The sequence below is a fragment of the Vigna umbellata genome, chromosome 1, assembly GCF_029865625.1.
Source record: "Vigna umbellata cultivar VRB3 chromosome 1, Vumbellata_1.0, whole genome shotgun sequence".
Taxonomy (NCBI): domain Eukaryota; kingdom Viridiplantae; phylum Streptophyta; class Magnoliopsida; order Fabales; family Fabaceae; genus Vigna; species Vigna umbellata.
This window is the reverse complement of record NC_142165.1, coordinates 80,685,623-80,757,711: the sequence shown is the minus strand read 5'-3', so window position 1 is coordinate 80,757,711 and position 72,089 is coordinate 80,685,623. Positions and strand designations below refer to the sequence as shown.

Sequence of the window (72,089 nt, the reverse complement as noted above, 5' to 3'; positions counted from 1 at the left end):
TTCTTCTTCTCCTTCGTCCTGGTTCAAATTTGCAAATGTTGGCGGCACGAGGAGGCGACAACGTTGTGCTGGGCGTTTCATGTGGGGACATGTCGTCGTGCAAGGAGACATCCTTTCCTCCTCTGTTCCTGGTTCATTCACACGTGGACCCAACCTCTCTCTTCGCAACACCATGGTCGTAGTAAAGGCGTCTCCACGACGCAAGGGGTTTCACTCTCCAGCGACTTCGTGATTTTTGTCGTGGGTTTAGGGGTGTTGGTCATGCGATTTACGGGTTAGGGATTTGCATAGAATTTTCTTTATGTGTCTCATTGTTTTGGGTGTATTCGTGGAGGAGAAGAAATTTCAAGCAAGGGAACCTATTTTCATTGCTTTAATTTCTTTTGATTGCAAGCATGAGATGAATGTGATTCTGATTTTAGTTGATGGTATGGAAAATGTTTGTGTGAGTGGGTGTTTTTATGAAAATATGTTATGTGTTGAACAATCCAAATTTATTAAAATTAAGTTTGTAATTGGTTCAAACATGTGGTACTTCATGAATTTTGTTGAGATATATCTTATGACTTTGAAATGGATGAAATAGAAAGATGAATGACTGAATAATATCGCTTATAAATACCTTGTAAATATGAATTTAGAAAGAAAGAATAACTTGGATGCCAAAATATGTCAAGACTACCCATTTTCTCTAAACTCTAAGATGATGGTATGAAATTGGAGGAGTTTTCGTTTTCTTCATGTTAGATGCTAAGTTTGAGATTGAAATCTCTTGTAAATGCCATAGCACCGTGAAGAAATGATATCCTAGGGTCTTACACCATTTGTTTATTGCATAACTTTAGAAATTATTGTCCATATAAATTATTGTCCATATGGGCATCAATATTAATGGTTTACTTGATACACCTTATTTCATGGTCTTTGACCATACCTTTTGGCGGGAAATTCTCAAGCTATTGTCCAGCTCCTTATCTTAATTTAATATATGTGTAAGGCCAAAGGAAGAACACATTTTAGATTTATAATTACTATGAGCCTAACAATTTGCGTGTAGAGTTTTTTCTGTTGTAATGACTTTCATTTCCAACTAAAGCAATAAGTGGTTTGTTCAACTCCTCTTTTTAAATATTATCGGACATTTTAATGTATGAAATGAAGTCTATATTTTGTTTGTTCGGTTGAATTTGTTGATTTCCAGATGAATTGATTAGATGAGATGGTAAAAAAGAGAATAACTTTAAAAAAACAAGATTTTTATGACATACATAACAATGTATGTTATAGTAGGTTATTTGTAAGTAACACATTTTATGACAAGTAAACAAATATCTGTCATAGAGCATGAGAGATTTATGATAGGTGAAAATAATTATGTCATAGAAGCCTAGGTATTATGACAAGTAATCAAAACTATGTCATAGTAAGTTGGATATATTATGACTGGTAACTAAAAATATGTGATAATAAACAGGATATATTATGACAAGTGACAAAAGTATATCATAGTAGGCTGCACCTATTATGACGTACTTTTGCTACTACGCAGACTTTTTATGATTGTCAGAACTATGACGCCAAAATACTTCTCATAATATATTCATTTTACCTGTCATAATATGTCTTTTTTGCATTAGTGTAATATCACGTATTAATCAATATAATAACTGAATTCGATATATTATATTATGGATTCTTTTTATATTATCATAAATATAATTTTTTTTTTAATTTTTATATGATGAAATATATCATCTTGATATCACGTTTGAATCTCATGTTTATTAGATTATTTTAGACTTGACAATAATAATATATTTTAGATCGGATAGATAAATTATTTTGTTGTTATTCTTTATTTTATTAAATTTGGCTACATTATTAGTAAAATATTTAATTTAAATAAAATGAAAAAATATATGATCTTTCAAGATTTAATAAAATCCTTCGAGTTTGACGATGTGACTTTTTTTTGTATGTTGAAATTAACGTCCTTAGATGTATACATTGTTAATATGTGTTGGTTATAAATTGTGACTGTGAATTAAAACTATCAATATTTTTTTTGTTTGGAACTATTTTACCTCCAATTAAGTGGAAAAGGGTCACCTGTTGTGCTTTTCGAAAGTTAAAATGTCTGATTGAAATTTTTATTAGGGAAAACAAATTGAATAAAATAAATAAATAAAACTAAAGGCAATTAATTTTAAAATATGAAACAAATTGAATAAAATAAATAAATAAAACTAAAGGCAATTAATTTTAAAATATGAGACCTTATATTTTATATTTCTCATTTCTCTATTATAAATATATAAATGTAAACTACGTTAGAAGAAAGTTTAATTGACCTTATATTTGATTTTAATAATATATTTATAAAGTATAAAATATGATTTTATAACTATTTAGTCTCAACGAATTTCATGTTGTATCTAACCAAACAAATGTAATGTTTTATTTTATTCAATAAATATAAATATTTTGTGTATATAACTTCATTTAATAAACAAAATACCTAGATACACGATAAAGATACGAAGTTTTAAGCATTTATCACACGTCAAATATTTTAATACTTATTCTATATATGCAAAGAATATTTTCTTCTTCATTCTTATTAGAAGATTTCATAAATACGCCTCTACATTAAATATCTCTTTAAGAACATGTGTTACACGTTAACAACTTTTTTAACTTGTAAAAGAATCAACTTTGATAAGTTATGTCATGTGTAAGAACCGAGAATTTTAAAGATTTTGGAGTGAACAGGTGTGTGAGAATAATGAGACCGAATGATTTATATTAAAATAATATTACTACATAAAGGAAAATTTCAAATGTTCGTCCCATTTTCTGATACAATCATTTCTCTCTAAATTTTCTTCTCTTTTCTTTTCTCCTCCTTCTCTCTAAAAATCTGTCATCTTACTTCATCTGATTTTCAATCAGACCGAGCTTAAGTAATCTTGGAGACAAAAACATCCTTTTCCATCGATCAAAGTCTTGTTTAGAGCTGATAAGTCTTGATTTCTTGAGCTCGTATGAGATTCTGAAACTTTTTGACGCATGCAAGCCAAGATTCTGGTTGCATGTGTTCATCAGCTTCTTCTTCCCATTTCTGATCATATTTCTAGTCTTTTGGTGGTCTATCCTCATCAATCAGTAAGCTATAGGTGTTCTTGGGATTTTCTAGAAGTGTGAGCAAATTTTTGAAAGGGTAGAAGATTCTCATTCAGTTAAGAGGTAAGGGAATCTAGTTAATTTAATTGTGATTTTCTATGTATGAAATTACTGTTTGGATGGTTGCATGTGTGTGACTTGAATCTTTGATTGAATTGTGTTGAATTTGTGAATGCTGGAACCTGTGAACTGGTTGGAGTTTTTCTGCATAAGTGTTTGGTCTGTTCTGATCTTAAGGAAGTGGGTATGAGAGAATGAGAGTTTGGGGTTGGGAGTGAAATCTGGTATAGAACTCTTTGGGATGATGTTAGAACGATTTTAGGTACCTTTGGATAGGCTTAAAATGGTATATGAATCATGTTTGGAGGATTAGAAGTTGGGAAGTGGTAGGAATTGGTGAAGATAGTGGTTGATCATAATTCTGCAGCTATTCTGCAGAATTATGCAGATCGTCGAGTGTCATTCATTGAATGTTCGACTTTCTTCTCGTGTTCGGTCTTAATTGAGTTCCACTTTTATAAAGTTTTTCAGTTAATGATCGATCGGTCTTGTACTAGTATTTTGTTTTAGTAGCGATCGGTCATAGTGGGTGTGTGGTATCTTAGTAGTGATCGTTATTAGTGGGTTGTGTGATCTCTTGGTAGCGATGGGTCATAGTGGGTGTGTGGTCTCTTAGTAGCGATCGTTATTAGTAGGTTGTGTGATCTCTTAGTAGCGATCGGTCATAGTGGGTGTGTGGTCTCTTAGTAGCGATCGTTATTAGTAGGTTGTGTGATCTCTTAGTAGCGATCGGTCATAGTGGGTGTGTGGTCTCTTAGTAGCGATCGTTATTAGTGGATTGTGTGGTCTCTTAGTAGCGTTCATTCTTGTACTAGTGCTCGACCTCGTACTTGTATTCGGTCTTAACTACGTTCGGCCTCTCATGGGCCTTGCCTATTAATGATCGTTCAGTGATATTTTAGTAATCAGTATCAACTCTAAGTGTTCGGCCTAAGCTATAGGTGTTCGGCCTAAGCCATAAGCGTTCGGTCTAAACTTAATACTTGGTATGGTGGTAGTATTCGGTCATGTTGTGGTACTCGGAATCCTCTAGTTGTCGGTCAATAATAGTGCTCGGCCTTCTCTTCAGCTGTGTCTATTATTGACCGTTCAGTCCTATTCTTTAGGTAGTGAGAGAACGATCAGTCTCCAACATTCACAGGGTGTTCAGTATTGTTCCTATATGTTTGGTGATTTCTGTTCGGCCCATATTTATATTTATTCCAGTGTGCTATTTTAATTAATTGTTTCAATTGCTTTGATGGCTGATGTATGCATTATCGTAATGATGTCAAATTGAAAGTATGGTATGATGTTCACATTGGTATGAAAGAGAATTCCAAGGAGGAATGTCTTAGTGATTGGTTATCAATGTGGTGGTAAAGTATGAATATGGACAGTGAAATTCATGGAGTTCATCCTGAAATTCTGATTATTACAATTCTTAAGTAGAGATTGGTAATGCATTGTGTGAGAATGGCAGGAGGTCCTAGCCCATAGGTTCTTAGGTGAGTTATAATGGACTAACCTCGGGTGGCAGCTGATGGTTTTTCAATTACTACACCACCTGGGTGCACGAACGGCCTCAAGCTACATATTCATACAATCCGGATGGTCAAGTCAAGTGTTCGGTCATTCTTTTTGTAATGTATGGTCGTTCATTGTATGCTTTAAAGTGTTCGTTTGACATGTGCTTATGTATTTGCGTAATTTGCATGGTAATTGTAATAAATTAAATTACTCTAGCTTACCTTTGCTTTTCTGCGGCCTGTCTTTGTATGTTGTTTCTCTTTTGCGATGATCACCTTAATGGTGTGAGCTCAGGGATACAGTCTTTTCAGTTGGAGCAACTGAAGGGGAAAAGTGAAGCTTATAGTATAGGCAGTTATGTTTGTTTTTCAGGTGAAATTTTTATTCACCAAATCTGTAGTTTTATTTTATCATTATGCATGTAATGTTTCATTTTAGTAAGTTTTATATTACTAAATTTGGGATGTTACATCATGTACCATAATATTGTTTAAAGAAAAGATTTTCAATTAATGTAGTATGAAAAATTATTTAATGTATCTCCAAGCTTGAAGGTGGGTAGAGTAAATTTGGGAGAGTGGATTTGAGGATAAGGAGAGTAAAAATGTTGTTTGGATTAAGAGAAAAACTATGAAAATAAAAGAAATGAGATGAAAGTTTACAAAAGATAGTGAATGAAGTGATATGTTTGATAAATTAAAAAAAATAATTTAATTAACAAAAATGAAATATTAGCATTTCATCCTCTACATAAAAGTAATTTAAAATAAAATATAATTAGTATAAATTATTTAGAATGAAATGTGAGTTATTGTTTAAAATTTGATGAAATGATATTGAAATAAAATGAAATCGGTAAAAATTAAGTTGAAAATAGTTCTTGCTAAACCATTTAAATAAATTATTATTATCATTATTATAATTATAATAATAGTAATCAATATCATTATTATAATTATTATTGTTTGGTTTAATCATTCTCATAGATTCTATTTATGTTGAGTTTTCTCAAATAGGTTTCTTTCTTATTTTTTTTCTCAATTGTGTCCCTAAAAGTGAAAAATTGAAGCAATTGACTCTCTGTCGTTAAATTCGGTTAACGGGATTAACTTTTGGGTGACGTGTCACAAAATTTATATAAGTTAAAAATGACATTTATAACACTATATATAATTGAAAGCTTACTAAACACTCTATTATAGAGTGCGTCTAATTCAATGAGGTTTATGAGATCTTGAGAGGAGAAGTGACGGGGTAGCTGATCGATCAGGTTGACCGTCTCTCGTTCTTCAAGCGTCATCATGAATTTCGCCCACAAGGTCAACCTCTTTGGATCTTGGTCAAATAAAGGAACTTCGGTTAACCATATTAAAAAAATATTTAGATCGATCTACTTTCTTTATTACTACCTTCAAAATTTTAGTATTAAACCCTTGTGGAAAGTGTTGAACAACAACTTCCCTTTCTTGGAAAATTAGAGACACCTATGCCCTGTTAGAATGCGGTCAAATTCAGAAAAAGAAAAGGAAAGATGGTGGGGTAAGAGTGACTTCCAGGGCCTTGTATATGACAACAAACGCTTGCATAAATGCCCACCCGTTAGGGTATAGTTGTGTAGGGGCCACGTTTAGCTCCCTAAGAACACCCATTTGGAATTCTATTAGTGGTAAAAGAACAACCATATCCCGAAACAGAGTTGATTATGCGTAGAAAAAATCTAATGCATAACCCTCCTTGCATGGAAAGCCTATTCGTTCCACTTGCACACGATGAGCTTGAAGTGATTGTCATCTACAGCTTCTTGAACCAAGCTCACTGCATCGACGAACTCCTCTAAGGATAAACTGGTACAAAAGTTGGAAACATAGTTCTCTACATCGTGAGGAGCCCAACCGTACCCCAGAACGGGTGGCATCGACGAGCAAGACCCTATCCACTCCTCAGTTGAATCCACCTATATTGCAGCTACCTTACCCATATTGGCACAAATGAGAGCATTATTTATATTCACGGCTGACACCTCGTTACCCGATACCGCTCCTCACTCGATCGATCCAAGAATTGAAGACTTGACTGATGACAACAACGACTCAAATTCGTTGTTACTATAAACTTGGCCTGCTTTCCCCTCAGACTCGTCAAACGAAGAAAGTAGAACGATCAACATTACTACCTTAGAGAGAAAAAGAATAAGACTCTTGATTCTTGAGAGAATGTAAATAGCAATGGTGAAAATGATGTTGAGCCTCACCCCTTTATAGCCAAAAGGGACGCTTAGATGGCCAAATACTAGTCGTTGAAATAAGCAAGATCTGACGATCCACAACTCTCGACTTTTTGTTTCATTGGACATACAAATCCCAAAAAGGCATGTGTCCTATTCCCATCGGTTATAACCTCCCTCAACTGACATGACTAGGGATTAACTTCTCATGTAATAAACCATTTTCGATCGATCGGTTACACGGAAACCCATTATCTCGAAAATGTGCAGGGCCTTATCAACTAAAAACCCCTTCGCGTATCAAGACATGCTCGGGATTTAGGGGCCTGTGTACCATATGATTGTCCGACTAGCTTAAGACAGGACAGTCTCACTTGTCAAGAACACCTAATGAACTGGTTGGTGAGGAAGATTAATCGAGTTGTTGACCTTAAGCAAGAATTAGTGCTAAAAATGATTATATTAAACCAAAAGTACAATCATTACTAGTTGGGCCGTAATTAGGTTGCCGTTAATTTGAAGTCCATTCCAAAATCTATAAATATAGGTAACCTTCAAGTTTGACCGGAGGGTGACGAAAGTGAAGTGAAGAAAGAACAATGATCTATGCTTGAAGTTGAACAAATATATATATATATATATATATATATATATATATATATATATATATATATTCATTTCTTTCAAACAACTTTTAACTGTTGAATGAATTTTGCTCAATGGCTTTTTTTTCTAAAATTTTTCTAATCTCCGAACAAATTTGTTGTGCAATCATTGAACTTCTAAAACTCTTTAACTTTTGTTTTTGTTTGCTCTTTCTTTTATTTAAACTTATAGATTTCGTTGTTAGAAATCTAATATCATTTGATCTAGAAATAGAAAGTACCTTTTTTTCATAAAGAAAAATTTTAAAATAGTTACCTTCACCGTCATGGGAGTGATTCTTCATGCACCTTTAACACTTCTCTTTGCACCTCTAATTAGATTGTTTTTCCTCTTATTTAATAATAAAAGATAGGTAATTAGTAATTACTAGTTACCAAAATTTATTTAATTCTTGTGAATATATTTACTAACCTAACCCCCTTCATTTGTTCTTTTTACTTTGTTTTTCTTCTTTTTTCTTTTGGTGGCTTTCGTGTTTCCTACTGCTTGAGGAAACAAACTGAATGTTGAAAGTCAGTTTACAAAATCAACGAATTTCAAAATCCAATTAAGAAATTGATCGAATTTCAAAATTCGAGGCAAAATACATAATCAGATTTTGAAAGCCAGTTAAGGATGTCATAGATTTTGAAATCTAGTTAAGGCCTCGTTGAATTTTGTAATTTGATTAAGGTCTCGCTATATTTCAAAATATGGTTAATGACTCGTCAAATGTCGAAATCCGATTAAAGTCTCGATGGATTTCAAAATCTGGTTAAGGCGTGCCGGATTTCGAAATCCGATTAAGACCTTGCCAGATTTTGAAATCGAGTTACTTCTTTAATTTATTTTCATTTAAGTTTTTTGTTTCTAATTTTATTTTTAATTTGTTAGAAATTTTTTATAAGAATTTGTTGATGTATTATTATTGGTATTAATTAAGGTATTAAGTGGTAAAGATGTTATGTTATAGGTGTTTAATATTTTAAGATGGATGATTATCCTTTTGATTTAATGAATTCACAAATGAATTTAAGCTTTGTATCATATTTATCTTCTTTCATCAATGAATATGTGAGGTAGATTATATAAATAATTTTACAACCGATCAAATATTTTCCACACATGATTAACTAATTGAATGAGTTTGAGGAATTGCTTTTCATTTTGGGTTTGTGGTAACTTTAATATTTGATAAAACTACTAGTGAACTTGAGAAAAAGACGTTTGTCCTCTTAGGATGTGAAAGGGATGGAAAGTACAGGAAATACAAACCTAATGTTTAGTCGAGTATATACGACATAAGAAAATGTGAGTGTCCATTTAAGTTGAGGGTCAAACCAAATTCTAATGGAGAAGGGTATATTGAAGGTTATATGGAGATATCATAATCATGATTTGACACAAAGTTTAATTGATCACCCTTTTGTTGGGAGGTTAAATCCCAGTGAATAATCTTTACTTGTTGATATAACTATGAGTCAAGTGAAGTCTGCAAATATTCTACTTACTTTGAAAGAAAATAATGATTGTACAATAAAAAAAATATAACACAAGGCATACTTACAAATGATCTTTGAAAAGGTCAAGAACTGAATTGCAATAAACGTTGGATTGTGATAAAAACAAGCTTGTCTTTGCTTTTCTTTATATATTTTTTTTAAACGCTATTAAAAAACTTAAAGTGTTTAATGAGAAAAATTCAAAACTCTATTCAATTCCTTCAAGAGTTTTTATTGTGTTTGAAATTGCCAATATTTATTTTTCTGGATTGGTATCCGAATCCTTGTGTAGATATTTGAGGCTTAAAGTATCTCCTACGTATAAGGTCGGTCGGTCGGAGAAGAGGGTAAAAACAAGCAAGTCCTATATCTCATTATTATTATCTTTTGCTTTAGAGTATACTAATTCTTTAAGAGTAACAAAACTGAATCTTTTCGCAGGAAAGAGGGAACTATACAAATACAGAAAATATATCTCTATACACCTTTCGGTGCTACATTCATAAATCAGAAATTATCACATACACATTAAGAAAAAATAGTGGACTAAAAAAAAACAAATAACGTCAAAATAAAATAATATAAAAAAACTAAGAACAATGCATAATATTTTAGTTGAATAAAGGTTGTGGACACCACATTAGGTTCCATACCTGTGCTAAAGTGCAGCTGAAAACGTTACTAGATTTTGTGGTTGTAATTGACAGTGCTTGACTATTGCATTAAATGGTGCAAAATGCTTCGTCTTGTTCTTCTCATTCATCTTCAAGCTGCCATCGATGACTTGATTTTTCCTGGTCATATCCCAGGTTCTCATTTCGTCATCACCTTTCAATTTTTCTTTTTAATTTTAATGACTATTTTTTTCTCATAACTTCCACACTGTTTTAGGTGTACTTAAAGACAATTTAAAAATATAGTTTTCTTTCAATTTCTTAAAATATATTTTAAAATCAAAATCGGCCATATAAATTTCAGGTTTTAAAACAGATAATATTTTAAAAGTGATTGTTGACCCTAAAGATTTTAGAATACCTCTATTTTTTTAAAAAAAATTAAATTGACCCTAAGCATATTTATTTATGCTGTTTTATTTTATTCTTTTATCATTGTAAAGATTTTATAATAGGTTATTACATGAGAAATTGGAGAAATAAAAGTAAGGAAAAGAAATAACTTAAAACGAATAGTATTCTTAATTATTAGTAAGAAAATTAACACAAATATTTTAACACATTAATATGAAAATCAGTACCCGGTTGTTGTAGTAAGATTATCTATCTAACTTTTTAAAGTGAGTTTCTGTATTTTAGAGGATTCGATACGCTAAAAGTATAATGACGACGTAGTTTAACACGTCATTTTGTATTTTGTAACTCTAGAACTTCATATTAGAGATTAAATAATAGTTGTTAATATTGAGGGTGGTAAAAAGAGAAAAAAGGTTGAACTTAAAAGGTCCATTTATATTAAAGTGAACAAAATTACAATATTGTTTTCGAAAAGGAGTGCATTTTTTAAAACTGGTTTTTGCGAGTGCAGTTAGAAATCGTGAGGCTGCACCATGAAAAAAACCTACAAATAATTGGTTGTATTGACAGAACTTGGGATGTCTAAAGATGGGCTAGGCCTTTTATTTATTGTTATTAATTATGGATAGTTTCTTCCTGCACTCCCATATTAAAAATTCTCATTTTATCTTTTTTAGATTGTATAATTTAAAAGTAAAATATTATTTTCAAATTGTGTAATCCATAAACTAAAAATGAATTCCAAATTATGCAATCGAAAAACTAATTCTTTTTAATCCCTTGCAACTTTTGAAAGTAATTTTTAGCTTTTGAATTACATAATTAGGAAATCACTTATAGTTTTTTAATTGTGTGATCTGAAAAGCTTCTGAATTACATAACTTAAAAATATTTTTACTTTTGAATCGCACAGTCCATAAATCAATGTTGACTTTCTAGATTACCCAATTCAAAATTAACAAAATAAAAATATGGGATGCAAGAAGAAACATAAAGAGATGCAGGGAAAAACTTTTTTAATTATGTTCTTAAACCATTCGCTTTTTTATACCTTTTTGGCATAACAACTTTGGACTTAAATGTGATCGATATATTATGAGAATTTCTTATATCAATATTAATTGTTTTTAATCAGTGTTATATACACCTTTTCACTTTTCTTTCCTGTACCTTCACATTTAAAAAATATCCATCCTTTAATATATTTCGAAAAAATTTTCAGCTTTCGATAAATCTTTTAATGGATTTTGAAATTCGTTTAGAAAAAAAAAAATTTTCCATAGATGTTAAAATTCGTTGAAAAAAAATTTCTTTAACGAATTATACATTGAAGGATTTTCGGAAAGTTTTAACAGACTTTAAAATTCGTTGAAGGCTTAATCCTTCAACGTATCTTGAAATCTGTTGAAGGAATTTTTTTTCTAGCTGATTTTGAAATTTATTGAGAAAAAAAACAGGCTGTAGGGTTTTTTAAAATACAGGGACAATTTTGATATTTTTAAAAAGTGTGGAGATGCATGGAGAAACGTGGGATGGTATAAAGAGTAACCCTCGTTTTTAATGATTAACAACGTATAAATAAATAATAGAAAACAATAAAAATGCTATCAAAATAAAAAAGGTAATTGCTTGCTGCAACTCCAAATTACTAACAGCGCACCCATAATCATAGAAAAATAATTCAAACACTTCACACTACTGTTGCTCTCACCATCATAGTCATCTTGCTTTTTGAATAATCAACACCACTTCAAAGGAAAAACAAAGAGAAAGAATGGTGCCAAAGAAGCGAGAAGAAAAAGAAACACTCAATCTAAAATGTATTTAATGTATTTTGAAAAGTTCTTTTTAAAACATATTATATAAGGTTATTACGAAAAACTCATCCCAAAGAAGCATTACATGTTTTTACCTAGCTAATATGCATGTTAAAGAGCTCGGTCCAATAAGGTCTTTTAAGTGTTTTCATTATGGAGTAGCTCAAATTATACCTATTTAGATAATATTTAGATACTTATCATTCTATTATTATCTATCATAGTGTTATTATACTCCTTAGTTAACTATTATTCTAATAGGAACATAAGTTTACGATCTATGCTGATCTTATAAATATAACTAGTATTTATTGAGGAATACCCACTCTCTCATAAACACTAATACACACAATTTATACAAAAATCCTAACTTTCTTACTAACTTAAGCATCAAGGAGTCTTCTTGATAACTTTGTCGTTGACGCAATCAAATTAACACTACTAAACTATAGCAACTTTAGTATTACTAAGATAGTAGCCAACAAAATAGAAAAAATAACTTCAACCATAAGTCGTCTCTTAACAAACACGAAATTGATTTTTAACAAATTAATTCTTATAAAAACTATACAAAAGTGTTAGTAAAACAAAAACAATAAAGAAGATAAAAATCAATAAATAAAAGGTTAAAAAACAAAATAAAGAAATAAATTTATAAAAAGATTTAAAAAGATAAAAACAAAGAAAAATAGGTTGATTTCACCCCTTTTTCAAAATATGATTCATCATTGGTTATCTAAAGATTATTGTAAGAACTTTGTAAATTAATCATAGTAAATTTAACAAAAGTACATTCTCAATTAAATATTATCATGTCTAATCAAGTCTATTCTTTTATCTCTTATATTAAGTAAAAAGCAAATTATAAACATTTATTAATTATCAAAGCCCTTTTAGTAGAAAAAAAAATAGAGAAAACCACAAGATTCATTTTTTGTTGCTTGTTCTCTCCTTTAGACTTAGCCAAATTTTTTCACTTTTTCATACTATGCTTGGATTGACTTCTTATGGTATTGAGTTTTTGGATTTATCTTTAAGGTGTCATGACACTTTACTCAATTCATTTTCACACCTCAATGAGCTCAACTTAGTTAGTAACACACCTCAAAATATTCATAGAACATTTATGCAACTAAAAGGCCATTTTTAACATGTTTTTGTATCTCATGTTAAATAAACCCAATTATAACAAATCCTAATTAAAATATTTTATTAAAGTGTAAAAACCAATTAAGAGTCCAATATTAAAGGCTAGATGATAACATACACATACACACTTATCCTTTTGTACTCTTAGACAAAACTTAGTAATTTCAAAACTTCGTTCTAGATCAATATTTATATCAATATTAAATCAAAGGAAAAGAACTTCATTGGAAACTAATCAACTTTGTAAATCAAGTTGCCATGAATCATGCGATTGGAAAACTCTATTTTTAAGCACATGAGTTAATCTTTCGAATTTACGAGGAAATTAGATAGGAAAGAGATCACTCAAGTTAAAATGTATATTTACTCACCAATATTCTCTTTAAGCGTTTAAATTTGTTTTTACACTTAAAATACTCATGTACATAAACACTACCATAACTTAAAAAGATTCTAATATTCATATACTTTTAGAAAACATGATACATTTAAAAATCATAATAACTTTTAAAAGATTATAATGTGATCAAAACAAAAATAGGAAAAATTTAAGATATAAAAACTTAAAAGAAATTTGGAAAGAAAAAAATTAAAGAACAAAAATTTTGGAAAACTAAGTTTGTTATTTTCTTTTGTTCCTTTTTCAGAAAATAATTATCTTTCTTTTTGTACTTGCTCCCAAGTCGTCGCGGCCTCTCCAAGTACAAGATTTGGGTGATTCAGGAATCTGAGGAGTATGACCAGCTAAGGCCATTCTGGGTTGTTCCTCGCTCACAACTCAACAAAAAGATGCAGACTCTTTGTGCTATGTTCAAGGCATGAATCGCCGACGTTTTTATGGCCCATATCAGATCACAGAGTAGATTGGAGCAGTTGCCTTCCAATTAGCTCTTCCACCAGAAAACAAAGTTCACCCATGTTCCATGTTTCTTTATTGAAAATGGCTATCTCGCCCTTCACAATGCCTCAACCGCTACTACCCATGTTCCATGTTCCTCTCACCTTGACGACAATGTGACTTTTTTGGGAGAACTATTGTTAGATCTCTTATAAGTAAATATTATAAAAGGAGATCTAAAAATTAGCTATTGAATTGTTCCAGCCGTTATTAAGTAGTTAGCATTTTTTTTATTTATTTATTTAGTTGTTAGTAGTTTTTCTTTAGCCATTCTTCAGGAAACAAATGTCATCTTTTGATGGAAAATTATCCCAATCAAAAGTTTGAAAGATTAACATTTGTCTCTATCAATACCCTTTCAATAAAGAAAACAAGAAATATAGTAGACATCTTGGGAGAAAAGAAAACTTAGAGACTAGCAAAGAATGAGCATGTCTTATTAAAAGTGTACTTGCATATCATATAATACATGGAACATCCTTGTATTGCATCTCTCATAATCATCCTTTTCTCTTCTATGTAGAGGGAATTAATGACTTTGTCCAGAGACAACAATACCAGATTTAGTTAAGAAACTAAAATTACCAATAACCATTAAAACTTAATCTTCCTCTTCCTCTCTATTCCTTTGGACAGCTCCAAAGTGTTTTACCAGTATGTCTACAACAACAGGCACCAAATTCTTGCAAGGCACACCCTTGTTATACAACTCTGCTAAATGTGAATCACTTCCAATTCTCCCACCCAGGAAAATATCCACACCTTCAGTGGCTTTACCATTCTCATCCCTAGCCATGCACCCCATGAAACCAATATCTGCAACTTGCACCTGCCCACAGGTGTTGGGGCACCCAGTCCAATGCATTCTCACTGGCCTAGTCACAGCCACTTGCCTCTCCACTTCCTCAGTGACTTTCAATGCCCTGGCTTTTGTCTCAATAATAGCTTGCCCACAGAACTGGTTACCAGTGCATGCCACCAGTGTTTTCATTAGGAGAGAAGGTTCAGGTGAAAACCTGTCTTTCAAGAGAGGCTCTTTGAGCAAAGCCTCAAGTTTTGAGTTGTCCACATTTGGGATTATTATGTTTTGCTCCACTGTGAGTCTGAGCTCACCAGTTCCATATTCATCTGCCAAACGGGCCAACTCATCCATCTCATCTGCTTGGACTCTCCCAACTGGAATGTGAATACCAACATAGCTTATACCCTCCTGTTTCTGTGGATGAACACCTAAGTAGTCTCTTCTTTCCCATTGTTTCTTAACCAGATCTTCCTGTGCTCTCGCCAGCTGCTTCCCTGCCATTCTTTTCTCTACCTCTGACCTGAATACTTCTATCCCCTGCATTTTTCAAACACTTTTCACTTACTTCCCAAGCAGATACACCTATTTTCCTTCTATAAATTGCATTAGTCTTTGTTTAGATTGATTACATTTTACAAAAGAACATATTAAGCATAACTCAACTTAAACAGATGTCAGACAAGTGGGAAAATTTCATAAAATAATCCACTTACGAGTTCGTCAATCAACCACATCATTCTTGTTTTCTGCCTGTTCCCTCTGAAGCCAAGGTCCCTATATGTCTCAAGTATAGCTTTACAAACTGGGATTACATCATCTGCAGAGACCCACGCATCGAGTGGAATTGCTTCAGCACATCTCTTGGCACTAAAGAAACCACCAACCAGTAAGTTGAATCCAAAACGACCATCCTTATTATTAGCCGGCATGTAAGCCAGATCATTGATGTGGGGATGCTCAAACAGATCGTGGGATCCCACCACACACACATTCCACTTCCTAGGCCTGCACAATTCCAAACAACTAATGATTCAAAGTGGATGATTGGATAAAACTTATCGATAAGCTCTCTAAGAAAAGAAAAACAACTCCTTAGTTTTTTCTACTAGATGTGCTTATGAAGAAGTTTCTCCACACATACTCCATTAAGTGTATACTTACAAGTTTGACATGGCTGGGTTGCCGAGTGAATTGGCAGTGATGAATTGAGATAACAAGTTGTTGTAAGGTCTAGTGTCAACAATCTCATCAGGGTCAATGCCTGCAAGAGGGTTACCCACAGGGTTTCTCACATTGTCCATGCCACTCTGCAGACTCGTCAAACCAACCTCTGCTAGTCCCTTAAGAATTTCTGGCACATCAGGTAGCACCACACCTCTAATTTGCCAATTCTGCCTCGTTGTTACATCAGCACACCCATCTTTTCCGTACTTCCTGATAACACTCGCCAAATATCGTGTCTGAGCACTAGTTGTCACCCCATTTGGAAGCTTCAGCCTCATCATAAATCTACCATCTGGTTTTGCAAATGAAAAACCTTTAATTCGTCCTCTGTGTGAATTACTAAGACTAAACTCTAGTTTTGATTCAAACATAAAAGTACAAGCACTTGTAATAGTGCTGAAACTAAATTCTGTTCTTCACCAGAGTTTGAAAAGCAATTAACTTAAAATATCAACAACTTATGTGGTCCTCACAGTTTGAGACTCAGGGTATACTTTCAAGCTTTCTTTCTTTCAGGATTACTTACTGAAAAATGAATCCATACAAACTCTTTGTTTCCACTAATCAAAGCAAAAGGAAGTTGAAAAGGTGAAACTTACAGTGATGCTTTCTCCTATGAAAAAGTCCAAGCCACTTGAGTCTAACATCAATATCATCCTTAGTGTGCTTGGAGCTCTCAATTTCCTCAAGGGAAATCTTAGCTAGATCCTCAATCCCACCTTCCATGAAAAGCTTCATGGGGTCTTTCTCAAGCTTCACCTTTTCTTGAGGGCTGATGCCTCCCCTGTACTGTTCCTTCAAAACCCAGTACCCATCTCTCTCCTCCACTCTAGGCTCCAACCTGGACGCCTCCACCGCATCTGGGGCAGCCGGAGCCACCGTCGGCGTGGCACAGAGCAATGTCTTGGAGCGAGAGCTGGGGCAGCATGGAGGGGCCAGAAAACGAACAGTAAAAGAAGAAGACATTGGATGGAACGTGTGTTGAGAATGAGTTGGAGGTTACTGTAATGGCGGGTTGAGAGAAGAGTTTGCATTTTTGTAGGATGAAAGGACCAGAGTGAAGAAGGACCTTACAAGTAAGCAAGAGGTGATCTTCCTCGGATCAAGAGACCCTTCAATGCCACCAAGGGTCACTTCCTCATCATATTAACCTTACAAGCAATACCATCTCATCTTTACTTTTTACACAAAATATTGTTTAGTTTTTTTCATCTTTTTCTAAGTTTAACCAAAACATTTATTGATAATAGTGTAGATTTTTTCTACAATTGTTGCAAATGATGAATAATATTATTGAATTTTTCTAGGTATTTTTGTGGATTTAGTAGTTTCTTTTTTATGGAGATATAAGAATTCTTTCATAAAATAATATTTTATGTATCTCCACGGTTTTTCTCTTCTTTACTTTTTCTTCTGTTTACTTGGTTGTGACTTTTAAGGATCACTCATTGTATTGTGAATCTATATGCGGCTACATGCAACGTTTTTAGATGTGATTTAAACGAAGACCACGAAAAGAGGTCTTGAAGATAGTTTATAATAAAAGGCGAAAAGAAAAAGAAAAAGAAGCCAATTTGAAATAGAATTTTCAAAGGTCACGTCTGCAGCTGGGATTGCATCTATTGAATTATTTTAACAAGTAATTATTGATGAGTTGTAATTTTAAAATAATTAAAATTTATTTATTTATTGAATTGAATAAAATCTTAAACATGCACTTAATCGTAAATTAATAGAAACACATGGTAAGGGTATATGACAAATTTTGTGGATAGGATCCTTAAACCTTAGGAGTTTGCGAAGAGGCAAAGGTGATCCAAATACTGCGGAACTATAAAGTCACAACTGTGCATGTCTATTCATCATTTCGCCATAGATTGATCTTTTTATCCTTTTCTATTTATTGTTTTTTCAAAAGTTTAGATAGTGTTAATTATTTTTTATCAATTATAATAATTTTAACTGATGTTTAATTAATTTACTCATAGTTATGGTGAAAAAGTAAAAAAATAAAAATAGAAAGTCTCATAATTATTTCAAACCTGAATATAAAAATTAAAATGAATTTAACCTCGTTCAAAAAATTGATTAATTTACTTACTAATATTGATTTCGGATGTAATTATTGTATTTATATAAAATCATCTTTAAGTAGTGTATGGAAATGGCCTATAAAAGTTAACGTATGAGATAACAAAATAAAATATTAACATTTTTTCTTTCTTTTAAAACTAAACTCTTGATTTTTCTTTCTTAATCTTTATTAAAAAAAGACAAATAAAAGGTTTATTATTAATAACAAAAATAATTAAACTATTTGTTTTTACAAAGGTCAAATATGTATATATATTCTTCACGTGTCTACTTCAAATATCCTTCTTTAATATTGATGTATCTTGCTACAAGTTAATCCGGGTATCCTTCAACAAACTTGATTGTGAAAGTTTTTTTACCTAAAAACATACAAATTCATTCTCAAGTTAACAATACGTCACAAATAATAAATATTATATCAATTAAATCAAGTACATGGTGAATAATACTTATTTATAATACTGTAATAGACATATCCATTGTGTATCCAAAATTCATAGGAGTATTTAGTCTAGGTTTCCTTATCTTATTATTAATCATCTTAATTTTATTAGTTATTCTTAATTATGTTTATTAGATTTATGCTTCTCATTTGGATGTTTGATATCTTTTTGTCCTAAGTCAATAGGCTAGCCGAGGTGTCCTCTTCTTCACAATATTAATAGTTCATAACTAAGAAAAACAAAAAAAAAAATGATAACAACATTTATGTCATAAAAAAAACACGACAGCTAACTCATTTGTGAGCTTATATATTCATTATGTGATCTTAAATATTTACGTATCTCCAAATATAATGTATTATAATTCAAAAGAAAGTCTTTAATTTCTTTATTTCTTTCTATTGCGTTAATCCTACACTATTATATATATTTTAACTAATATTTTTATTAGCTATTTCAGATATAACATATATTTAGTAATAAACCAAATGATGTTAAAGACATATTAATTATGTTATTTGTTTATTTTTGTATGTTAATTAATTAATTTTAAGTATGTTCATTTTGAGTTTTGGTGTATAACGTTACCATGTATTTCAAAAGATGATGACCATATGAGTTGGAACTGATGGAGGTTGATGTTATAATTGGTTGATACACCAAAAATATTATTTCTTGTTCATAAATTTGTGTTAACTTATATAAATATATTATAGTTTTTCAACCAGCAATGATCATTAGACTTCGAAAAAAATGTGGGCAAAATATTTTTGTAAATATATTTTAACACTTTGGGATGACAAAGTAATATACTTTTTATAATATTTGGTCTTTGGTTATGATTTAACTATATTTAAGCATTTAGTAATTTATATTTCCAATCGAAATGATTTTGGACTTTGATGCACAAATTATATATTGATTGAAAATGGTGTTGAAACATTTCTTTGTAATTTTGTTTGTGATGTGATGTGATGTGATCTAAAGTAAGCTAAATTGTGATTAATTGTGTTTGAGAATGGTTTGTTTGCTATTTGATAGGTAAATAACCGATTCAGTAAAACAATTATTAATTTACTTTATATTCAGTACAATAAGAAAAAATATAGTTTTAATTCAACTAATTTTGTTTGAATTTGTTAATGTTTAAGGTAATCAAAAGAAAAATTAATGTTAGTATACAATTATCATTCAATGAACCACTAATAATTTTAAACTTATAAAACAAAAACCCAAGGGTAAAATACTTACTTCTATTAATGTTAAAAAAATTTCTTTAATAACAATTACTAAAACTAAACATTTATTCAATTACTTACCTTAACAAATAACGAAGTTTAAATAAAATTAAAAGAATTAAAATTTTTGTATTAAGACTATAATTTTTTTTATTCTACTAAAAACAAAACATGTCAATATTTATTGTACTACATTCACTATTTATCCATATTTGGTTAAATGTATCTTAAAACTAACTATTAAAGTAAAATTAATATATAAAGAATTGCGTATACAATAACGATTCTTACTCTAATAGTTTTACATGACTTCAACAATGGTTGATGCAAGGACTATTGTTGAAAATGGACTAGAAATTAAAAACAAAAATGAAAAGCATACAATGAAGGTTTCACCAAGAACTGAAAGTGACTAGAAATTATGAAATAAAAATAAAAGGTGAAGCATACTAATATTTCACATCTTTAGTATTTTTCCATAAAAATTAAAATTGGAGGTTTAGGAATTTAACAATGAAAAATGTAAATTGGAAAACAAAATTATATATTAAAATCAAAATCAATAATAATCAAAACAAATTAATACACATACTCAAACAACCAAACAATTTAAAAATTATAGTTTTCTAAAAATTATATTCAGTTTGAACAATTTACCAATTCAATTGACTAAACCAATTTATACAAATTAAATTTTAATTTAATTCAATCTAATTCGTATTCAATTAATTCTAATTCCAATTATAATTTCAGTAATGTAAATTGATAACACAAAAAGTAAAACTAAAATCAGGAAAAAGAACAAATTCAAATAAACAGAACGATGAGTATAGAGCTCAATTTATAAACATTTATTACTTTGGATTTAACGTATATAAATATATGTTTTGTGTTATTGACAAATGGAAATTTTATGCAACATTCGCAACCTATAAGTAACCTTACTATATCAAAGGATAACTTTATGTAAAATATGTGACCTATGAATAGTAATGTGGCATGAGTTTGATCATTTAAACTATTTGATTTAACCAATGTCATATGTAATTCTTCTTTTTTATAGATAAAGAACAATTTTTTGCAAGATTTGTTTACTCTGAACACCTTGTGAATCAATGAATTTATGATCTTCACTTTAATAAATGAAATGTGAATCATAGCTTTATATTGCGACGAAGGATAATTCTATGAATGATTCTTTGTTGAATAGATACATTTGCAAATTTTATTTTACTTGATGTAAAATATGGAGTGTTGCTTTGTATTGCTTTATGTTGCGACAAAAGATTATTCTTTGAATAACTCATGACCTATGAATAGTGATAATATTAGATAAATCAATACATTATCATGCAACAAATAATGATTATTTACATAATTTATGACCTAATTGTATAACTTATATGAGGGATAAATAATCTTGTGTAAACAAGTCCATATGCGATCTTTGGTTAAATCTATGCAAATTAAATCCTTCCATTTCATGTGATAATTTAAAATTTAAAATTATTAAATTTAAAAAATAAAGGGACATAAATTAAATTTCAACTTTGTAATTTACTTATAAAATATAAATGATTTGTAATTAATTAAACTATAAATGATTATATCTTAAAAATTAATTAATTAAGACATAATTACAAACAAATGTTTATTTTGGTTAGATGAAATAGACTTAGTCTTATCTCCTTATATCTTCCTATTTATAAATGCATAATTATATGTGTTATACACATATTAGGGGATTCAATATGCTTCTCTTTTTTATAGGTTCCTCCTTAAGCTAGGCTAGGTCAAAGTAAGAAGATGAAACTATAGTGGTATGATGATGATGGTTTCTCTTGATTTTGGTGTATTTATGGTGGGATGAAGGTGTTGATAATGCTTTTAAAGAAGTTGGACCAACTCTAAAGAAAGGTGGTTAGAGAGACTCATGAGATGCTTTAGCCATGACTTAGAGACAAGTTAAGAATGACTCAAAAATTGATAACATTTCATTACAAATCTTAAAGTGGATTTACAAAGAGAGAGACACCTCTATTTATAGATGAAGGTGTCGCCAAAGTAGACCAAAACCCAAAATGTTATCTTGCACCAAACCCTAAAAATCCTATCTTGGTGAAGGAGACCTTAACATGTGACATTCTAACTTTTAGAAAAATTCTCCACTCCTAAAGTGTCAAGTGGAAAGCCACTTTAGTAAGAGTTTCTCCATTAGAAGAATGACATGACCACTACCTTTGTAAGAAAACTCTCCACTAAGAGTTTGTCATGTGGAAAGTCACTTTTGTAAAAGTTTCCCAATAGGAAAATGACACCACTACCTTTGTAAGAAAATTCTTCACTTAAGAGCTTGCCATGTGGCCACCTCATGTGGGACATTTTCCACCAAGATAAGGTTACAAAACTAATCACTTACGATTAGCTTAAGTTAGGCACAAATATTGTCCTACACTACTTGACCCTAAATACTAGGCCCCCTACACTACTTAACCCTTAATACAAGGTCTAAATATTCTTAATCTACTAGAGGTGCTCCATGATGGCCTGAGAAAGAGATTTGTTTCACCTTACATATATGACTCTAGCTTTTCTTGAATATTCTTGGGCCATGTTAAGGGTTATGTCATTAGTCTCTCTCTCTCTTTTTAACATGGTATCTAGAGCTAGATGTAATCCTTTCCTCCCTAATGAACCAAGTCTTCATAGGTGCTAATTATTTTTTTCGAAAACTTCATTGATTTTTTTTTCTAGCCATTTTTTATGTCACCATTATGTTACCACTGCCAAGTTTGGGCCCATCGTGCCATTGTTGTGGTCACTAGACCATTGTTGTCATCGTTGTCGCCATCGTTTGGACAAGCGACACTCACTTGTGATCATTTGGACTACATACCACCACTTATCACAAAATCGTGATAGAGCTATGACATGCTTACACTCCCTATTGTCTGACTTCCTCTCCAATAGTGACCACCATCGTTGAATGTGTTTCTCCATCCTATTTATAGATTTGTAACTTTTATTCTGATCATAATTCGTTGGAATTTTTTTTTACTCTTCTTAGGGTTGTTTCTCTCTCCTAGTAATTATTTTTCTCTCTACAATTATCTATAGCCTCTTTTGTTACTCTTACGTCTAATTCATTAATTTATACTAATTATGTCAATGTTTATCTATCCATTGACAAATTAGATATAACTAACTATGATAATGTGGCATAAAAAATTAGACTTTGGTTTAACGGTTAGGGTTGTGTTGAACATCTTAATTATAATGTTGCCACTATTGCTAAAAGTGAGCTTTCTCATTGGTTATCAATGCTCAATTATGAATTGTATTCAAGTTTACTATTCATTCATCACTGAAACAAATATTTTATGCTTACAAGACATGTTCATAAGTTTGGGAATATGCTAAATTGTTGTACATTAATAATACTCAACATCTTTATGATATTTGTCAAAATATACCAAATATTGTTGCTCACAAATGTCTTCATGATACAATGGTTGAATATCTGGATAAAGTTCATACACTTTACAATGAATACAATGAGTTATTGTCTCCTACATCTAATTCTTCTCAAGAATTAGAGCAACAATCAAAGTTTTTCATGTTGTTGGCCTTACATGGCTCATGGTGATTATTCACATGTATGTGATAAGAATTTGGGGTCCTTATTTGTACCTACCTTTACTTTCAGTTGTTTCACCCTATTGCATGTGTTAGGTAAGTCAACCACTGAAATACACTCTTCAGTCACCTTGTATGAATCCTTAGTATTGGTATCTCAATGTGATGATCACAATGTTGGAAAAGGAATGTTGTAGACAAAACTTTAACAAGACTAAAAGAAGAAAAACTTAAAATAAGATTCAATAGAAACACTCAAACATGCAACAAATTACAACTAGCTACACATTCCAACAAGACTAGTAAACCTCCAATAATGAACATGACTAAAAGAAGAAAAACTTAAAATAAGATTCAATAGAAACACTCAAACATGCAACAAATTACAACTAGCTACACATTCCAACAAGACTAGTAAACCTCCAATAATGAAATTAACCTATTGAGCTTATCACACAACCTAAGCTGTTTAATTCTAGAACCAATTTTCATGCAAATTTTAGGCTATTTTTTCTCTTCAAAATAAACCATCTAACACTCAACCAACACCAAAACAACATCAAAAACAATTTCAAATTTTGATTCTATAATGACTTAAAGATTGTGGAATTGTTGCTAGATGAAAATGAACACTTAGCTTCTATGTTTAGGCTCAACCAATCAATTCAAGATACATGCATATTAGGTTAAGCAATTTATCAAATATATTCAAGCATTGGAAATAAGGACAAGAAAATTTTAAATGGACATATATGACATATTACTCAAGCAAAGGTAAGTAAATTTAAAGACTCGGACAACAAATGACACAAACATGTAGCTATCATGCAATTTATCTTGAGATAAGATCACTCTATGACTAAGCACATAAAAGCATGTTATCCAACAACATTTAGGAACATTAAAAGGCACAAAAGAGTGGGCACAAAATTGTTAAACAAAACCTGGCAAAGGATGTGCACCCAATGATAAGAACTTCATCCGGAAAAAAACAAATCAATTGCCAAAAAACTGCCCAAGTCAATACACCACTCCGACAATGTTGAAGTGGCGCCCAGGGACACCAAATCAATGGCTTCAAATATTGCATCTGCCCATCAGGGTAAGAGTTGCACCCAATGATGATCAAACTCAAAAGCTTAGTTTTGTAGAAATTGCACTAACTTAGTAAGAAGAGGTTGATTTAGACCATTTTTAGATAACTACACAAGATACAATTAAGTATAAACACAAAAAACACCTTAAACTTAAGCTTTAATTACCAAATTATAAGAGTTACTCTTGTTGATTTTAGAGGACTAGGTGTTTGTGTTTATGTTGCTTAAGAAAGTCTCAAGAAGATCCTTGTTGGACATTAAGATAACAATATTATCTAAATTGTTCACTTTATAGAGACTTCAAAGAAAGAAGAGAGGATGGATTCCAACTAACAAAAGTATAAACTAAACAAGATCACAAGAACAACACACAGTAGAACATATAAGCTAAAAAATGAAAAGACAAAGATGGAAAAGAAAGGGAATGGAAGAGGATGGGGAGAGTGTCACTTTTCCACATCCTTGGTAGGGGTTAGGAGCTCATCGTTCTCCTAAAAAAAAGCTTATTATATGGACACAATAATCACACTAAAGTTGTATGTTACTAAAATGTTGATTGGGTAGACTCTTCTTATCAGAGATCCATTTTTAGATATGGTGTTTTCATTAGTGATAATTTGATCTCTTGAAAGAGGGAGAAACAAAATGTTATAGCAACATCTAGTGCGAAAATAGAATATAAAGTTATGACTTTAACTACTTGTGTGACTATTTGACTTAACAAGTTACTTAAAGAATTGCATTTTGGAGAGTTAGTCAAATGAATATGCTTTTTATATTAGCTCAAATCTCTCTTTCACGAAAGAAAACTAAACATATTAAAATTGATTGCTGTTTTATTTGGAAAAAAAATTATATGAAGAAATCAAGATCAAGTTTGTTAATTTTATAATCAACAAGTACATATTTTTACTAAATCATTGCAAGGACCTAGAATTATTTATATTTGTAACAAATTTGGTACATACAATTTATATACATCAACTTGAAGATAAATGTTAGATTTAAGAGATTTAGGTTGTATTTCTTTGTATTTTCCTATGTATAAATACATAACATTATGTGCTTTATACAAATTAAGAGATTCTGCCTATGTCTCTCTATTTTATTTTAACAATTTGATATAAATAAAATTTACTTATTTTTATCAAATGTTATTAAAAAAATAAAATAGAATTAGGTTTCAAATATGACCTGTTTTAAAAATGTCAGATTCTGTAAATAATTTGAAAGAGCTTAGTTCTTGCAATTCTTTGGAAAATGGGTTTTTTCGGGGTAAAAGTTTCCACATCCAATATCTCTCTTTGATCATTAGAGTGAGAGAAATATGTACCGCAGATAGCTTTGGACTTTGCTTCCCCTCTTTTAATCATGTTAAATTTAGTTTTAGCTGTAGCTACCCTGAAATCCACCATATCATACCATTTTTGTTATTTGTTATGAAAATGTATGGCCACACACCCAGAAACTATACTCAAGATAAAGCTATATATCACTGAATTGTTACAATGATCACCAAATGAATATAATTCAATAGACTAAATGAATTAATCACGTTATTTAATTATAAAATCTTTATATATGATTTCACAGAAAGACCAAACAAGTAATGGATGTTAGTAAAATATGATTTCACAACTCTAGAACAAAATGAATAAGATGAAGAATTAAGGTTAATAACTCCTCCAGTTATTTATGTTCAAAATTTCTAGACACTAAAAAAGCTCGAGATCATAAAAACAACATGAAGTCATAATGTGTCTTGAGTGAAACATCTGGTGCTTCTACTAGATTTTCAGTTTTTCACTCACAATATACAAGAACTGTGACTTCTAGATGATCAGATAAGAGCACTAAAACTAAGCATTAAATATGGATTTGCACTTCTACAGAAACGACTTTAAAATTAAAGTGTGATGTCTTTCTCATATAAAAAACATCAATGAGTTGGCCAAGAAACTAGGCATAAATAAAGCCATGCCATATTCACTGCCATACTCATTCCTAAAACTCTAGCTAGTGCTCAGCTAAGTGAAGCTAATTCAGGTAGAGCAGAGATACCATTTAGCGCATGCTACACAAAAATGACTTCAAACTTGGCACAAGGATTGTTCTCTAAGTGACTCCTGAAATCAGCATCACCTTTGAAGCTGAAGGTATAAAGAGCTTGTCTCTGTGTCAAGCCAACTGGGTATATTTTGTAGAGTTTTAAATCACTCCCCCCTCTTATAACTTCAGGCCTTTCAGTCTTCCATACAGGCACAAGATTCAGGGATGTGAACTTCAAAACAACAGCAGCCTTCACAGCATTCAGAGTTAAATTGCTAGACCTGCCGTTTGGAATTAAAATCATGAATTGTCAGCTATTTCAAGAGCCATAATGGTAATAGTCACAGATGGTCTGAGTCTGATGAAACAGAATCAAAAGATATTCTTTCTCTTTGGCAGCTTTTATTCTCTGCCCAGTAACCAAGAGAGATGCCAATGCCATGAAGTTGGATGGGAAAGAATTATCATAGCCGATGACTGTAGACTAAAGTAAAACTTACTAATCAAAGTTAATAGATACCTCAGGTAAACGGACTCCATCTCAAACCTTCCCCTTTCTCTGACATAGATATGATATACAGTTTCTGGCCCTCTAGTGCACTTGCAAGGACGTCTCTTAAAGCTTGGATTATTTTCTTCCTTCTCTCTACTCACTGTGGCCAAGTGAATGCAAAGGCGGCACGATGAATGCACAGCTGCCATATCCACAAGGGCCTTGAAGGAATCAGATGGGCCCTCATACTTCCACCTATATTAGTAAAATAATTCAGGATGCATCCTAGTGATAAAAAAATAAAGAATAACAACACAAAATCCATTCACATTTTTAAGCCAGATAAATGGAAATTACTCAAACAACTTCTTTCTCTTCAGCATTTAATTTACCTCAATGATTGATTATATGCTTCGGGATTTTCTGCTAGATATCTCATGGTCTTTGCAACAGACTCAACATCCTCTATCTCTTTAATATGTAAAATTGAACCAGGAGAAGGAGCAAAGTCCTGAATATTTGGAGCACCAACAACCACAGGGACAGTTCCTACAATAACATAGATTAATATCCACAACCAGCATTATAAGTGTATTCTTCTGATATCTCAATTGTGCAAAATTTGAGAAACCAGACCCCATTCCGTTAAGTTTATATGGAAATGCATTTTTCATGTTGAAGCATCCCAGAATACAAGAATATGACTTGGTTGCACATTAATATATTATCACGTGTTAGAGAAAAAATTGTCTTTCAGGAAATTTTTGTAAATTTCCACTTCACTCAGTATATTTCTTGAATTTATGCCAACAGTACACTATCACCAAGTGTACCTTGCACACTATTTTAAGTTCGGTTCATCATTTCAATGTTCATTCACAAATGCTGAGTATATTGCCAGTTTATGATGCACACAGACACAATGTGTATCTCATACACTACATCAATACATTATGTATATCTAAAGATATATAAAAGTTCATAAAATATATAATTGCAATTCTGCAAATCCATTTTAAAAACACACTTCTAGGAAATTACTAAAAGAATAAAAATTATAAACCTTTGTTATCATAAATCACTCTCTATTGTCCAAAAACAGAAATAGAATACATCTTCCCTTCTTAAATCCGTCAAGGGACAAAGCTTCAATGTTCCTATATTATAAATATTATAATTGCATCTATGTCTTGTATGAATTTCTATTAAGTTTTTGTAATTTTTTAAAGGCTTGAAATCATAAATACATAGTATCAGTATATTGGTACCAACTATGTATTGGATACCTGAAGCAGATTGAAATACCAGTATCGTTGGCAATTAGTTTGAAGCAATGAACTCAAGACATTGATAGAGGATCATATTCAAGTGTGAAAATTTCAAAGAGCATTATGTAAGAGTTAAGATGATTGATTGCAACTAAAGAATGTCTACACCAGCCTACAACCGTAAAAAGGACTAGTTGATCAATAAATTTAAGAATTTCATTATTTGATTATAAAAAATTGACAGTATAAGTTTTTTTAACTTTATCTTTTCCATATAAATACATCTCTAAAAATCGGCATAAAACCAAAGGAACAATGATTTGTTGTCTAAATTTTATGTTCAAGAAATATTTTCCTGAATTTAGTTGTGAACTTTTTATCGTCCTTAATTTTGCTGAACTTACTCAAAATTGAGCATTCAATTCTATTTCAACAGAAAATTGTAGATGTAAAAAGAAAATCAGATGGGATGTAAGAGCCAAACTAAAATGTTTGTGTAGCCCATGAACTAGTGTTATTAATAAATGTTTTGTATATATAGAAAGGCAAGAGAACAGAGATACAATATATACATATCCATACCAGCAACAAGGGATTGGAAGAATTTTTCAGTTACATAATCTTCCTCATTCGAATTTTCAAACGCTAAGCTAAATTTGTAGTGCTTCAGGGCTTCCACTTTGTTCACTGCAATAGAATAAGATAATAACCATAATCATTAACAAATAACAACAGCATCACATAATCTTTGGAACGTCGGAAGTCATTGACTCAAGCAGAGGAGTAATTTCCTTAAACTTTAAAATCAATTAGTCATATATCAATCAAACCGTTCTTGGATTTTACATAACAAATATAATTGAGATTCACAATGTTGAGTTGTGAACATAATTTGTATATGTGCAACAACATATCTAGCTTCAAGCATAATTTTGTATGTTTCCCCTTCCTGATCATGTGCAGCAAACTAAAATCCAATTCCTTCAAAATGCATTTTAAACTAATAAATAAGTGCGAGATAAAGATAGAACACTTCCATGTTTCACACTCCTCCCTCCTTTCTATGGGAAGATTCATTAAGAAAAACTACTCTTCAGTGTCACAAGGAACAAAAAGTGAGAAAGGAGATAATTGGAAATAGGGTAGAGAAGTTGGAGAACAAACTGATAGTATTACTGAAAACCCTGAACTGAATTCATGTTTAGAGCAAGACCCTTTTGAAAGACAAGCGAAAAAGTTACATGCCAAAAATACTCCTAAATAAAATATAATCCTTAATAAATCCACAAAATCTACCTCAATTTTTTTTTTTAATTTCTTTTTTTTTTCATTTTCAACCCTCTAATTTAAAAATGCATAATATCCTCAAAGCGGTTTAGATAGTGCTTTCTAAAACATTAGATAATGCTTTTAGACAAATAGTGATGCATTTTGAAATTAGAGGCTGTAACATGTGCAAATGAGGACGTTATAGTGGAGAGGGAGTTTGTTGAGCAGGAGGGGCACGTGTCAGAAGGAATAAAAAAGATAGTGGTGCACAATAGATCACATGACAAAGGGGAAGAATGTTATAATTATCCCTTTGTCTCTCTGTATCCCTTTCTTCTCAGAAACCTTCCCTCTGAAATGCCTATTGCCACTTGATGTCAGGAATGACACTTGCCAAGCTCAACTGCTTCTAGTCGAGCTCCCTAACGCCATTGACGAGCTCCACAACACCATTGCCAAGCTCAACTAAGCCTGGCTGAGCTTAATTACATCCTAGTCAAGCACCATAAAACTTGGCCGAGCTCATCATTTCAGCCCAAACTAAGGTGGCTGACTTCTTGTTGTTCCTGCTTTCTTCTTTTTCTTGAACTTTCTTATAGTACTATTACATTGGTGCTTTCATTGAGTTCCATGGCAGAAAATACAAGAATGAAGGAAATGCAAGCTGAAATTCGTACCAACGCAAAGGATATTCGCAGGTTGCGACAGTGATAAAACTCCCAAAAAACAATGGAAGCTAGGAATAATGCCCAGGAAGCTACGATGGAGGAGATCAAGCTATCATTACAAAAATTAGTGCAAAATTCCACCAACAATATTGGAAGCCCTTCAAGCTCAAATGCTACGGCGAAAGTTTCCCTAATCATAATGGTTTCTCAGGTCAAAGACATTTCTATAAGGTTCCCTCATTATGGTGGCTATTCGTCTGTGATGGAATGGATATTCTAGGCATCTAACCTTTATTATGTGAGATATGAAGATCAAACTGCAATTTTAATTGGATAACAACACTAAAAGTGCCTAAAGTTCGGAACCTAAGTTTGTCCCTTGTAAAAATATAAAAGAAAATTAGAAATACAAGTGCTCAGACAATGCTATCAGGTTCAACGAAAATTAGAAAAGTTTTTGACCAAAAGAAAAAAAAGTTCTCCCTAGAAACACAGAAGCATTTGCAGGCACATTGCAGACATTTTTCCATCGTTTAGTGTCTAAATTCTGCAATTAAATTGCTTTCTCGTTCTTTTTCAGAGAAAAATAAGAAGCGAGCATCAATGTACAAAACAAAGTGCAATTTCAGAAGTCATCTTCTAAAAGGTAGAAAAAGCACCACACAAGGTCAGCTCTGCAAATACAATTCCAACTAGAAAGCATCTATAATAATATTTACACAGATAAAAGATCACTAATAAATATTGAAGTTGAATCTATAAAAAAAATTATAATGTACCTCTTCCATCACGGTTCCTGTGACAACCACCATAAGAATCAATCTTGATGTTTGATTTTTCAAGGGCCTCAAGAGCTTGCAACCGGAAATTTCGAGCACCACAATTGGAAATGAAAGCAGCTGCAAGAGCAGCTTCAGTTTTCGGCTGCACTGGGGCCATCATATCATACTCAGCCCATGAAAAATATCCAACAGGAACATCCGAAGATAGACTGGTTGTCATTACAATGTTATATCCCCTTCTAGTACACAAAGACATTGTAATATTAGTTTAGTTATTAACATCTGAAAAAAATGGCTTACTCTGTCCACTTTAGCAAAGAACAAAACGAAAGAAAATTTTCAATGAACAAAAGTAAAGACAGTAGCTAGAATTGCAATGATATCACATGCAAAGAAATGTAGCCATCTAATGAAATAACACTTTACAACAGTGCTTACCCACCGTCTTGCCATGGCAATATTGTTCTCAGCATAGTATTCTGCTGATTCCATTGATCGCAGAACGCTAGCTGTTCCACTTGGTTGAGGTAACCCAAATGCGGCATCTGGCTTCTTATCCCCACTAAACCCAAATTTACATCCAACCGAACACGACTTCCACTCCTGCATTTGAATGAACCACAATTTAAGATCAACATGAACAATATCTGGGACTTCGTAATTATAAGGAGCTCATGAATTACATATTGACCTATTATCAGCATCAAGCAAACATGCCAACAAAGAGATTTGGATTGAATAACAAGATAAGGTGTTGTTAAAGAGAGAAATATCCACCACAATCAGCCAGAGGATCCTGTTATTCAACAACTAGTACGAGAGGAAACAAACCCCCTCGTAAAGACCAAAATAACAGAAAACAGTAATTCTTCAACGCCACACTCAAGAACAATGTGACCATGTCTTCATCCCTGACCATGCTAGATGACATACATCCACTACTACAGCAAGAACATAAGGCCTTTTCGCACAAGGTGAGGTCGGCTACCTGGTCACCAAACATCATTCAACTCGGATAAAGATCAAATTTTCAGAGTTAACAACTTCCTTCTTGGTCTTTTCCTCCCCTCATTCACGAGACTAATATGTAATCTAATCTCTTGATCAAAGCTCTAATGGCCTTCTATGCACATATTCAAACCACTTTAACCAATTTTCTATCATCTTTTTCCTCCAACACCAATATCTCCTCCTTTTGAGCTAAATACCAACCTAGTGAGAATCAACTAAAAGTCCAAAGCTCCAGAACCCCAAAAAAAAATCTACCAGAAGATGCTTAAACTAACTATACTTTTAATTAAAAAAAGGGGAGAGGGGGCCATACAATAAAAAAGAGAAGAATAGAAACAGAATTAACCAAACCTGGTCAGCTCCAGAAACAAAAACAGGCTCTTTAGAAAAGTCCCTCGAATACGTGACAGCATCCTCCCTCTCCAACCATTCCTCACAACTATCCGATTCAGAATTCCGATCAGAAGCCACCGAACCCAACCCCAAATCATCACCTTCAACAACCGCTCGAGAGCGGTAGAAGAAGTCAGCGAGGGAGTCAACCATGGCGGCGTTTTTGGCCATATCCAACCTACCCAGAAACGCGATCTCCGCGATGACCACAAGGGCAACAACAAGAGGCATTAGATTGCTCCATTTCTTCTTTGGGTTGCCACCCGGAGCCAAAACGGGTAAGCTATCTTGTTGGGCACCATCTGTTCTCGAGCCTCGAAGATTCGTCAACAGACCCATCATTCAATTGCGCCCCCAACTGCCAATTCCGCAAAAGAAACTAAAAATGAAAGGGAAACGAAAAATTTTGGCGTTATGAGCACGATTCCATGATGGGGGTGCTTGTTTAAAGAAAAAGAATGATAAAAAAAAACACAGCTTGCTGTTGTTATTTTGTTGTTATGGGTGGATGGTTCCCTGAAAGAAAAAAGAAAATGCAGCGTTTGAGTCAGTCGCGGAAGTGGCTATAGAATTTTCAATTTTCAAAGTCCACGGGTTATGGTGAAACTGAGTGGAACCAACGATCAAACGGAAAAACAAAAGAACCTGAAAAAACACGACAACAAAGGCCTCCTAAAATACTGCTACTAAATTTTTGACTATGAACAAACGGCTTTTGTTAACGGTACTCCGTCTATAATTTATTTTTGGGCTTCCACTTGTGCGTTACCCGGTTTTTATCATCAATAATTTTGGGCTTAATGGCCTTTTTTTTCCTATTATTTGTTTATTTATTTCCTCTTATCTTTCGAAAGTGATTTAATTTAGTTCTTTCTTTTTTAAATCAATCTAAGGTGTTCTCCTAAGTCCAAATTCATTTTAAATTATGATAGAAATTAGAGACAGTAATTTTATTATAATAACATTGACTATAGTGCTAATTCCATTTAGTCCTGGCACAAAGTTGTATTATTTTAAATTAATTTAGGACTACGTATTAATATTGAGACAAAATTAAAATAACTAATGAGATTAAAATGATAATTAATGTTGAATTAATCTCCAATTGTCTAAACTATTTTTTTTATTCATAACTATTTTGACCCATCTAATATAGGGGATTATTCTTAAGATAACTTAATTTTGTTTTTCATAGCAATTAGACTAATGATGGAACTATTTTTCATACATAACTAATAGATTTATTAGTACTGTCAAAATAGGTTAAAACTCGTGGACCAACCCTGTCCACCATAAGTTTGAGCCGAGTTGAGTTTTAAAAAAATGAATTTTTTTTATACGAGCCAATTTTCAACCCAGCTCACCCGGGTTGAACCCAATGTAAGTCGGGGGTTGGCTCACTATCCCACATAGTTTAATTTGATTATTTATTATTTTGTGTTTTAATATTATTAGTTAACATTTTTTTTATTGTATTATAAATGAAAATAAAGCAAAAGATGTTTCAAAGAGAGAAAAATATTATAAATTTATTCGTTAAAGACTCTAATCTTATAAATGGATAAATGACACAAAAATTATCAATATTATAAACTTATTTATTTGCTTTTTGAGTTTGCTTTTAGATTAGTATGTTAATTTTTATTTTATTTTGAATTGTCTTTGGAGTTTATCATCATTTTAGAGTGAAATTATTTAAGTTTGAATTACAAAAATTGTAATTTTTTTGGATTTAAAAAAAAACTTGTAATTAAGTGAATCAACCCGTTTAACTCACCAATCCGTGCTGGGCCGGATCGGGTTTGAATTTTTTTAGGAGCGTTGATCCCTACGCCACCACAAATTTCTTCTTATACTGTCTCATTCCACAATTGTCCTTGAGTAAAAATTAAATTACCGTAATTAAAACGTTAAAAAAATAAATGAAATTCGTCAACGGATATTCATGTACGTTGAAAGCCGAACGAATTTCCACATCCGTTTTGGTCTTAAGGGTTCTTTATTTCCTTTCTTTCACAACACACACATTTCTTTCACATCCATTTTGGCTTTAAGGATTTCCACATCCATTTTGGAACAATCACAGTTTTTATTGGTTGTGGATAAAAATTGGGAAACACAGAGTTGAGTTTATTGGAGGTGAGGGTGGAGGGTGTGATTTGTTTGATGGAGAATGGGTTTGGGATGAGAACTACCCTTTGTATCGTTCAAAAGATTACAGCTTTCTGGACGAAGGTTTTCAATGTTCGGAGAATGGAAGACGTGATTTGTATTACACAAAGTGGAGGTGGTAGCCCAAAGGTTTCAATTTGCCAAGGTAGATTTTAATGTTTGTTTTCCAATAGTTTCATTCTATTACTTCTCAAGTTCATTATTTTTTTCTGATGTCTTTCTTAAGTAATGATCGTTGAATGAAGATGATAATGTGAAATGCTGGTTTAAGAATTTCGTTAAGGAACAAAATCATGTTGTATCTCTATCTTTTTCTCTGTTTCAAATTCCACATTATCACTACAAAAAAACGGTTATTTAGTGGAGGTTTATTTTCCATTTTGCGGAGGTTTTTACCCTCCACAAATTAATTTCCAGGGGTTTTTCAAACCCCCGCAATTAGAGTCGTCGCTATTAATTTGCGGGGGTTTTCAATGACCTCTGGTATCCATTTTATATTGCAGAGGTCTTTTTGTTGAGGGTTTTAACCTCTTCTATTACTGACTATTATTTTGTAGAGGTTTGAAACCTCTTTTATTTTCAACTATTTTACTGTAAAGATCAACCTCGTTTTTCTCAAACCTTTTTGGATTAATACCATATTCAATTTGACAATTATAATTTACATGTTTTAAGTCGCCTCATTTGTACTATTTAGGTTGTGAGTTTACAACTTTATTTTGCTTATATTACATATATCACCATTAAGATGCTTATAGTTTTGTCAACAATATTTATTTGTAACAAAATTCAAATACTATAATAAAGACAAACAAGCATGACAAACTTCTTTTACCAAAGTCTTGAATTATATATCATTAAAACATTCAATTATCAAAAACACCATGCTATATAAAGTAAGTTAAATTGAATCGTAATTACAACTAAATTCATAATTAATCAAAATCCATAGGCTAAATATAGTTTCATCCTAAAGGACATCATAAACTCCCTAAATGTTGCTAGCACCAGATGATCCTATCGTATCCAAAGGAGACTCGGGCTCATTTGCATCACCACCTTCCTAAAATGATAAAACAAAAATATTAATAATAAAGAATGCTTATAATTAAAGTATATTAGGCACAATACTTCAACTATATTTAGTAACTTACTTGAGGTTGACGATCAAAGAATGAGATCAATTCATCAGGAATCTTTCCTTCCTTCATTATCATGTATGCTTTAAATGCTGATTCTAAATTGTTATACTTTTGTTGCCACTGATTAGAAGATGATGATGATGGGACAGTGGTAGATGAAGCAAGACTTAAATCTGAAAGTCGAAGTCTTGTATTCCTAAATGCATTAGTAGGAGCTGCTCCCAAACCCATACATCGTACTCTCCCAGAATGCTCTGGGCCTAACACTTTACCAACAACATCATTAGGAGAAACCTCTGATTCATTGGTAGTACTTTGAGTCAAACCCACTTCAATTTGTTCCTATAGGCATATAACAATTTATAATTAAAAGTCTAAATATTAAAAAAACATATTTGAAAATTAATATTATAATAGAACTAACCGCTATATCTTTTGCTGCGTCATTTACAAATGATCCATCCTTTCTTTTATGAGTTTCAATGTATAGTTTTCCACGACTAGGCAGTTGTCCAGTTTCCATAAACTAAATAAAAAAGAAGAAATTAAAATAAATAGTAAACTTTAAAAAATAGTAAAAACTGTCATGTTTACTAATATCCCTACCATCTCATGCCTTTTTCTTGAGAAAGGTTTAGAACCACCTGTATGAGGAGTTAGTTGCTTGTTGCGATTTTCTCTATTTTTTTTACACATCTCCTATGAGAGAAACAATTGTAAGTTAATATACCAATAAAATAAATTAAGTACACAAACAATTCACACCATTCAAAATAATGAAATTTATACCAGTGTTTCTGGTTTTAGACGATAAGTAACAAAATGAGCCCATTGAGTTCTTTCTATACCATGCGTTAGATTCAACAACTTATGTATTCAATCATTTTGACCAACATAAATATGCCACTGCTCCAAGACTTATTCATGCCTAATTTTTTTTTTAAAACAATATAAGAGAACTAATTTTATATGCACTAAAACACCAACTTTTCCTTACTATTCCATTATATTTTTTCAATAACCAAGTTTCAATACCCCCAGGCAACAACCAATACAATCATCACCATACTTAAAGCACCTAACAGGAATATAAAATTATATGGCTCCAATTAAATGAACAACATACCACATTATATCACAGTACAACAACACAAGAATTCAAGCATTACAATTTATATTAGCGAATCATAAGCCAAGTGAAAGCACAAAATTTTCAAATAGCAAATAAATATAGAGTAAAAAACAATGGTTCTCTGGAACAATAATAAAAGAAAGAGAGATTCCAAATTTTAAAGCACAAAATTTTCAAATAGCAAATAAATATAAATAAAAAACAATGGTTCTCTGGAACAATTATAAAAGAAAGAGAGATTCCAATTTTATGAACTGTAGGTAAAGGGAGTTTGATCAAAGTTGTAATTAGATAAGGGAACAGGACAATTGTCCTCACAGGCTGCCATGTTGTCCATGATGGTGAAAGACGTGTTGGACAACAAAAGGAAGAAAACATCTATATTTACAAATGAAGTCAACAACTCTGTTAAAAATTAAAATCACAATTATACCTTTAATGGCTGGCAAGATTGAACAACTGAATGATCAGCACAGGTACGTTCATACTTATTAATTTGATAGCACTAAACATACTTATTTATTTTCCCATTGCATATAACATCAAAACAAAGTCACTAGCCAACCAAACAAATGATCAATAGTTAATTTCCAATTCAGACGTATATTAACCCTAAACAATATATAAATTTTGTTAGAGAATAATCCCTAAAATGATTCATTCATCTACTTAAAACAACTCTTTAAAAATTTTCCTTTCATTGACCGAATAGAGCACACACCAGACAATTATCAACAACAATTTCAAATCAAAAGGAATGTCTATAAATTGAAAGCAAGAACCTTCTAGTACATCATCGATGTCGGGGAAAAAAGAGGGTTCAAAAAAATACTAGGTTGAAGAATTAAACCTGTCCGTGAGCTGGCTTCCGCACCTGGCTTGACAACCACACTTTGCTGAACCTGGCCGGCGACCACACTTTGCTCAACCTAGACGACGACTACACAGAACAAAATATGAGTTGCTATGAGTGGAAGGAAAGTTGCTAAACTTTGGAAGAAACTAAAGTGAAAATTAGGGATTGAGATTTGGGGGGAAATAGGAAGAGATATTTTGGAGCAAGAGTCAGATGAAAGTTGGGAGCAAGGATTTGGTGAATAAGTTAAACTCCCGCTTAGGTTTTAGGAAAAAGGAAAAAAAAGGGGGAATTTTTTTGGAAAATATGATGTTAAGTGGGAAAGTTTAAATTTTTAATTAAGGAGGTTATAAACCTCTTAAAAGAAAAACTAAAACCCCTACAATTACTAGCAATCAGACAACTCATTGTAATAATTTTAAATAATGTTTATTTATGGAGGGTTTTTATAACCTCCACAAAATAACCTCCATTAAATAATATTTTTTTTGTAGTGTATTTTTCCTTTTTAACAATTTTTTTGCTGAAAGAGAAGGAGAAGAGGGGAGGGGGGGGGTGACGAAATTGAGGAAAGAGAAGGAGAAGAGAGGGAGGGGAGGGGGTGTGCTCTGCGCCGCTGGAAAATGAGAATAAAGAAATAGGGTTTTTAATTAAAAATATAAAAAGTTAAAGGTAAAAGTAAAAAAAAAATAATTTAAGGACATTTGTGGAAAATAAATAAATTGTGGAGGTGTGAGAAGAAGGCTGTGGTGGTAGAGGGAGCAACACCCTTTTTTTAGTTTGCTAATAAATGAGGTGGGTTGGATTAATTCACTAAATAATCAACCTGTGGTGAGCCAAGGCAGGTTGGGTTAGGTGACTCGTTACATCACTAAAATTTATTGATTTTTGTATGATTATTTTAAAAATTGTACCAATGATTGTTTTTAATTGATTCAATTTTTTTAATTTCCATATATAACCATTAAACTTAAATGCAATTTCATAGTGTTATCTACTAATAAAAAAGAGAGTTTTATCTCATTATCCTCCCATTTAAGTTGTATATTATTCGTAGTACTTTTTCTAGAGAGCATTTTTTTTGTCCCCATTGTCTGTTGTATATTTCCATATTTGTAAAAAACTACTTTTAAATAGAGATTCCTTAACTAATTAGGAAAGAAGATATTAAGAATGAGATTCTGTAATAAAGATAATTCTTAAAATTTATATACATGATTTGTCTGTTCCTCTTTGCTTTGGTTTGAAGTAAGGAACAAAGAATACACTAAGACAATGATAAGTAATAATTAATAAAATTATCGTTGTCATCATCATAGGAGTGAAAGTTCCTTTAGTAATTCTTAGCTTCTATATTTTGATGATGAAAATTGAAATGTTATCTTAATGATGCATTATTTCTCTCAACCTGTTCTTCTTTCAACAATTTTATATTTTGGGAGATGGTAACTGAAGAACTGCGAACACCATGATAAACATGTTAAGGTAGGTAGTGGAGCAGTTCAGTGTGTTTGGGAGTTATTATTATAGTATTAGTATTTCACCTATAAAATTTGGAATTTGCTACCTTAAAGCTGCGCTGTAACTACTCTATTCAGATTTTCTATGTGGACGTGGGAATTATTTTTTCTACATTTTAGGTTAAATGAGTTTTTCGTATCTCTTTCTTATTCAACTTGATATCTTCAAGAAAATGTCAGCATTTTTAATGCCTAATATTTAATAAAACATAAAAAGTTAATATTCAGAGTAACCATTTTTAAGAAATGAAGTTATAACATATAATTGTTTTAATATTAATTCTAGTATGATATTGGTAGATATGCTAATTAATATATGATATTGTTAACTAAGAATAACAAAATATAAAACTAAATTTACATGTAATTACAAAAAAATTAAATATTAAAATAAATTGTTTTGGATATAGAGTTGAATGTTCACTTAAAACAATTTTCTGATCACATGTCCCAATATTATAAATTTTTTTTTGTTCAAGTAGGCTATTTTCTACTCGATCGGAAATACATGCTAAAGATACTTGGATGCTAAAGTAAGTTCAGATTCCATTGTTTAAGCAATCAATGTTGTAATAAATGCATAATAAGAGTCTCAATAAGTTTACCTTTGAAATGTATTTATAGTTTTCTCCATGAACTTTTGATTAAGGTCAGCCTAATCATAATCCAATTCTGTTTAATATTGATTTTATAGATTAACTAGAAGATTAGTTAATTATGATCGTGATCGATCGGTTTCCTCTATGCTTGGTAACACCTGTTATGTTAACTAGTTGAGTATTCTAAACCACTTTTGGTAGTCCTAGTCACTCTTTGTAACACTCGTTACGTTAACTAGTCTGAGTTTCACCAACTTTTGATTTTCACTAGACAATCCTGATATCTGCTTGATATGATGATTGGTCGAGTTTCACTCACTCTAATTTTCACTAGACAATCTTGGTATCTACTTGATACGCTTCCTAGTGGAGTTTCACCCACTCTTGGATCCCACTAGACAATCCTGGTGACACGTTACTTTGTCAAATAGGTGTTTAACTCAACTGAGTTAATCACCAAGTGTTTGAATTCTCTTTAAAATGTACACTCAATCAGATTGTTTACAAATCTTAGACGAGGAATCTCACAGAAAGGATGTGTTTATAATACAACTCAATCTAATAGACCTTGTAGGATTTTCTCTCTTCTTACAAATGTAAGCTTGTGACTTTATAAAGCTTGTAAGTATATTCTCAGCGTTTTTATGTTTCTTTCACGAGTATGAGCTTTTCTTTTGTCTTTCACGTGGCTCGTGTGCTTATCCTTCTTATTCTTCTTTCCAAAGATTCATGGAAAAGATCTATTAGACAATGCTTGTTTTTAAGCTTCAAATCCTCGTAGCCTTTCCGTAGGTAATAACCATAGGTTAAAGTTAACGTGTCAGAATAGGCATGTTTTTTTGTAGTACTTTATCCAAAGCTGGTTGTACGATCTTCTCAGCACGACTTTTGATAGAGAGAACATTTCATGAATGTCTCCTTTGTTTTAAACGTCCACTCCTGACTTGTTCTAGATGGAGCAGGTGGATACTTATAATAGGCATATACACAAGTAGAGTAGAAATACATGCTGACATATATATCCTTTTTATCATAACTTTTGTTGTTTGAAACTTTGTCCATTTAATGCTTGACATTGCCATTTCAAAACAACTTTGTAATTCGTTTAAGTACTTTTGACAAGATACCTAGTATGATTTATAGGGATTTCATCGTTGGATGAAAATAACATCTTCGTTTAGTATGAGAGCGCGTTTCAGAAGGTGTTTTTCAACATATTATTTTTGGAGTGTTGTTTACAGCTTTAGTGCGTTTACCAAAAACATTATGTAGAATATGTTTCATTATTTAGATGGGTACAAAACTGCTTTTAGCAAGGATATATTTTAATGATGCATTTAGTGCCCATGATAGTGCATTTACTAAAACATCATTTGACAGCGCGTTTATCATGCATTGACCTTTTCATAGTAATACATCGTTTAATAGTGTGTCTACTATTAATAAGATTGTTTGGTCCTCGTGTATTTACTGAAACTTTTTCTTTGTTCTTTCAGATGTTGTAACACCTTTTTTTGTATGATATTATTTTTACAGAGATTATTCTCTGTCAAATACTCATTTTATTTATCATTGTTTGTTAAACTTCAAAACATGAAATTGTTAGACAATCTTGTCTTATAAACAATCTTGTCTAAACAGTGTGAAAAATGTTCTCTTTTTGTGTTAGTTCTTGAGAACTAGGTCGATTGTGGAGAGCTCTTCTTATCATAATAAGTTCTTCTTCACAAGGATGAACATATTTGTTGAGATTGTTGATAGGGGGAGCACTAGTTTAGCTGAACCTACAATCTTAGAGTTTCTGGTTTTTTATGATGACAATACATAATTAATAACACATGTGTTTATGTGTTACATGTTCATTACTTTCATGTTTATGATTATTTGAGAACATGTTTGTGTTGATTCTGTCATTGTTGTAATTCACTGTGTTTTACATGAGATCTTATCTGTGAATGCATGACATATGTTTTCGAAAAGGAAAATCACAAGCACTTTTGTTGAACTTATAATATGTTGCAAAACAATAGTTTTAAGTCGACTTCATTATGAAGTGAGTCGGTTAAAATTCGTGGCTTTGCACAAACTTTTTCAAAGTTTGCTGTGAGAATTTTTGTATAGTCGATTACATGCAACTTGCATTCGACTAAGTTTGTTTGTTACCAATGAGGAGCATTGGTATCTTGAAAGCTACTGTAAAGTTTTGATGATGATAAAAGTTGAAGAATTGAAGACTCTAAATGCATCTTTGTTAAACGCATTTTGTATAAACAAATGTATAGGATAAATTGTAATGATGTAAAAATTGTTAGAATTTTTCATATTTAGTGAGTCATTGCGCAAATAATCGATTATTAAAAAGAATAATCGATTATCACGAGCCAATTTAGAAGAGAGTTGCTCGCGCAAATAATCGATTATTACACAGAATAATCGATTATCAGTGTTTCATTTAATACTGTCCAAGTCTCTGGAATAATCGATTATTGCTCAGGATAATCGATTATCACATTTTGAAAACCCCAAAACGAACACAAATAATCGATTATCAATGGTAGTTGGGAGATGTCTTTTCAGTTTTTGTCCCTGCACGAAACTAGGCTTATAAATAGAGGTCTTCACAGCTCTTAGAAAAAAACTTTTCCATTGAGAGTATTAGAGCTTTATGCCTAAGGGAAGCTCTCTGAGAAGCTCGCGCTTTGTGTGTCAAAGGTCGGAGCAATTCTCTTCAAGTTGGCAGAGCTAATGCTTCCGGTTCGTGCATCGAAGGAAGCTCTTCCGGTTCATTTGTCGAAGGAAGTTACTTGTTGCACTCTTCTGGTTCGTTTGTCGAAGGAAGGTGTTTTCTATTCTTTGCTCATTTCATTATCTTGTAATCTGTACAACTATATATTTAGTGAAAAAGGTTAATCACTATTTATAGTGATTAACGACTGAACGTAGAATCTTTTGATTCGAACCAGGATAAAAATTCTGTGTTGATTTTCCTGATCCCTAAACTCTTAGCACGTCAACTGTTCGATAAAAGTTCGATAAGAAAATCAATTTTTGAAACCGACTATTTTAACTTGTGTTGTGATCGTTACACGCTTTCTGCTATCTATATTTTGTTCCGCTGCGTGACTCTATATCAGTACCGATTGTTCCAATAGTTACAGTTTTGAAATTCTGTTAATGCTTGAAATAAATGTTATAACGACTATATTTTTAAATATGTTGACCAAGCATTTATTGTGATTCGACTGAATTAATTGTACATTCAAATAACTATATTTATTATTGCTAACTGCTTTGACTGAAGTGTTGTATTCAATTGCATTAGTAGCTAAGTCGACTTGAGAGCGTCAGAATTGTGAAAAACTATAAATAGATGCAAATTTGAATTCTGTAAGAACTTTTGTGAATTCTAACATTTTCATATTCATTACAGATTATTGATATCTTACAGAACGTGGAAAAGCTCCAAGAATCAAAGAAGAAGACCGTGGTGATCATCTCTTGTGATTTCTTGAAGAACAAGATTGTTGTACTTTGAAAGAGCTGATCAAATATGCACAGAGAGGTGTTTACTGAAAGATCAGAGTTGACAATTTACTGAATATTGGGTTGATTTCCCTGTTGTGATTACAGGAAGAAGAGCGTGTTGCGTTCTTGACTTTGAGGGGTTTCTCAAAGGGTTGAAGACGGCAGGAGAGGGGACATCTTGCTACTAGTCTTTGTGTGTTGTATGCCTATATTTTGATTAGAGGGTTAAAGAGGTGTTTTATATTTTTGATGTGGAGGTCTCTATAAAAGCCTTGTTGTGAAAACCTTGATCATTATAGTGCATTTGCTTCCTGCGGTGGAATAACACTGGATGTAGGCTTGGCCGAACCAGTATAAAAACCCAGGCTTTGCGAAAAAGATTTAAAGAAAACATTGTTTTTGTGTTTCACCAATTCAACCCCCTCTTGGTGTTGAAAATTAAGTCATTCTATTTTAACAATATTCTCTCTTGGTTGCGCTAAGATTTTCACTCTCACTCTCACTTTCCTCATATGGGCTGCTATAAACATCAATACCCCTTGAGATCACGTTCTTTGTGGTGTGGCCTTGTGATGAAATGAGACCTCTACCATGACACTTAAAACACTTAATTTCACTAGTGTGAGTGAGATGATGTTCTCACCCTTGGTCTTTCCTTTTCACTCTCTTCTCTCTTCTCTTTCCCTAGGTTCCTAAAGGGTTCTTCTTCTTCAACTTATTTATCCTTCCTCTTGTAGTCTTTCTTAATACTAGAGTTAGAGTGGAGAGTTTTCAAACCTTTTCTCAAGATTTGTTGTTCTTCCTTTATGCAAATTTGTACCAAGTCATTTAAGTTTTGGTAGGGCAACACTTTCACTCTATCTCTAATCTCAAGATTAAGACCACTAAGAAACCTAGAGATGGTTATCTCTTCCTCCTCTCTAATTCTCGCCCTCATCATGTAGAGCTCTATTATTTTCCTGTACTCTTCTATAGTCATGTCTCTTTCTTGAGCCTTTGGAGTTTATCCATTAGCTCTCTATGATAGTAGGAGGGTATGTGTCTTCTTCTCATGACACTTCTCAAGTCATCCCAATAGTTTACTTAAGGAAAATTAGAGTTCTCTCTCACTAGGGAAGCCCACCAATATAGGACATTCCCTTGGAAGCTTAAGGTTGATAGGAAGAACTTTCTTTCTTCACTTACTTGATGACATCAAAAAAGTTATTCCACTTTCGTTTCTCAATCTAAATAAGCTTGAACATCTTCCTTCATGGAAATAGGGGAGATCTACCCTAACTTCTCTTGGTATGTTATCTCCTTCACGCTCCCTTATTTACACTCTACATGGAGATGTAAGATCTAGATAAAATAAAAATACTTTTTATTTTATATTTATGGTATTATAGAAATATTTATGGTATGATAATGGGATGATAAAAGTAGTAAGGAAATGAATTAAAATTTATTAGTTACTGTTGTATTAGTAACTTTCGAAAGCGTATGAAATAAAGTTTATATAATGAATGTGATTTTATTAAGTGGTGAATGTATGTGCATGGAAGTGTTGGATGACCTTATGCGTGCTTGATTCCCCGTGAGGTACTTAGTCTTGTTGATTTTATTTTGATGAGATGATAGGTGGGACCCGCTGGACCCACCATGATGTGTGGAGGAATGAAAAAGAAAGAACGAAAAAGAAAGGAGGTGTACACGTGATGCGCAACGGAAGCGTGGAGGGGGCAGAAAGCTTGTTTTCACGTTAGCATAAAACGTGGACATGTATATTTTTTTTGAAAAAGAATACTTTGACACGGCCAAAGTATTTGACATTCATATGACACGCGGTGGGGTCCAAATTTTGTGAATGTATAGAAGGGTGATTTGTCATTTACCCTCTAAATTAAACGCTGCGTTTTATTTAGGGTGCTCTCTGTATTCAGTTTTCCAGTTTGTCTGATTTCACATTTTGGAAGAGCTCTTCGTGCTTTGCTAGGGTTGGGGGTGATAGAGAAGCGGAGAAGTGGAAGAGCGTGCTGTAGTAGGGTTCGGTTGATAGAGAAGGCGAGAACTCCATGGGTGCCACTTAATCGGAGGGTGTATGGTTCTTCTTTGTTTCTTCTTTTGTCATGATTTTTGTATTTTTCCATTTGTATTTGCTTCATTTTGGTGAACCCTAGACTAAAGGGGGCAAGGTGGTCTGAGGGAGAGTTGCGGTAGGGAGAACACTAAATTCTCAATCCGTGACAAGCACTGAGAGAAGACGGTTTGGGGAGTTATCTCTGTCTAATTTGAAAACTGTGTTTGAATGTGTAATTTGGCATATTATTTTGGTTAGTTTCCCTCTTTGACAAATTTGATTGTCCTGTATTGTAAACTAATATTGATTTATGACAAATCTGGTTTGCTTGATTTGTAACTTGTGTCGTGCCTAATGCGTGCGAAATGCAATGCTGGTTTTCGGAGGGATGCATTTTGTTAGAGGTGGTTGTCAATGTCTGAAAAAGGGATACCTATTAAGGATTGTAACCAACGAGGGAGTTGATTGAAGTGGAATATTTACATTTGGTTTCTCCCCTGAATAGGTAGCTGTTGAGAGTGAATTTCCGTAGTGCTTGAGTATTTCTCACATTGAATCATCCAATATTTAGAAGCTTTTGAGTAAAATTACTTTGACTTTTTGGATTTTATCATCTGAAAACCCTTATTTGTAGACCTGTTTAGTTTGGTTTTCAGATGGTAACAATGAAAGCAATTTTAGTGTTCCTCTTTGAACATTGTATGCATTTCTCCCTTTTGTTTTGTTTTTTCTTCTGTATGGTTTATACAATGTCATCAACATCTTCTTGAATTAGTTTAAATGCACGTCCACTGGCAACTAACTTTTTGCATTCTCTTCATGATAGGTGGCTGCACTTGTTCCTAAAGGTGATGTTGATGGTGAAATGGGTGATGCTCACATGAATTGATGAGTCAGGCACTTAGAAAATTGAGGCATGCCTTATCACAGACATAGCATATCTTTTTTCCATCCTTTTTTTTAAGGTAGTAACTATCATAATTATTGAGCCTCGTTAGATAGAATGTGCAGACTTGGATTTTTTGCTATGTAGAAAAAGAATATGGGAATTATTTCCATTAATTGAAATTTGTAATTATGCATTGGCCATGCGTTTGTAATTATTTGTATAAAATTTGTTGTAATCAAGTTTATCTCATTTAATATAAACAAACGAAATTTATTGTTTGATAATGCTTTAAAATATGTATATTTGTAATATAAAAAAACGCTCTATAATATTGTTGATGGACAAATTTATGATCACCAAAATATGATGTCACAAACTTGATTAACAATCGGCAAGTATGACCGAATCGTTTCAAGTAATAAACTCGGTAAGACCAAGTATCGTTCTCCCAAAGGACTCACGGCCTAGTTTAGTTATGTGATTTGTTGATTAGCTAAGACTTAAGAACAAAATAAGTGGAGTTTAATATGCAAAAGACGAAAATAAACATGTATGCATGAGGTTGATCAATGGCTAAAACAAAAGACAGACACTTTCAATGAAATATATTGATGAATATGTTGTTGGGGGTCAATTTCATCTCATCCACTCTCATATATTTTAGGAATTCAACATTCAATTCATCATTGTTAATGCCACTCTCTAAATTACCTTTCAAGAAGGCTTCTCCCTAATTACGAGTTCATACGATTCCTAGCATTCCTAATAATTAGTTTTCTTAGCACAGGAGCTTAACGACAACCAATATAATATTGGGAGTAATTCCCCGGATCTAGACTTCCCCGTACGTTCCCGTATCGACAAAATCAATAATCATGCATTGAATGAGTTAAACAAAGCAAGCATTAGGCAAAGAGGAAAAACCCTAACTAATGATGAAGGAAAGCATAAATCTTAGATTAAGATGCAAGCACAAATTCTATATATGAGAGCTTCAAAAGATTACATTGATTCCCCAACAAACATACAAGGTTTAGTTCACCATATTCATGGTGAACCTAGATGAACAATAATGAAAGAATGAAGGATAAAACCCTAGAAAGGTGAAGAGGTAGCCTGAGCATCCAAGATCCTCCTTCAAAGGGGTGGAAGAGAGAGTGTTTGCTTCGTTTCTGCCAAAGATACCAAACCCTAAGACATCTAGGTCTTTAAATAGGACATAAAAATAATAGAAAACGGGTCCAAGCCCAAACAGATCATAAAATCGCAGAAAACTGGCCCAAAACTCGTATGGTTGACTTTTTCCGTATTCTGGTTGACTGGTTGACTTTTTGGTTGACTGGTTGACTTTTCTGGTTGACTGGTTGACTTTTCTGGTTTCTGATTGACTTTTCTGATTCCATCTCTCTCCTTCTTCACTTCTTTCACTAAATTCACCTTAAAACCTGCACAAAAACACTGAAATCAAGCATAAACCTGTCCAGCTCTCTTATTTATGAAAATATGGATAAAAGCATGATTTCAAGCTAGTTTCTAAGTGTAAAGGTTGCTTTTTGTGTCAATTTTAAGCATGAAAATAACAGTTTTTCAACTGTTATCACAACCACAAACTTAGAACTTTGCTTGTCCTCAAGCAAACAAGATGTAACTCAATCTTCAACCAATTCATATGATGGTTCACTCATTCAAAAATCCTCCTTTTCAAGATAAGTAACAACTTCACTCAAACTTATGACCAAGAGTTCAATCAAGATGTGCACATGCTTTAGTGTTCACAAAGTCATTTAAATTCCAACAAATGCTATATTTCATGAATGATCAATCAATTAAGCATGGATGTTCATGTGCTCATGGAATATTTCCTCACTAGGTAAAGTGTTTCACTCACACACAAGTGTATAAGAGGTAATCACTCATTCACTCTACTATCACAATGTCACATGAATCAACTTTGCCTTTCATTTTACCACAATCAAAAACATTCACAAGCATGCATCATCACAAGGACTTTTCAATGGCTTATAATGTGGCTGGGCTAACAAGAAAATTGGTTTTTCTGGATCACAAAATCCTTGAGTTAAGAGAATCATAACAACACAATTATTCTTATTCATTCCCAACTTTTTTTGCATTCGCATTGAGCTTTGCTTCTTTTTCTTTTCTTTTCTTTTTTTTTCTTCTTCTTTGCATATTCTTACTTTTTAGCTCTTAGCTCAATGCTTTTCCTTTTTCATGTTTTCCCAACAACCCCAAACTTGAACATTTAACAATACCACACAAGATCTTCTATTTAACTCAAGGTAAAGATTTTCAATCAAGGGTTTCAGTGTATGTTCAAGGCTAAGGGTTCAAAGGATAGAACACAAAGTGTTCTCTTTTAGTGGGCTAACTTTATGAATTTGACCAATAAAAAGGGTTCCAACAAACGGCCTTGATCATATGATGCAAAACAAGCAATTGATTCAATCATAGAAAACCTGGGCAAAATCATTCATGCTTTCAAAGTAATAGCATTCAAACATAACAACTCTGGAGCTCAAAACCTCACATATAAGCTCATTCACATTTGACATACACATCCTGCTTAATCTCACAATCACAATCATGATATCCTGCATTTGTTCACAAAGCTTGTAAATCACCTTTATAAGCATTTTAATGTGCACATCATCTCAACATCAATCAATCAATAAGCATCATCAAGCATTACTTATCAAACAATCACAATTAATATCAAACCATCACACAAACCAGGTTTCCAATAGAGTACATCAAACCCTAATCTAAAAACAAAAACAAAATAAGTTTAGAAAACTTAAACCAACAAAAACATAAGCATATGATAGCATTCATCCGTAAATGTTATCTCAGCTCCTCATCAATCTGAGTTGTCCTCTGTATCTTCCTCTTCTTGGATCTTCTAGTCTTGATTCTTTTTGCCCGATGAGGAGGCCATCCCTGCATCAAACATAATTCACAAAACCAAAAGATACATTGTTAAGCATTAGTAAACCACAATGAAGAAATCAGCCCCTTCAATGATGCTCTCTCCCAACCCCAAACTTAGATGGAAAACTAGTGAGCAAGTGAGTGGAAGGGAGATTTTCTAAAGAGGGATGAGGGAAAAGTTGTAGAGAACCTTTGAAAAGGTATGTAGGAGTGTGTGTGCAGAGAAGAGCCTGAAAATAAAAGCATTTGCGCAGTTTAGGGTATAAAAATACCCTAATGGGCTCGGGTTCCGCTAAAGGGTAACCAAAGCCCATCTGCGAGAGTACCGCTCAACGGTAAGTTGCCGCTCAGCGGCACTTTCGTGATGTGCTCTGCTCCTTCTTTTCTTATCCTACGTGCCTCCTAGACATGCCCCTCACTGGTTCCCTGCAATTCAATGCTTAAAATACTTATGCAAACCCTAACAAACAAAAACAATCAATCAACTGGGTTGCCTCCCAGGTAGCGCTTGTTTAACGTCACGAGCCTGACCCAAAATCCACCAACACCCATCAGTAGATGTTTAAAATCTCACCAACACCCATCAGTAGGTGCAAAATTTTCTCACCAACACCCATCAGTAGGTGTTACACACTTAGCATCCTTCAGTAGATGCTATATCCAACTAACATCCTTCAGTAGATGCTATGTTCAGCAATATAATGTTCAACAGATTTAAAGATTACAAACCAAAGTAAAATTTAAAAGTTCTAAAATCACTGGGTTGCCTCCCAGCAAGCGCTCTTTTAACGTCACTAGCTTGACCCAATAAAGCTCATGTTCCATCTTCTTTTTCTTCTTTCTACTAAACTTCTTCAGAAATTTGATCAAACCAGGAACCTATTGTAGTGTCTCAATCATAGGAACTTTAATCTCCAATTTCTTGAAGATTTCCATGAAGCACTTAAATTTCTTTTCCTTCCTATGATACTTCTTTGGATGAGGAAGAGGTTTTTCATATGATTCTTTCTTTTTTTCTCTCGTCCTCTTTTTCTTTTCTCTCACTTTCTTTTTTTCTCTTCTTTTTTTACTCACTTTCTCAATCTTCACACAAATTTTCTCTTCTTCTTTTTCTTCTCTCTCTTTTCTCTCTTCTTTTTCCAACTTAACTTTTTCAATATTTACATTCACTAGCACTTTACACTCTTCCCCGGGGTTAACCTCAGTATTAGCCCCACAATTCTTGTCAGGCCTTTCTTCCAACTGCTTAATAATCTGACCCATTTGAATCTCCAAGTTCTTGATAGCAGCTTCAGTGCTCTTTTGGGTAGACTCAGTTTTCTGTATGAAATAATTAAGAGTGTCTTCCATCCTCACGGACCTTTCATTAAGCATAGAAATCTACTGCCATAAGGTGGGTTGCTGCTGCTGCTTATTAAATTGACCAGCTTGCCCAGTTTGCCCTTGACCAATGCTTGCGTGTGGTTTCCACCCTTGATTGTAGTTCCCTTGACAGTATGAAAATTGATTGGCCATGAAGTTAACATCCTCTAAAGCTTCCACTAGAAAGGCGCATTGACCATTGATATGATCACCACCACATAATTCACACATCTGTGGTTGAACCTGTGCAACAGTCTTTAACTCTTTTGGTAGTTGTGCAAGTGTTTTTGTAAGAGTCTCCAGTTGTTGAGTGAGTATCTTGTTCTGTGCTAGCAAGGCATCATGGGTTTGTAACTGTAGAACTCCTTTTTGTTGTATAGGAGCTCCTCTTTCACTATTGAGCTCATTGTCACTAGTAGCCATATTGTCAACGATTTCTGTAGCTTCCTCTGGAGTTTTCCATTTGATATTTCCTCCTGCTGAGGCGTCAAGCATCATCTTGGTTTGTGAACCAAGACCTCCAAGGAAGATTAGGACTACTTCCACTTCGTCAAATCCATGCGTGGGTGTCTTTCTTAATAAGCTTTTATATCTGTCCCATGCATGCCCGAGTGATTCCTCCATGCCTTGCCTGAATGATGAAATCTCTTGTTTTCCTTTGTTGACCTTGGAAGAATTGAGTGCCCATATAGTTAAATTCTTGACCGAATTGCATCCTGCATGCATTAGGCACAAAACTCTAGAAAATATTTGTTAGCACAAAAAGATATAGGAGAAGATATAGATTCAGAAGATAAAAGATTCAGAGGATAAGATAAAATAAAATAAAATAAAATAAAATCTAATCTAATAAAATAAAATAAAATAAAATCTAATCAAATCAAATAAAATCTAATCTAATCAAATAAAATAAAATAAAATAAAATCAAATCAAATCAAATAAGATAAAATAAAATAAAATAAAATAAAATAAAATCAAATCAAATAAAATAAAACCAAATCAAATAAAAACCAAAAAAATAAAAACAGAAAATAAAAACAGAAATTCAAAATTAAAGTCAAAGATAATCAATAATCACACAAATTAACCAGTTAAACTTGAGTCCCCGGCAACGGCGCCAAAAACTTGATGGACAAATTTATGATCACCAAAATATGATGTCACAAACTTGATTAACAATCGGCAAGTGTGACCGAATCGTTTCAAGTAATAACTCGGTAAGACCAAGTATCGTTCTCCCAAAGGACTCACGGCCTAGTTTAGTTATGTGATTTGTTGATTAGCTAAGACTTAAAGACGAAATATTTGGATTTTATATGCAAAAGACAAAAATTAAATATGTATGCATGAAGTTTTGATCAATGGCAAAAGCAAAAGATAAACACTTTCAATGAAATATATGTATGAATATGTTGTTGGGGTTCAATTTCATCTTATCCACTCTCATATATTTTAGGAATTCAACATTCAAATCATCATTGTTAATGCCACTCTCTAAAGTACCTTTCAAGAAGGCTTCTCCCTAATCACGAGTTCATACAATTCCTAGCATTCCTAATGATTAGTTCATAAGTGCAGGAGCTTAACGACAACCAATATGATATTGGGAGAAATTCCCCGGATCTAGACTTCCCCGTACGCGCCCGTATCGACAAAACCAATAATCATGCATCGAATGAGTTAAACAATGCAAGCATTAAGCAAAGAGGAAAAACCCTAACTAATGATGAAAGAAAGCATAAGTCTTAAATAAAAGATGTAAAAACAAATTCCATATATGAGAGCTTCAAAAGATTACATTGATTCCCCAACAAACATACAAGGTTTAGTTCACCATATTCATGGTGAACCTAGATGAACAATAATGAAAGAATGAAGGATAAAACCCTAGAAAGGTGAAGAGGTAGCCTGAGCATCCAAGATCCTCCTTCAAAGGGGTGGAAGAGAGAGTGTTTGCTTCGTTTCTGCCAAAGATACCAAACCCTAAGACATCTAGGTCTTTAAATAGGACATAAAAATAATAGAAAACGGGTCCAAGCCCAAACAGATCATAAAATCGCAGAAAACTGGCCCAAAACTCGTATGGTTGACTTTTTCCGTATTCTGGTTGACTGGTTGACTTTTTGGTTGACTGGTTGACTTTTCTGGTTGATTGGTTGACTTTTCTGGTTTCTAGTTGACTTTTCTGATTCCATCTCTCTCCTTCTTCACTTCTTTCACTAAATTCACCTTAAAACCTGCACAAAAACACTGAAATCAAGCATAAACCTGTCCAGCTCTCTTATTTATGAAAATATGGATAAAAGCATGATTTCAAGCTAGTTTCTAAGTGTAAAGGTTGCTTTTTGTGTCAATTTTAAGCATGAAAATAACAGTTTTTCAATTGTTATCAATTGTGAAATTTATTTAATTAATTTTAATAATGTTGGATGTATTTTCTATGCACAACCACCATGGTTCTTATAAGTTGGATGTCTTTTTGGTATATGAGTGGCAGATGAAATTGAGTAGGTTGAAAATATACTTATTATATAAGGTTTATGAATGTGATTTTGTTGTGAGAGATGTGTCTATATATGTCTTCCAGTTAAATATTTTATGGCTAGAAGTCTAAGTTTTTTATTTTATGGACATGCAGTCAAAGCATAGAGATAGTTGGAACAGTCATTATGGAAGAACAGGTTTGAATGCACATGATGATTTTTTGTGTTTAAAATTGATTTCCTGAAGTGGTCTATTTGACTTGTTGAATTGTTTACTTTGATATATAGGTTTATGCACGACATTCATGCAAGACAAAATACTTGGCACATGTGAATACATTATTAACGGATGTGCAGAAGACGTTTATACAAAGAACTCCTTTTGGATGGCTACTGTCCATTGATGTGGAAGCCAAAATGAGTAGGACACTACTTATAGAATTGTGTAGTAGATGGTCAGAGAGGAGGGGTGGGTTTGAAGTTAGGTCTGTCTTTATTCCATTCACCAAGTTAGACGTTTGCTTAGGTTTAGGTGTTAGGGTTAATGGAGACATGTTTAAGTTGTTTAAAGAGGAAGTTGATTGTTATAGTAGAAGATTATTTGATACAAATGATGTAACTATACATCATGTTTATGAAGAGCTTCAAAAGCATATAAAAGGGGATGAAGTGGCTGATGTTTGTAGATTGTATTTGTTGCTAGGGTTGACTGAGTTTTTGTTTCCAAATAGAGGTGGAAAAGTTCATTTTGGTTTATTTGAATTATTAGATGATTTTTCATGTATGGGAAAGTATAACTGGGGGGTGTTATTTATGAGTATTTGGTTTCTAGTTTGTGTGATGCTGCATTGTGTGTAAGGAAGAGACAAAAAAGATCACACTTTCATGTGGTTGGTTGTGTATTTGCATTGCAGGTATATTTGGGTTGTAGAAAGAAAATTTTTTATGTTACAATTTATAATTGTTAGTTAATGGAAATTGAATTTTGTATGTAACAGATGTGGGCAATGGAACATGTTTTATTTGGTCAGAAGAAGTTGGCTAAAAGAAAAAGTTGTTTACCTAGAATTCTTCATTGGATTCATGTTAAGGTTGGTGAAGCAGAAGTTCAAAAAGCCTCTTTGTGTAATGAAGTGAGTTGTAAATAGCTTCTAGTAATTACTTGTTATGTAATTTGTATTCATTTTAATATGATTTGTTTCCGTTTTTTTTTATAGATGATTACTGAGGTATATGTAACCAAGGAAGAGATGGCTACTGAAATTGTTAAAGAAGCCTTAGATGGTCATCATAATGCTAGAGTGAAGTAGAACTACGGAAGGAAATCTTTAGTTGATATTGTTGCTGAAAATGAAGCTCTGCATGCTATCATTGGTGACCAAGAGGCATCCATTGTCGAGCTTGAGAAATTAGTAGAGAAGCTACAAATGTTTGCTGCACAAAAGAGGCAACAGTCTGCTGATGTTGGGAACTGTTATTCAAATAAAGATTATGACATGGTAGTTGATGGTTTTGGGACCACTAATTCAGAGGAAGATTATGAGGTATTACTTTCATCTGTTGGGAAGTCAAATTCTAAGAAAGAATTACAAATGCAAGGTGATGATGTTGAGAAGTCGAATTTTTGAGAAGGTTTTTGACATTACACCTGATGCTGGTGGAAAAAGTGTCCATGAAGAGAGTGGTGACGTTTTAGGTGATGAAGAGATGGATATTGAAAAATCTAACATGTACACGCGTTTAAAAGCTCAACCTAGGAAGCATGTGAAAAGTCTAGCTTTGAAAACCCCTTGGACAAGGTTAGATAGGAAAAATGCCAGGCACTAATCAAATAAAGGGTAAGGATTCATTGTTTAAATAATTTGAAGTATTTAGTGGTTATGTCATTCCTGCAATAGTATCGCTTATCAGCCTTGTATGTCAGTTGTACATTCTATTGTTGATACGTGTTCTTTTATGTCCTTCTTCTTTAGGTAGGTGCGTTTCATGGTTAAGCACTCACATCTATCCATGGTTTCAGATGAAGTCAGTAGTACAAGAACATATGTTTAAGAAAGGGATTGCATTTGTTTCTCTTTCTAATTATTTTCTTTTACTTGGTTGGGCGGATGGGTTTTCAAATAGATTATATCAGTGAGTTTAGATAATTAGTATAAAAGATATCGTTGAAGATTGGATATTGTCTTTTCAGGTACAATATCTGTCACTTTAATTTTCTTGTATGTGCCAAAATGAGTTCATACTTGATGGCTATTTCGGATTTAGGTGAGCAGGAGTGAGGCTTAACAGTGGGAGGAAAACAGGGAGGGAGGAGGTGTCATTCCATTTCTTATGTCTGGGTTTTGTTTTCTCAAACTCAAATAATTCTTCCAGTGGATCTGCTTTTGAATTTGGAATATTGTTCCAGTATGATGTCAAGTTTATTCGTTATATGGACAAGATGCCTCAGTTAAAATCACTTAAAAATGTATTAATCTGTGAAAGGAAATACTGCCATGCATTTGACCTGTTGATTGATTCTAGGTGTTGGCGTACATGTTTGACGTGAACATGTCTCCTCTGTTGATTTGTTGTTGCTTGTTTCATAAGCCATTCATATTGACTTTTATTTTCTTTGATACTTTGCTATCAGTGGATTTAAACATTCTGATTTTCTTTTTGCTATGAGTTCTCACTTTAGCTGATATACAGGTATGCCTTAGGATGGAGGGGTGGAAGCTGGTATGCAACTAAGAAGTTCAGAAAGGAGCAAATGAAAATGCTAGGACAGATTACACCTAGAAGATGGCAATTGCTTGGGAAGATAAAACCTAAAGGGTTGCAATTCCAATTCCTTAGAAGGAACCTTACAAAACTCAAATTATCTGATAGTGCCATGAAAACATCTGAGTCAAGTATAAAGGATGCAGCTACTACACATGTTACTGGAAAATTCCAATTAGTATACTACTATAAAATGGTTCTTTAAGCAATAATATTTATTCATATGGCTGTAGATACCAGATTAGGCATTCAATTAGATAAAAATATTAGCAACTTGGTATAACCAATTATCATCAAATTTTGCACTGATAATTTATTTTGGCCTGCAACTGCTCACCCTTAGCTTCATAAATTATTCATCCTTCATGATAAGTTCTTTAGAAACTTGTGTTGTATTTGATTGTTAAATTTATAATCGAGTAAATACACATACTTTGATTTTGGTGGGTGGCAAATAGAACTCTCTTTATTGGAGGAAATACACATTAGATTTGTGTTATGTAGGGAATGAACAAGTTCTCAATGGTCTAATTTTACTAACAAAATTTTCGACCAAGATAATATAAGTCAAGAGTGACAGACTAAGAAAAATGGAACAGAAAAGAGAGAATAACGATGAATGAATCTGTGTATAGCAGCTCTCAAATACTTTAATACCCATATAGACATCAAATCAAATAACTAAACATATTACTATTATCACAATTGAATACATTTATTTTGAATTAACTTAAGATACATGCACGTACTCTATAACCATTTGTAATTCAAAATACTTAAATGTTTATAAAGATATAGAAAAGGTAAACTTATCTTATTTTTAATTCTGATCAAGTATATATGTAAAATTCTTTATTATATCACTATTAGCTGTTTTTCATTATAAGACAAATGGAATTAAAAACTTCTAGAGTAGGAAATTGTAATGGTGTTTTCCCAAGTATTAGACATTAAAACAATGTTACTGTGATCTATACTTATGAGTTACTATTATGTAATCCAAAGCTTGTACTTAAAATAACTCGTTTCAGTCATTCTAATTTTAATTATATTACCTTAGCATTTATTATACAAGGTAAAAATTTATTTGGTTGCATATAATTTGACTTATAAATGAAAAGTGAATAATTAAAAGTTAGAGGAAAAATTGAACATTCATCTTAAAAGTTAATATTAAATTATGGGTTTATATTAACCTTGTGCTTCATAGAGAAAAATAAAAACTAAAATTGTTGCTTCATTAGAGATAAATAAAAAAGTAAAATTGATTTCAGTCAATCCTGTGAAACACTTGATTTTTTCCTCCAGTAAGTGGTTATTTCATAAAACATATGTGGTTGGTTGTGACAGACATTTCGTATAACAATAAATTGATAAACCTTATTTTAATTACTTTGATATCAAAAGTTCACTGAGGCATCAAATGACGTGTTTAAATGGAGTGGTGTTATGCAGAATAATAATTTGGTCATTTAAACTACTCTGGTTTTTTGCTGCATTATGTGGTTATTGAATTCAAAATTTGTGGTTGGTTGTCACTGACAATTTGTACAAAAAACAAAAGACTTGAAATGGATATAACTGCCAAAGTATAAATATAAGATATTTCTACAATCTGCATAAATATGACATTCATTTTAACGACATCTCACACTTTCACATGACCAAAAAATCTTCCTCAACATACATGTCAGGAACTTAATCGTAAGTGTAAACTTTGTTATCCAAATACATTGTCAATATTACTAGTGGATGATTGCGTGTTTTGCATGTCATTGTGTAATGATGTCAACAATGACATGAACCCAGAGGATTGCACAGTTGATGCCTACATGATAGAACATCCAATGCATGAGATTAAAATATATGGAGGTTGTAGTAAATTTCAAATCATTAAACTCTGAAAAAGCAATTGAATCTTACTGGTCCAATTGAGTTGGGTGTTGTGTAATGTGTAATGTTGTTGCTGAATGTTGTATTTGATACCTCCATCATAGTTTCTTGTATCAGTAGTGAGTATGAAGTTAGTTTAAATTTCTTTAGTGTGAAAACTTTAATAACACCAAATATTTATTGCAATTTATAACAGTAAGAAATAATGAAATAAATACTTACAACAATACCAATGGATGTTAGACTACTAGCTTTTGCTGATGGTTTCTTCCTTGTTATTCTCTCCGTTGTGGATTTCAACCTTGTTGTCCTACGTCGACCCTTTCGCTTCACAGATTTTGGGCTTTGGATTTGAACATTGTATATAGTTGTGTCAACATCATGGCCCATTTCACTATCATGTAGGTGTTCTTCTTGTGTGTGGCTATTGTTGTTGACGTATGGTGAAGGTGAAATTTGTAATCCATGCTTGTTGACAAAGGAACTAAGGTTGTCAACCAATAATTGTGTCAAGTGTATTGACTCACAAGCAATCTCAGCAATATCTCCAAAATTCTTGCATAAGTTATCATAGCGTTCAATATGGGGATCCTTTTCCTTGTTGTGGTATGATGCTCTAATATACGTGTGCTTTCTGCGGACATTTTTACACCATCTTGTGAGTATGTACTTAGCAGGAAGCTCTGTTACTCGCTCTTGTGCCAAAACACATATAGAATGTCTACATATAATGCCCCTAAACTCAAAAAGCAAACAACTGCAATTAACATCCATTGTGTCTTGCTGATATGTAACCATGAATACCCTCTCTTCCCTTATTTCGTTATGAATGGAGTCCTCCATGACATTGTACAACGATGAATTATCTTGTACCACAACACCATCAACGAAACAATTAATTTTACCTCTAAATTCGGACTGTATTTTTGCAAACTTAGCACATGTGTAATGCTTTTGGAATTGTCGCTCTATGAGTGATTGTGACCCGCATGGAAGAGTTGTGTTTAATGATGTGAAGTCAGCTAGGCTCTCTTTTTCTGTCTTGTGTTGTAGTGCATTGTCATATTGTTTAACAAATTCTTGAAGAGTTGTTTGTGAGTTAATATATCCATCAAAGAATGCATTCATGCTCTCGCTTCTTTGAGTGGTTGACATGCCTGCCCAAAAAGTCTTTCTCAAGTAACAAGGAACCCACCTATGTCGTTCTTCATAAAGTGAAGAAAGCCATTCATTCGTTTGTAGTGAAAATATTGTTATCATCCTTTCCCATTCATAAACAAAACTATCAACTGAATCAGAATTGTAGACAACTTGCTTAAGTTGTCGCTTGATATCTTTGTAAGCCGCATAACCTTGTAACTTCTCAGGTATTTTTTTCATTATATGCCACAAGCACCACCTATGACGAGTGTTAGGAAACACGACTTCTATTGCTTTCTTCATTGCTTTGCACTGATCCGTAACAATTCCTTGGGGTGGTTTGTTGGACATGCACCGAAGCCATGAATTAAAGAGCCAAACAAATGAATCAGTGTCCTCTGAACATAACAAACCACAACCCAACAATATAGATTGCCCATGGTGGTTAACACCAACGAAAGGAGCAAATGACATATCGTACTTATTTGTTAAGTATGTTGTGTCAAAAGATATGACATCACCAAAATACTGACAAGCTGCCCTACTTCGTGCATCGGCCCAAAACACATTCAATATACGGTTGTCGTCATCAACATCAATGTCGAAAAAGAAATCCTTATTTAATTGTCTCATGGAAGAGAAATGGTTTAAGAGTGCCTTTGCATCACCATCTTTTGTTAATGCTCTTCTTTGTTTGGCCACATAATTTCTAACATCGTGTTCGACAAACTCGAGGTTCAAGTAACCTCTTCTAGCACAAACCAAGGACCAGAAGCTCTTGTTAATCCTCACTCGTGCTTCATCATTCAAGTCTAGTGTTCTTTTAATGTTAAGATGCATCCTTTTATTGCCTCAGAACAATCTTGACTTTGTTGGACTAAGATCATGACTATGTACATCATCAAATGCTGAAATGTACCACTTGGCATCTCTTTTTGATACAATCATTCGAGCTGCACAATCATTAGCCAGTGTTGGACGTGCAATCATTTGATTGTCAATGGGGGACACAAATTTTGCAGCCCTAGAACACACCATCATGAAGTAACATAATTCGTTCTTGTTGTTCTTCCTTGAAGTCCTTGTTCGAATTCCAAAACCCTTTGATATTGCATATTGTCTATACAATGACTTGACTTCATTAATAGTTTCGAACACCATTCCAACTGTTGGAGGGATTGACTTAGGTTGAATATGGTTTTCATTTAATTCTTGTTCTACATTGTCATGTTCTTCATGAAATTCTATATCATCAAAAGATGTATTTGTATGGTCCATGTCCATGCTTCTCCTACAATAGTTCAATACAAGAATAATTACTACTAACTTGCCTAATTAATAACATGCTTAACTTAATAAAATTTGTAGATATCCATAACCAGAATAATAAATAACCACATATGAATGAGCAAATAACCACTTAATGCACCTGTGAAAGTTATTCATGAAATTGAATATTATCCAAATATGTATTTATATGGTCATTGTCCGTACTTGTCCTAAAACAATTCAATAGAAGAATAATTACTACTTATTGGCCTAATTAATAACATGCTTGATAATCATCTTAATCATTTCTTTAGATGCTCATAACCAGTATAAGAACTAGCCACATATGAATGAGCAAATAACCACTTACTACACCTGTGAAAGTTATTCATGAAATTGAATATTATCCAAATATGTATTTATATGGTCATTGTTCGTACTTGTCCTAAAACAATTCAATAGAAGAACAATTACTACTTATTGTCCTAATTAATAACATGCTTGATAATCATCTTAATCATTTCTTTACATGCTCATAACCAGTATAAGAACTAGCCACATACGAATGACCAAATAACCACTTACTGCACCGTTAATTTTGAATTTTTATTTTAAATGACCACTCTGGAAACAATAACTTCACAGTTAACATTACAAACCATTATGCTATCTCATGAAATGAAAATGGGTATAAAGTTAAATAATTCAACGCGGAAGAAGAAGTCAAGTTGAAGTAAGATGACAAATATAAATCCAAACATTAAATAACTTCAACAACCTCCTGGGCAACACAAAAATTTATTCTTTTGCACACAAAAAACTTGTAATCACTCACCTATTTAATAGAACTTCAGTGGTTGTTGACAAATATGGACCTCAATAAATGGTGTAGACCACTTCATTCACTCATTTCATCTTGTATCAATTTTAGGGTTTACGGTTTCCTAATAAGTTAATGCTGGAAAAACTTTCTCCCCCACCTCTCATTGCAGTCGAAACTTCAAAAAGTGTCTTGAGCCTTAAAATTTTGCAGAGGCATTAAATGGAGTTGTCATTCGATGACTTCTATCACAAGAAATGTTAATTAATGCTTAACGGGGCATTTTCGTAATTTCGGTTGAATGTTATTAAAAGTTGTGCTGATGTGGGGAGAGCAAACACTTTTGTGCAAGGGAACCAGCACTATTCACGTTTTGGAGGTATGCCCACTGTTAGGGTTACGTTACCTTCAACCCCAACGTTCTCTTTCAATAGCTAAATCATGGATTAACTTTGTTTTTTTCCCTTCCTCTTGTTTTTATCTTTTAATAAAGAAAAACAAAGTTTGGCAATTCTATGTTTTGTGTTTAGGTATTCTCAATCTTTTGGTTACATTACCTACACAGAACCAATTCGTTTTTATGTATACCCAATGTTTAGGTTACATGGTATAAGTTTTTGTAAGTTGACTTCGTCTTCATTTGATGTTTTTTGTCAACATAAACAGAGTCATGGAAGCTTGGGAAGAACTTGATATTGATGAAAGTGATCTTGATAGTTTTATTCGCCGTTGCAATTCCAATAACAATGTCATTTCGGGCCCTGCTAGTGTCATTGAGGCAGCCATGATTAACCGCCAAGTGAATGAAAACATTTCGACACAAGTATTTTTGAGTGACATTGCAAAAGCCAGTTTTGAACGTGACTTCACATCCAATGCTTGGGTATGGGCTGAAAAATTCATTGACATCCATGGTAAGTACAGTAATTGGGAATTCAACTTCATACGCAACATTAATTTTTGATTTCAAGAACATTATGGAAATAATAATTTGATTTGCAGGATTATTGCTTAAACATGAGGTTGAGCATATCTCAACCCTTGATTCCTTGAAAGGAACTTGTAAGGTGTCCTTGTTGCGATGTCTTGTTAAAGCCAGTGAACATAACGGACTGGGTGACATGAAAATAACAATTCGGGTTTGTTGATGTATATTGTAAATGGCTTTAGTGGAATGTTTAGTTATTTTGAAAACCATATTGAACTGTGTTTAGGAAAAATGTACCTCTTTACAGGATCCAACAGGGACTGTAAAAGCAAGTGTTCACCACAAGGCCATTGATAATCCTGAAATAGGTCCACACTTAAAAGTTGGAAGTGTGATAATCCTACAAGATGTAAGTATATTTTTTGTGATCAATAATTACTTATTGACCTTGTATTCCCACAACAATTTATGGAGTTAACCAATAATGTATGAACAGGTTGCAATATTTTCACCAATACGCGGAACATACTATCTTAACATAACTCTTAGGAATATTGTTAAGGTAAAGTTTACATACTTTTGTATTGTGGTGTTATATATTTTCTAAACTGTTTTGACCAGTTTCAATGATAGTCCCCGTATGTGTAGGTTTTTCCAAGTGATATTGGCTGCCCAACTGATGACCTAGTACGTCTAACAGTACCAATTGTTGTGAACAACCCGCCAACACGTTCCGTTGATCATATCCTTAGCAAATTGATTCCACCTGTTCACAATGACAAACCTGAAGGTAGTGGATCAAACAAGAACAATTAAAACTGGAACAAATTGAGGACATTCATAATTTCCTTATTTGTATTTTGGTTTTATTGTTGTTGACTATTTCGTATTTTGTGCGTGTTGACACGGATGTGTTATTTAGTACAATTTCTGAAGTACTAATGTTAGTTCAATCAATGTGTTGCTGCATTAAGTGCTGATGTAATGTATGCAATGTTCGAAGATTGATATCATGTTCCTTTATTATGCATCCTAACAATGTAGAAATGATGGAAGTGTAATGTGATATAATTATGTTCAATTGTTTTAAGACATGTCCTTTAATTAAATAATTTTCAAGTCTTGGTACACACCTTACAATTTGAAAACAAATATTGAATAATCCGTGTTGTTCTTTGAGAAACTGACGTGTTATATAGTTCCACTATTCCCTTATGTTCCCTTGTTGCAGTAAGTGGTTGCTCACTAAGTCCTATGTGGTGATTTGTGAATTAGTTTCTGTACAAGAATAAAAGTTGTTTAATTCATTATGAATAATCACATTTCTTAGGTGCAGTAAGCGTTATCTACTAAGTTCTCTGTGCTTATTTATGAAGGAGGTTTTGTAGAACAATAGAAGTGGTTTAATTGGATATGAATCATTCATTTGTTAGGTGCAGTAAGTGGTTATATACTAAGTTGTATGTGGTTATTTATGAAAGAGGTTATGAACAAGAATATAATTTGTTTAATTGAATATCAATCATTAATTTCTTATGTGCAGTAAGTGGATATGTACTATGTTATATGTGCTTATTTGTGAAAGAGGTTTTGAACAAGAATAGAAGTGGTCTATTTCAATATGAATAATCCCTTTTTTTAGGTACAGTAGGTGGTTATTTAATAAGTTGTATGTGGTTATTTTTGAAAGATGTTTTGAACACGAATACAATTGATTTAATTGGATATCAATCATTCATTTCTTAGGTGCAGTAAGTGGTTATATGTTGAGTTGTATGTGGTTATTTATGAAAGAGCTTCTGAACAAGAATATAATTGGTTTAATTGAATATCAATCATTCATTTCTTAGGTGCAGTAAGTGGTTATGTACTATGTTATATGTGGATATTTGTGAAAGAGGTTCTGAACAAGAATACAAGTGGTTTAATTGGATATCAATCATTCATTTCTTAGTTGCAGTAAGTGGTTAGCTACTAAGTTGTGTGTGGTTATTTATGAAAGAGGTTACGAACCAGAATATAATTGGTTGAATTGAATATCAATCATTGATTTCTTAGGTCCAGTAAGTGCTTATGTACTATGTTATATGTGGATATTTCTAAGAGAGGTTCTGAAGAAGAATACAAGTACTTTAATTGGATATCAATCATTCATTTCTTAGGTGCAGTAAATGGTTATATGTTAAGTTGTATGTGGTTATTTTTGAAAGATGTTCTAAACACGAATACAATTGATTTAATTGGATATCAATCATTCATTTCTTAGGTGCAGTAAGTGGTTATATGCTGAGTTATATGTGGTTATTTATGAAAGAGCTTCTGAACAAGAATATAATTGGTTTAATTGAATATCAATAATTCATTTCTTAGGTGCAGTAAGTGGTTATGTACTATGTTATATGTGGATATTTGTGAAAGAGGTTCTGAACAAGAATACAAGTGGTTTAATTGGATATCAATCATTCATTTCTTAGTTGGAGTAAGTGGTTATCTACTAAGTTGTATGTGATTATTTATGAAAGAGGTTACGAACCAGAATATAATTGGTTTAATTGAATATCAATAGTTGATTTCTTAGGTCCAGTAAGTGCTTATGTACTATGTTGTATATGGTTATTTTTTAAAGAGTTTCTCAACACCAATAAAAGTGGTTTATTTTAATATCAATCACCACATTTCTTACGACAAATTTCATTAATATGGTTGGTAGCCAAACTTGTATGAATAAACAAACTTAAATTTTCATCAAAATACCATTTTATAAGCAATAATAAAATTCATCAACATTAAATAATACAACATATTCTTCATTACATAAACTAAACAACTTTAAAACCAGTAACGTTAATTGAATCCTAATCAATCATATTTTGTGGACATTCTATTGAAAACGTACATTAATTGTTCCCCTACTTCAATGTATTGAAGTTGCTGATGTTGTCCTACTTCATGCCTTAATCAATGCCTAAAGGATCCCATCCCACATTTTTGCAATACCCTTGTACGATGAACATTATCTTCGTGTAATACCCACTGACAAACCATTTGTTCTCGCAAAACTTTTAATTGTTCCTGCAATAACAATACTATTGTTAAATTTATCACTAAAATACGTTTTATCATAAATCATATTTAAACATATACATAAATCATACTAACCATTGTGTAATCGGGCATTTTTTCCCCATCAAATTTAGGTGTATGATCCCATAACTCAATATACTTGATGACCAATATACCACAATCATACCTACAAATTAAACAAATATTATAAAGTGATCATATGACACAACTTAATAAATTGTCAACACCAGCAAGTTCACTAACGTATTTGGTTGCACAGGCAAATCTTCTTCGATCACTTTCAATTCCTGCTCCTTACAGTTTGAGTCTATGTCAATCATATTGAATAATTGTTGCAAAGTGGCAACCTTACAAATTGATATTGAACACATTCAATACTCTTGTAAATCTTCTATTGTAACAGTAAAGTGCACTTAAAACAATAACAATACAACAAAATATGTCTTACCATAGCCTTGTCAATACTTTTTCTACGCCGCCTTTTGTGACCAAGAGAATCCAAAATAAACGTTTCTCTTGATTGACAGTTTACAGCATAGCACCACCAATGGTCATCACCAACAGTGGGCACAAATAACTAAAGAACCACAACCACAAACATCAATACATTGAAGAACACATGGTATGATAAACCTATAACAGAACACATATACTTACAAATTCAGATGTTAACAACACATTTAATGGAAATGATTGAGGTTGGAAGAAATGATGATAATCTGTTGCTGGCAATGCTTCTCGCTTTTTTTTGGGAATCTTCATTCTCTCCATAACCATTGTCTAAAAAATTTCATCCATAAAATTGGTTCAAACAATTGAATCCTTAAATACGTCAATAAGTAATATCAACAAGGACAAAGCTTTATCATTCAACAATTTAATCCTTACATACAGTAAAAAATGGATTCAAAAAACACCGTTTAATCGTTCCAGATATTTGCAATTGATTATACACAATCATCCCAGTGGCAAACAACATAACCTACACCAAAAGTTCATCAAAGTTATACACTCACATAATTGGTTGTTATACAACAAGTTTTGGTTCATTACACAACTTACCATGTTATCAATTTTTCCACGTGGTCGTAAGCATTTGAAGTCTGCTATGGTCAACATGTTGTTTGACACCTCCAAAAGTACTCTACATACAACACAATTTCATGATAATGTTCATTTCAAACACAATTATAAATCATAATATATATATATATATATATATATATATATATATATATATATAAACATTGTTTTGTGTATAACTTACTCAGCACCATCATTACAAAGCCCCGAAGTGCAAGTTCTGTAAACATTTGAAAAAACAATGTTCTCATTTGTGGAGGGTCCCTCCACACCCCCATCCACAAAATTGACAATAGCCAAATCTCTTGCTTTCTCATCTGTCGAAGGCCCTTCCATACCATCATTAAAAGATGGCATCTCATTCAAAACTTCTTCTTCCAACCGTCTTATACTTCTTTGTAACTCTAGAAGGCGTTCTGCATGCTTATCAACCCTTGTCCTCAAGAGCCTTTGCTCTTCGACAACTCTAGCAAAGTCAAAGTTGTCATTGTAGGACTTACTATTAGTCTCCCCAATAGAACCAAGTGATTCCTTGATTTTCTCATTCTGAAATTGTTCTTCACTCAAATGGAAATCCCATAATATCTTCAAAAACAAATACAATTTTACATAAAGAACAAATAATATCAAGGCAATAACACGACAAATGTAACCAAAATATCAAAACAAACGGAATTACCTCAGTGCGTTCAAAAGTTGATATTATTTTTCTCCTTTTATCTTTAATTACAATCCAATGAAGAATTCGAGGATAAATACTCCTACCTCCAATATCATACAAACTTATGTGTTCCACAACCCATAACTGCAAAGTTCATCAAAATAGTTCAAATTTTTTCGACAAAAAATACACATTTATTTTGTAACAATTAAATAAATAATTGTTAAAACACACCTGTAATACTGTTGCACAACCAGCTATGTGTATAGCATCATGGTATGTTTTGCGGTTGTATTTATCCGCTGCCCGATTCAAACTACTTTTTATCAAACTATATACAGCATCACCCCAGTTGTATATATTTAGTTCATCAATGTTATCTAATTTACTAAAAGGGACACTGTTTATCACATTACTATTCCTAGGAAAATAAAATATTCCAAATGTTAACAATATATACAACCTACAATAATTGTCAACATTTTTTTTTGTTTTAAATTTCTTATCCCTCAACTTTTCCATTATAGTCAAACTTGTTATGTCCTCATCCCTAAAAAAGTTATTAACAATGCCACCGACATCATTTTCTAGATTAAAAGTTTGACCACAATTTGACAAACCTAAAAAAAACACACATCCTCAACTGTAAAAGGGACTAAATTCTCCCTGATCCTAAAAGCCTTATGTACGACATCCCACCTACTAATTAATTCTACAAGAATGGGGCTAGAAATAACGATATTGTCCACCAAATCGACTAAAAATTTAAAAGGTGTCGACTTTATTCTTTCCTTATGAAAGGATGACAGGGAAGCATTTAATTGAACTATAGGTTGGGTTTGTACTCGATGCCTAACTCTAACTGTACCCTGCAAGTATAAACCAAACCATATCTTAGTATAATAAATGCAATAATCTACCTAATAAATATTAAATTCAAACAATTACAGCATACTTACAGGTTCATTAACTTCTCTGTCCATATCACTATATCCTGCACATTTTACCAAACACAATCAACATCATTGTATAATGAGAGTGACAAGTTCAATTTAATATATTAGTAAAATAATATGTATTTAACTCATTCATATCATCAGATTTTTCACTCAATTATCCAAAACAACACATTATTCACATTGCAATCACCTAAGGACAACATTACACACGAAACAGTATAAAGGCAGTACCAATGCGTAAAACATATCCCTTTCATTTTCATACATCTGTGCATGTTCAAACATATTTTACAGACATCCCCAATTCAACCCTTCATCCCATGCACCATAACATAGAGTCATATAATGTACAAACCATATTTTATCATGCACTCTACTTTATTCAATATCTAATATGTCTTAACAAAACATAATCATGGAATCAGGTTCATGTATAAGTCTACTTATCTCATTTAAGCAGTCATTTTATTAAAACATGTTTTTGTATAAGGGTACAACAAAACATAATTAAGGTCAACACAATCACTCCATCCAACATTAGAGTCTTAAAGTTAGATTAACAACACCCAACCCTTTAACACCCATCATAATAACACAAGTAATATTAGCATTACTATACATCTTTAAAACACCATTTCGACGTAACCAACCAGCATCCATTATCCATATATATATATATATATATATATATATATATATATATATATATATATATATAGGGGTTTGCTAACGCGTGTACGCCTGTTTTTCAGTTGGTACATTTTAGCAATGTGTATCGGGTTTTAGTAGACAAAAATATCCTTATATACCATGGATTCTTAGTTTTAAGGTTAAGGGTATTTTAATAATTTTCATTCTCAAAACTAAAAAAAAAAAAAAGAAACCCCCCAAACCCTTACTCACCTCTCTCATTCCTCTCAACCCTATCTCTTTCATCTTTCTCACTCCAATCTTTTCTCTGTCATCCCTACTGTAGCCCCAATTGAAAAAATCAGAAACACCCTACTGTAGTCCCAATTGAAAAAATCAGAAACACTTACCGTTAAACAATCTTACAAAAAAATGATTTTATAATGAGTTTTGATCTTATAATTTTTGTCTTATCTAATTTTATCCAATTTTCACAAGCATAAAGGAATTGGTAATTGACCTGGAAAAAAAATCAAAAATACTTGTTGTTAAACAATTTCTTACAAAAAATGATTTTATAATGAGTTTTTATTTTATAATTTTTGTCTTATCTAATTTTATCTAATTTTCACAATCATAATGACATCAAAAGAATTGGTAATTGACCTGGAAAAAATCAGAAACACTCATTGTTAAACAATTTCTTACAAAAAATGACTTTATAATGAGTTTTCATTTTATAATTTTTGTCGTATATAATTTTATCTAATTTTCACAAGCATAATGACATCCGAAAGAATTGGTAATTGGCCTGGAGGGTTTTTTTAGAGATGATGATTCAACATATGTAGATGATGAAATTAGAGAGATTAGTGAAGATGGTGAAATTGAAGAGATCTTGAATGAACCTTTGCCTGAAGGTGAATATGTCAATGACTCAACTCTTTACAAAGGCAAATTGTTTAAAGGCAAGTGTCTCTGATTTTTTCAATTGGGGCTACAGTAGGGATGACAGAGGAAAGGTTGGACTGAGAGAGATGAAAGAGAAAGGATTGAGAGAAATGAGAGAGGTGAGTAAGGGTTTGGGGTTTCTTTTTTTTTTTTTTAAGTTTTGAGAATGAAAATTATTAAAATACCCTTAACCTTAAAACTTAGAATACATGATATATAAGGGTATTTTTGTCTACTAAAATCCGGTACACATTGCTAAAATGTACCAACTGAAAAACAGGCGTAAGCTCGTTAGCAAACCCCATATATATATATATATATATATATATATATATATATATATATATATATATATATATATATATATATTATATATATATATATTATATATATTATATATAATATATATATATATATATATATATATATATATATATATATATATATATATATATATATATATATATATCTATATATTATATATATATATATATATATATATATATATATATATATTCTACCATCAATTTGCCATTCTAACATCAATCGTGGTCCACCAAAATCATTTCAGGAAGTATTGTTTTTAGAAAAATAGCAAGATTTTATACCAGTTTTATAACAACCAACAACAAATATTTTATGTTGCTTTTTAACCAAAACATCAAAGATTTTTCTGCAGAATTTACAGCAATATAGCAAAGCTTTTATATATGTATCATAACAACAAATAGCAAAGCTTTTTGGTAGCATACAACAAGGCTTTTGGGAGCAAACAACAAAGCTTTTGGCAGGAAACAAGAAGCTAAAAACAAAAAGATACAACAACAATTTCTGCAGCATTTTTATGTTAAAACAATATAGTTTTTGGTGCAGTAACAGCCATCAAAACAGCACAATACAACAAGAATTTTAGTGCATTTTTAACAGCATGGGACAACAAGGTTTTATCACATTTTAATCAGCCCAAAACAGCGTAAACAACATTATTTCGGTGCAAATAAAGAACTCAAAATATACTACAAAGTACCAGCATTTTAGTGTACAATTTGTTTTATAAAAGAACACACTTTGGCTTTTATAAAAACACAACATCAGTATTTTTATTACAATTAAAAACAGTACTTGGTATATCATGAATAAATGGAACTTAAAAATCAGTTATACTTAGGTAAGAGGTCTCCATCCCTTTGTTCTTTCTATATCAGAATAAAGCTTTTTCATTCCTAAAGTGCTAATCATGACAGAGGAAGATGACAGATTTAAAGAAACAACCCAAACCCACCACGGTCAATAAAGTTCTTAGATGAAAAATTATCACTGCCTTTCTCAAGCTCCCCAACAAAGAAACAAATGGACCCCGTTTTAGGCCTCAATCGACCCCGCTAAAATAACACATACATGCTGTCTACACATAGCGACAAATAAATGGGTCCATGACCCCAAGTGCTCAAAAGGGTAAAACTACCATAGAAAAAAATTGAAAAAACCCCTACCTCAAAGTCACACACCACACAAGCGACACAAATCAAAACGCCAACAGGAGACCTCCACAACCCTCAACTGCACAGCACCCGAAACGTCCACAACCACCGATTCAACCACCTCAAAAACACAAATGGGAAGCAATGAAGAAGGAGGGACAACAAGAGAGGAAAGTAAGAGAAAGTAAACCTAGATGGTATTTTTCATTCACCACGGAAAGAAGAAGGAAACGCAAATTTACCTTTTTCCCATTTTTAGTAAACATTTTTTTTTAAAAAAATGACATGGCGCATATGAGTGTAAGTGACACTTAGGCGTGCCATTGTATCACTGCTCTTTATTAGGGGAGAGAATATGTTGAGTTTAATATATTTTAAGTGTTTTAGGAGAGAGAAAGTTTGGTTGTTATTTAAGGCAGAGAAATATAATTGCTTTGCATGGTTTAGGGGTATACTATAAACTCACCGTTTTATATCTTCAAACGTTAGGTTTTTTAGAAAAAGATTTAAACCTAGGAGGAGTTATTCATGGGCTACTTTTAGAATGCAAAATGTGCATGGGCTTTAGGAAGTATCTAGGGATAGAAGTGAGAGTTATAAAACCTGTTTTGGGAGAGATTAACCCACATGACTGCAAGAGAAAAACAAACCCTAGTTTCATTATTTTGGGAAGAACTGAGAGGGAGATCGAGAGAGGGGGACACTGCCTTTTTAACTACTGCGAGCGTGGGAGTGAGAAGCATAAAGTTGAAGACCAACCAGGTAAGGGGAGTATCTAGTATATCTTATATGTGTTGGGTGTGTGTGATACTATGAATCCCTATTCTGTTGTGGTGTTTTCAGTTTTGCTCGTGGGTGTGTTAAAAATGTGTACATTTCGTTTGGGTTAGAGTAGTAGGTTTTGGGTTATATGGACGTATATTTACGTAAAGGGAGAATGACCAAGCATTGGTCTGCCTTTAGTGAAAAGTAGAAAAGTGTAGGGAGCTTAAGCTAAGAGGCATAATATTACAACAATGTATAGGTGTTGTATTTTTCTCTAACCTGTCATACATAAGTGTGAGGATGGGATTGTATGAGTTGTGGTGTATTGATACGATACATGAGAACGAGAGGGAGAAAGAGAGTCGAAGAGAAAATGTTAGTATGGAGGGTAGTTTTCGGGATCATACTGATGGTGAGTGTTCTGAAAACATGTTGAACGTGGTCTAAACATGTTAAACTATCTAATTATTGTCTAAATGTATCAGGTT

The 72,089-nt window shown here is 32.5% G+C and overlaps 4 protein-coding genes, 2 long non-coding RNA genes and 1 pseudogene across 10 annotated transcripts; 2 read left to right on the top strand and 5 right to left on the bottom strand.

Annotated features, from left to right (window-relative positions):
• Window positions 1–14,434: 14,434 nt before the first annotated feature.
• NIR1 (nitrite reductase 1) lies at window positions 14,435–17,071 on the bottom strand. Its single transcript, XM_047325886.2, has 4 exons — window positions 16,644–17,071; window positions 15,982–16,336; window positions 15,534–15,825; window positions 14,435–15,357 (listed from the first exon to the last, which is right to left on the bottom strand). The coding sequence occupies exons 1-4, from the start codon at window positions 17,008–17,010 to the stop codon at window positions 14,620–14,622; spliced, it is 1,752 nt and encodes a 583-aa protein (XP_047181842.2). The 5' UTR covers window positions 17,011–17,071; the 3' UTR covers window positions 14,435–14,619.
• A 9,122-nt stretch (window positions 17,072–26,193) lies between these two features.
• Window positions 26,194–33,174, bottom strand: FUT11 (fucosyltransferase 11). Of its 4 annotated transcripts, XM_047325881.2 has the most exons (8): window positions 33,131–33,146; window positions 32,444–33,001; window positions 31,524–31,684; window positions 31,079–31,320; window positions 28,945–29,049; window positions 27,487–27,643; window positions 27,122–27,349; window positions 26,194–26,882 (listed from the first exon to the last, which is right to left on the bottom strand). In XM_047325881.2, exons 2-8 carry the CDS (start codon window positions 32,825–32,827, stop codon window positions 26,627–26,629), a joined length of 1,533 nt encoding a protein of 510 aa, XP_047181837.1. In that variant the 5' UTR covers window positions 32,828–33,001; window positions 33,131–33,146; the 3' UTR covers window positions 26,194–26,626. The 4 variants fall into 4 exon arrangements, with proteins under 4 accessions (XP_047181837.1, XP_087960496.1, XP_047181838.1 ...); XM_088104370.1 differs by having other exon boundaries at window positions 31,079–31,317; window positions 32,444–33,174; XM_047325882.2 differs by lacking the exon at window positions 33,131–33,146 and having other exon boundaries at window positions 31,520–31,684; window positions 32,444–32,725.
• Window positions 33,175–45,330: 12,156 nt separating this feature from the next.
• Window positions 45,331–46,657, top strand: LOC148206556 (uncharacterized). 2 transcript variants are annotated; one of them, XR_015786120.1, is made up of 2 exons: window positions 45,331–45,509; window positions 46,317–46,657. It is a non-coding gene; the product is annotated as an uncharacterized LOC148206556 (long non-coding RNA). The 2 variants fall into 2 exon arrangements; XR_015786119.1 differs by having other exon boundaries at window positions 45,331–45,743.
• Window positions 46,658–53,263: 6,606 nt separating this feature from the next.
• Window positions 53,264–62,803, top strand: LOC148206554 (uncharacterized). Its single transcript, XM_088108076.1, has 7 exons — window positions 53,264–53,372; window positions 53,463–53,771; window positions 61,889–61,973; window positions 62,062–62,198; window positions 62,295–62,396; window positions 62,484–62,549; window positions 62,636–62,803. Exons 1-7 carry the CDS (start codon window positions 53,361–53,363, stop codon window positions 62,801–62,803), a joined length of 879 nt encoding a protein of 292 aa, XP_087964202.1. The 5' UTR covers window positions 53,264–53,360.
• LOC148206555 (protein FAR1-RELATED SEQUENCE 6-like) lies at window positions 57,658–60,254 on the bottom strand (annotated as a pseudogene).
• Window positions 62,804–64,945: 2,142 nt separating the features above from the next.
• On the bottom strand, window positions 64,946–68,434 carry LOC124820013 (putative ubiquitin-like-specific protease 1B). The gene is made up of 7 exons (XM_088108068.1): window positions 68,425–68,434; window positions 67,775–67,809; window positions 67,553–67,684; window positions 65,520–65,648; window positions 65,315–65,418; window positions 65,147–65,237; window positions 64,946–65,059 (listed from the first exon to the last, which is right to left on the bottom strand). The coding sequence occupies exons 1-7, from the start codon at window positions 68,432–68,434 to the stop codon at window positions 64,946–64,948; spliced, it is 615 nt and encodes a 204-aa protein (XP_087964194.1).
• LOC148206553 (uncharacterized) lies at window positions 66,578–67,501 on the bottom strand. Its single transcript, XR_015786118.1, has 3 exons — window positions 67,050–67,501; window positions 66,834–66,959; window positions 66,578–66,739 (listed from the first exon to the last, which is right to left on the bottom strand). It is a non-coding gene; the product is annotated as an uncharacterized LOC148206553 (long non-coding RNA).
• Window positions 68,435–72,089: the final 3,655 nt, after the last annotated feature.

What these genes read in the sequence shown, in the direction of transcription:
- LOC148206554 (XM_088108076.1), top strand. An exon ending in GTGTGATAATCCTACAAGAT is followed by an intron (nt 62,397 to 62,483) that starts GTAAGTATATTT and finishes ATGTATGAACAG; the next exon opens with GTTGCAATATTTTCACCAAT. An exon ending in CTCTTAGGAATATTGTTAAG is followed by an intron (nt 62,550 to 62,635) that starts GTAAAGTTTACA and finishes CCGTATGTGTAG; the next exon opens with GTTTTTCCAAGTGATATTGG.
- LOC124820013 (XM_088108068.1), bottom strand. An exon ending in TCGATTTGGTGGACAATATC is followed by an intron (nt 65,649 to 67,552) that starts GTTATTTCTAGC and finishes GTGGTTCTTTAG; the next exon opens with TTATTTGTGCCCACTGTTGG. An exon ending in AAATGCCCGATTACACAATG is followed by an intron (nt 65,060 to 65,146) that starts GTTAGTATGATT and finishes TTGTTATTGCAG; the next exon opens with GAACAATTAAAAGTTTTGCG.
- FUT11 (XM_047325881.2), bottom strand. Translation starts at nt 32,827, where the DNA reads ATGATGGGTCTGTTGACGAATCTTCGAGGCTCGAGAACAGATGGTGCC. An exon ending in CTTCCAATCCCTTGTTGCTG is followed by an intron (nt 27,644 to 28,944) that starts GTATGGATATGT and finishes ATGTTATTGTAG; the next exon opens with GAACTGTCCCTGTGGTTGTT. An exon ending in ATGGAGTCCGTTTACCTGAG is followed by an intron (nt 26,883 to 27,121) that starts GTATCTATTAAC and finishes TCCAAACGGCAG; the next exon opens with GTCTAGCAATTTAACTCTGA.
- NIR1 (XM_047325886.2), bottom strand. Translation starts at nt 17,010, where the DNA reads ATGTCTTCTTCTTTTACTGTTCGTTTTCTGGCCCCTCCATGCTGCCCC. An exon ending in TCATAGGAGAAAGCATCACT is followed by an intron (nt 16,337 to 16,643) that starts GTAAGTTTCACC and finishes TTGCAAAACCAG; the next exon opens with ATGGTAGATTTATGATGAGG. An exon ending in AACCCAGCCATGTCAAACTT is followed by an intron (nt 15,826 to 15,981) that starts GTAAGTATACAC and finishes GGAATTGTGCAG; the next exon opens with GCCTAGGAAGTGGAATGTGT.